General features: G+C 34.7%; 1 pseudogene; it reads left to right on the forward strand.

Moving 5' to 3' along the window:
• Positions 1-31495: 31495 nt before the first annotated feature.
• On the forward strand, positions 31496-32958 carry LOC112836024 (dnaJ homolog subfamily A member 1 pseudogene; annotated as a pseudogene).
• The last annotated feature ends 39131 nt before the right edge of the window (positions 32959-72089 follow it).

The following is a 72089-nucleotide window of genomic DNA, read 5'->3' on the forward strand; positions in this document are numbered from 1 at the left end:
CCTCAGCACAGTAGCCTTGAGATTCTCTTTCTTTCTTCCTCTCCCTCTGCACCTCCCTCCCCCTACTCCTGTTCTCTTTAAATAAAGAAATAACTAAAATCTTTTTAAAAAATTAGGAAAGCTAAGTGGTTACCCAAATAGATCAAGTCCTAAGGTCATACAAGTCTTGGTGAATTCATCATTATCATGAGTTTGGTTTTAAGTCCTGATGACTTTGGATCTTGATTTCTTCAGCATCACAGAGTAGAATGAAAACAAAGAAACTGATTCATATTCACAAAATGCGTGAAACACCAATATACCAATCTTTAATCCAGAATGTCAACCTATCAACTTAAAGTATTTCAAAAATAAATAAAAAAAAAACAAATTGCCTATGTGCCTATCAAACACATTTTCATGAGTAAGTGACGTGCTAAATGTAATTACCAAAATGCTTTGAATTATGCATGGTATTAGCAAAAGGAAATACACATATTATTGTTAAAAGTACTGGCTCTGGGATACTTATAATTCATGATTTAAATAACTCAGTTTTTGACCAATGTCATATTTGAGAAGTACATTTCAACAAGAAAAAAACCTTAAAAACATTTTTAAAAATTAAAAAGTTTTCACTTGTTTTTCTGATCACTATACTGAGAAAAATATATATCATAGCAATATTTCTTAAAACCTTGTCTGCCCTCCCTCCCATCTTCCCAGGTGGATTCCTACTAAATAAAAAACTCTGCTCAGACTTTTCAGACTCTAAAGTAATTGGAAGATCAAGAGATTATATATTCCCTGGGAACAGAATTCTTTCAGAAATAGTTTTTTTTCTGCTTTCACCGATTTTTATCATTAATTTGATGATACTGATGTTGCTTCTGCTGCAGTTGATGCTCATGATAATAAAAACCCACCACCTTGGCTTTTGTTATTTCTGCCTATTTCCCTTCCATTTTTCTCATATATCAGTGAACAAAGGCATACACATCCTACACACATATGACTAAAGTGACTTAAATTTGTTCTCCAGTTTCACATCAAAAAACTTAGGGCCAGGAGGCTTTAAAAATTGCCAAATTTCCATCATTAATGAGTAGTTTCTGGTTTCAAATCCTACTTTTCTCTAAATCTAGAGTTCTTAGCTACCATAAGAGCATGCCTCCACAACATCCACAAAAATTTATTTTATTCCATTGATTTTTATTCTATTTTTTTATACTCAGCTTCCTAATCCTGCAGTTAATGAACCTATATAAAGTTGCATAAACCTTAACCCCTAACTATGGTATCATTTGATGAACTCTGAGTAGTTCTAAGAACTCTGAATATAAGTGGGCATGTATCCCATTAGCTTAGAATCAAGACTGCATTATTGATACTCCTGTTCTGAATTTCTATCTGATATGTATTTTGTTCTCTTCTCTGTGTACCAGTCTTTTCAGAGCCAGGAGAACTTTATATTTAGAGTAGCTATGTCCTTGCTACTTATGTCTAAATCTTCCTCATAACTCTTATTTATGTGAATTTTCATCAGTCAGGGTCCAATGAGGAGACAGAAATCACAGAGTAATTTGAACAGGGAAAGTTAATATATTATATATTAAATATATAAAATAAATATACTTAATGATAACGGTGAATCAGTATAAGGGAATGGGAGTAAGTAGGAAGTTACAGAATGAAAGAACAGAAGATATAAAAACTTCTTAAAACCCAACCCTCCATCTCAACCTTCAGGGGACAAGTTTCAGATCCTTTTGCAGATGGAACCAGGGTCCCTCACTGGTCGAAAATTTGATACGGCACCATGTCAGAGGAACTTGTTGACTTGTTAAAAATTTGCTACTGAGAAACTTCTGCAAATCTACCACTTAAGAGAGTTGGGGAATCAAATGATAGGCATTTTATTTATTATTATTACTTGTCTACTTCTTTATCACCATACATAAAACTTGGTAAAAATTAATCTTGAGTTCCATCCCTAGCTATGATGAACAACCCCATCATAATCACTCACTGAAAACAACTGCAAAACATTTATGTTATGAGACTAACAAGTGAATAAAAAATACTGACTGAAAGCATCAGAAAGAAACTAAAGTACCAGAACGCAAGAGTAAAGATCCTATAAAGTGCATCAAAGTTGTATTCAAAACCCTAAGGCTATTTGCTGGCTTTATCATCAGGTTTTCTTCCCCCTAAGGCTATTTGCTGGCTTTATCATCAGGCTGCTTAGCCTGATTTGAGTAAGATCTGAAGTTTGTGTCATTTCCACTGAGCTGGTATAATAGATATTGAAATTCATGGATACCAGAGCAACCCAGAGTTAAAAGTCCAGAATGGCAGAGAAAAGGAACCATGGAAGTTGATCCAGGCCTTCTGCATACAATTCCTACAAAGACATTTACCAGTTCCTAAATTGAATATGCCTGGAGTAAAAGATCAGAAGAACAAAGGAAACAGTGCGGTGGGACAAAAGCTATGCCAATATTTTGGCAGTCTCAGAGTTCTGGGGCAAAAATTGATACATCTGAAGTCCTAAAAAGGAAGTCAGGCCCTGCAATCACCCCAGGATTATGGTTCATCCTCCTATAGGGTTATGCTCTAGGGGAAAGGGCACATAAATAGAATAACCTTCAAAAACTTAAAGCTGCAAGCATTCATAGTAATTGGTGGAGCAAGGTAATTTAGGTGTGTGCTATCTACTTATAGAGAAAAAATAAAATTTTCTCTGGAGGAAGATAATATTATCCAGAGATGTCATAACCATTCACATAGAGAAACCAAAATTTTTTACCAAGCATGCTAGCAAAGAAGATGGGCGGGAGGGGGTTTGTGGGGAAAGGCACAGAAAGACCAAATATAAATGAGATACAACTAAAATACCTATAATTTTTAAATTATGAGAAAATAGAAAGAAAGAAGAGTGTGGCTCCACCACACTCTGCTCAGGCTCTGTAATATGAAATACATGGGATTAAAAAAAATCTACAACTTTAAAATGCCAAATCACTTGAACTACATTAACAAATAGCTTCAATGCAAGAGAAAGTGATGGTTTTCTTAATAAATCTTACTGTAATAATTTTACGATATGAAAGAAAAGAGAATTTCTAATTCATGCCATGTACAAGATCAGTGCTAGATGGATCATAAATCAAAATATGAAAGCTGAAATAATACATTTTCTGCAATATTACAAAGGGTGACATTTGAATAGGTTACTATTTCCTCAATAGAATAGAATAATTATTTACTATGAAGGAAAAGACTGATAAATTCAACTTTAGTGAAATTAAATTCCGTTCATCAAAAGACAATTTTGAAAGAGTAAATGGCAATCCACAGATTTGGAAGAGCTATTTGCAATTCAAGTAATCAACTAAGATTCAAAAATACATGAAAATAAGTACAAATCAATAATGAAAAGGTAGGCCACTAAATTTAAAATAAAAATAAGCAAATGAATTGAACAGGCACTTAAGATGTTATCCAAAAACAAACTTATAAAAATATGCTCAACATACTAATTAGCAAAACATAAAACTATAATAAAATATTATAAAAGTATTAGAATGGCTACAATCAAATAAAAAAATGTCAATACCAAGCTTTAGTAGGAATATAGAGTAACAGGAACTCACACACTTGTCAAAGTGTACATTGTTATAAACTCTTTGAAACTGTTTAGCAGTCTTTACCAAAGGTGAAAATATGTAAATATGAATTATCAATTAAATTCTTAGATATCCTAGGAATTTATATATAATCAGCAGAAACCTGCATATATGTCACCAAAAATAAGTATAAGAATATTGAAGGAAGTATTTTTCATTGAATCCCCAAACTAGAAATGACCAAAATTATCACAACAGTAAAACAGATGTAGTAAAATGGAAAAATAAATTTAGAACTTTTACTACAATGGACTATTATACAGTAATAAAAACAAACTACAACTATATACAACAACTTAGATGTTTAGTAAAGAAAAATCCATATATAGAATAGTTGCACTGATAACGTTAGAAAATAATCAGGGCCTTTTTTGCTAACAGATGTCAGAAGTGTGATTACATTTCTCAAAGGGCTAATAATTGAGTAGAGGCATAAAGGAATATTCTAAATGTTGGTAATATGCTATATCTTGATATATTTGATAGTTCCACAGGAATGTTCACTTTTAAAAATCCAGTGATCTATATGCTTATAATTTATTCATTTTAATTCATGAGGAGTTTATCTTAACTTAAAAAGCTAAGAATAAAAACTGATTATATTTAGATCTTACCTCATTTATTAAGAAGTGGTTGAATTTAAATATCAGAATTAGTGCAAAAATTTCTATGATTTTCAAATAAATGAGATAAACTCTTTATTGTTTTTGACTACATTTATAATAGATTGCAAATCACTCTATTCCCAGATGACTTCTTTTTTTCCCCCCAAAGCATTTACCATGTTGTCTTATTTCACCTATTTGATGTTTTGTGTCTGAAAGAAAATCCTGTCTATGGACAAAGTTTTAAAAATATCACTATAAGTGTTTTTATTCCCCTATGAAAATCTATTTGCTTAAGGTTTAATTGAAAGAAACAGAGAAAGGGATTATGTAGGAGAAATGCTGTTTAGTGCTTTCACAATCAGTATTTTATGTTGCTAGGAAAAATATCTGTGTTTGTATTTTAATAATTGGGTTCTCCTTTAATCTCTGATTAAAGATTGATGCGTTATTGGAAAGTTATAATGAAATTTTAAAATCACTGATTAGACAATTTATAGCTAAAGTGAGAAATTAGAAGACAAAACATCACAATAGAAGCAACCCTATTTAGCCCTTTCTTGAAATGTAAATGAATATTGATAGTTATGTACAGATCCACATGCTTTATCACCTGGGTTGGGGCCTTATTTATTATTCATTCCTTTTATTCTTATTTACCAAATATTTCTCACTGTATTACATGTGCCTCTTAGGATGATAGAAAAGTTTAACATACCCCCTTCCTAATTATAAAGCCACACACTACTTACTACTTTCAGGAGCTTGACAGGTACAACAGTCGGAGACAGGCTTTCCCCAAAATACTGTTTGGAGTTTAACACAACTAATAGCACACTTAAGTCTTCAAATTTTTGTGCTACAATATGTGAACACAATTTTAGCTGGTGTTATTTTCTATCAATCAAATTTTAAAATGTTAATTTTTCATCAAAATGTATTGCTTTATATCATTTGGAGGAGCTTTTTAAAAAAAGCAGGTGTAAGAATTAAGCATTAGAAAATAAATTAAAGGAAACTATTGTTCTGGTGACATTGGTGGTTGACTATTTTATAAATAAAACTTCAAAAATTGTTTTTTTCTTATTCAGAATAAAGTCACATTTACCTTCCAGTTGTCTCCAAATCAGGCTCATGTTAGCATTATTCAAATGATACTAGTTAATTCCATTGAGTGGTCTTTACTATGTGCTGGATACTTTGCATATATTAAGTCCTATATGGAATTATCTATGAAACAGCTATTCCCTTTATTATAAAAAGTCAAGGTATCAGATGTCCCATTATGTCATCAATTGACTGAAATTGTTAGCAAGAAGCCTACCAGCTTGTCAAAGTCCATGGCACCACTCCTTAGCACTCATATCAGACAGGTGTCTGTGTCACATTTTACTTTTTCATTGTGAAACTATAAAAATGCTAATAGTATTTTTTTTGCAGGTAACTTTTCTCACTGCCTTGTTGTGATAATACCAACATGGTGAGAGAAAAGATACATGTCAAAGGAGTTATTTCCTTATATACGAGATGATATATTACTCAAATACTGGAAAATTTTCCTAACCAGAGAATGCTAAATTTAAAGGATTCTAAATTTATAATTTTGGTTCTGCTTAAGCTCTGTCCAATTAACAGGCACATTATGTAATCACGTTCATTTAACTTCAAATGAAAGCCCTTCATATTTTAGAACATTTTATAATGTATCTACTATGTTTATTGGTTGTGCTACAATTGACATATTCAAGTTTAACCATTCTAAAAATAAATTTTAAAAAATATTGGGGACTTCTGGCTTTCAACTGTAGAGAGCTCAGAAGTCAGCACTCCATCCTAACAAGTTAAAAAAAAAAAAGGAAAAGACTGAAAAATCAACATATCTTCTTGGATCCATAAAAGAGGAGAGAACACAGGGTAAAACTCTGCCCCTAATATTGGAGAGACAGACAGGTAGACATAAGAACTCATGACTTACCAGAGCAGAGACTCAAGAGCTGAAACTGCCACAGGAATCAGGGCTGGGTAGGAAAACTGGAACTGTAATTGATGATTTTTCTGAAGGCTTAGTGTGGACAACACTAAGAGAAATTTCAGGAAAAAAGTTTGGCCTAATTCTCACAGTAAATATCGCAGAAAAATCGCCTCCTGTTTCCTGCAAGGAGAGGGGAAAAGGAACCATTTTGATTAGCAATAATCATGCCTTGGATAAACCTCATTGGCTACAACACTGCCACTGAAAACCACCAGAGCACTCATTGACCTTAATAAGGTCTGCCCTCAGGTGAAACTGAACTGCTGGGGTATCTTCAGAGCCTAACTGACACAGGTCAGGGAAATACCCAATACTCCAACCTGCTTGAGCCATCGTCTTCCACCTAAACATTGTAGGAAAAACAAACAAACAAACAAACAAAAAACAAGAACTATAAGGATTACATAGAAAAGAGAATGGAGTGAAGTAGTATTGAGAGAAAAAAAAATACCAATCCAGAATTCTGTACTCTGAGAAATTATCCTTCAAAAATGAAGGACAAATAAAGACCTTCTCAGACAAAAATTGAGGGAATTTGTTGGCAATAGTCCCATCTTGCAAGAAATGTGACAATTGTTTAGAGGAAAGGAAAATGATATTGGTCAGAAACTCTTAATTGATCTAACAGATAAGATATTGTTCAAAATAATAACAGCAACAATGTATCCAATTATATATGCAAAAGCATATATTCTATATGTGCTTATATAAGTGAAGTGAGTTACAGCAACAAGATAAGGGATGGGAGAAAGGAATTGGGATTATTTTGTTATTATAAGGTATTCCCACTACCTGTGAAATGTTGGAGTGTTATTTGAAAGTGAACTTGGGTTAGTTGTAAATGTATATTGCAAACTCTAAGAAAATAACTAAAAAAGTAATAAGGTATAACTTGATTTGCCAAGAAAGGAGATTTACCAAGAAAGGAGATAAAATGGAATCATATAAAATGTTAGATTAAAATAAAAAGGGCAGAAAGAGTGGAAGGAAAAATAGGAACAAAGACTAAGGACAGTAAACAGAACACAGTATCAATATGGTAGATATTAATCAAACTACATCGATAATCATTTTGAACATTGAAGGTCTAAATGTACCAATTAAAAGAGAGTTTGTCAGAGCATATCAAAAAACAAGACCTAACTATATGTGTCTACAAGAAGCCAACTTTAAACATAAACACACATAACAATTAAGGACTCTGAGAAACAAACTGAAGGTTCCGGAGGGGAGAGGGTTGGGAGGATGGGTTAGCCTGGTGATAGGTATTAAAGAGGGTACGTACTGCATGGAGCACTGGGTGTTATATGCAAACGATGAATCATGGAACACTGCATCAAAAACTAATGATGTAATGTATGGTGATTAACATAACATAATAAAAAAAAAGAGTAGATGGAGAAAATATACCGTGCTAATCCTAATCAAACTCACAGAATTGCAAGGAGAAATAGATGAATCCGGAATCATTGTTGGAGACTGACACCCCTATAACACAATTGGATGATCTTGTAGGTAGAAAATCTATAAAGACATAGAGGAATACAGCAACAATATAAATCAACTGGATTTAATTGACTTCTATGGACTACTTAATCCAACATCAGTAAAATACATGTTCTACTCAAGCTCACAAGGAATATTAACTAAAACAGAATACATCTTGGGCCAAAAATCACACTTAACACATTTAAAAGAATAGATATAATTCAATGTCTGCTCTCAGATCATTATGGAATTAAACAAGATATTAATAACAAAGATAACTGGAAAATCCCAAAATACATAAATATTAAACAACCAACACATGTTTAAATAACATATTGATCAAAGAAGAAATCAAGAGTCATTTTAAAGTATTTTGAACAAAACCAATGTAAAAACACAAATAATCAAAATTCGCAGGATGCAGGAAAGCAACACTTAGAGGGAAACATACTGCATTGAATGCTTATATTCGAGCAGAAAGATCTAAAATCAATAATCTAAGTTTCCACTTTAGGAAAGTAAAAAAAGGAGAGCAAATTAAGTCCAAAGTAAGCTGAAGAAAAGAAATCATAACATTTAGAGAAGATATAAGTCAAATTGAAAACAGAAATCAATAGGGAAAATTAACAAAACCTAAGTAGGTTCTTTAAAAGAGCAGTAAAATTGAATCACCTCTAGCCAGGGTAACTAAGAAAAAAAGAGAGAAGATACAAATTACTAGTATCAGAAATGAAAGAAGGGATATCACTACAGATCCTATGAACATTAAATTGATAAAGAAGGAATACTATGAACAACTCTAGGTCCACAGATTTGATAACTTGGATGAAATGGACCATTCCTTGAAAGAGACAATCTGCCAAGCCTTACATAAGAAGAAACAGATCATCTGAATATACCTATATTTATTAAAGAAATTGAATCAATAATCAATATCCTTCCTAAATAGTAAGTACCAGGTCCAGAACAGTTTTCTGGTGAATGCAACCAAATATTTAAGAAAGAAATTGTATCAATTATCAAAGATCTCTTTCAAAAGGATAAAAACAGAGGAAATACTTCCTAACTCAGTCAAGAAACCTGGATTATCTCTATACTAAAGCCAGACAAAGACATTACAAGAAAACTACACATCAGTATTTCTCAAGAACATAGATATAAAAATCCTCAGTGAAATATTAGGAAATCAAATCCGGCATTGTATAAAAATATATATATATCATAACCAAGTGAAATTTATCTCAGATATGCAAGGCTGGTTCAACATTTGAAAATCAATTAATGTAATTTAGCATATCAACTGGCCAAAGAAGGAAAATCACATGATCATATTAATAGATGCAAAAAAAGCATTTGACAAAATTCAATATCCATTTCACTACAAAAATTCAGTAAACAAGGAATAGCAGGTATGTTCCTCAACTCAGCAAAGATAATCTACAAAAAACCCTCCAGCTAATATCATACTTAATGATGAAGAAATCAAAGCTTTCCCATTAAGATCAAGAGCAAGGCAAGCATATTCCTTCTCACCACTCTTTTTTTTCAATATCATTAAAATTTCTGATTCAGTAAAAAAAAAAAAAGAATAAAAGACATACTGTGAAGGAAGAAATAAAACTAGTTTTGTTTTCAGATGACATGGTTGTCTGTATAAAAACCTGTGAGAAAGAAAAACTCTTGGAACTAATAAACAATTATAGCAAGGTTGTTGGATACAAGGTTATTACAGAAAAGTTAATCACTCTCTTATATACTAGCAATGAAAAGTGGAATTTGATGGGTGACATAGGTGAAGGAGATTAGGGGGTACACTCTTCCAGTTATAAAATAAGTAAGTCAAGGGATAAAAGTATAGTATATGGAATATAGTCAATAATTTTGCAATAATATTGTGGTGACAGACGGTGGTACCTACACTTATGGTGTTGAGTCTTGGGGTATGTATAGAATTGTTGATTCAGTATGTTGTACACCTGAAACTAATATAACATTGTATGTCAATTATACTTCAATAAAAAAGTACCATTTATTTTAGTACCCCTAAAACTGAAATATTTAGGTATAAATCTAACAAAATATCTGTAAGACCTATATGAGGAAAATATAAAACTCTGAACAAAATCATGAACTAAATAAATAGATATTCCATGTTCATGATGAGAAGATTAAATATTATCAAGAGGTCAGTTATTTCCAACTTGATATATAGATTCAATGTAATCCCAATAAAAATCCAAGCAAGTTATTTGTTGGACTTTTGACAAGCTGATTCTAAAGTTTATATCGAGAGGCAAAGACCAAGAATAGCCAACACATTAAAAGAAAAAGTTAGAAGACTGACACTACTTGACTTCAAGACTTACTATAAAGCTACAGAAATCAAAACAGTACAGTATTAAAATAAATAGATCAATGGGACAGAAAGAGACCACATAAATATAGTCAACTGATCTCTCATAAAGGAGCAGGGCAATATAGTGGAGAAAAGTTAGTTTCTTCAAAAAATAGTACTGAAACAACTGGGCATTCAACATGCAAGAAAATTATTCTAGACACAGAACTTATGGGGCACAGTCTGAAAACTGTGGATACTGTATGATCCAACATATGGCATTCTAGAGAAGGCAAAAGTATGGAGACAAGAAAAAGATCACAGAGGTTGCCAGGGTTTGGAGCAGCAGGAGGTTAAATAGCCAAACACAGAGGATATTTAGGGTAGTAAAAATATTCTGTATGATATTAAAATAATGGATGCATTTCGCTGTACATTTGTCAAAAGCCACAGAATGAAGTACAATCTCAAAGGTGAACCCTAATGTATACTGTAAACTCTGGGTGATAATGATGTGTCAATATAAGTTCCTTCATTCTAACAAACATACCACTGTAGTGGGGTGATATTGATAAAAAAGGAAGCTATGCATGTGTGGGGGCAGAAGGTATATAAAATGTCCTGTAATTTTGCTGCAAACCTAGAATTGCTCCAAAATTTAAAGTCTTAAAAAACAAAACAAAATAAAAACAATTGTTTACAATCTTTTTTCTTTTTCTAATTAGAAATAAATTGTGCAGTAATCTACATGCACAGTTAGTTTTCTAACACTTAATTTCCCAATGCTTTACAGGTATAATTCAAGGTGTTGATTGTTGATTTTAACACCTATATATCACATAGATTTCTTAGTAACTACAAAAGATCAGCACAAATATCATTATGAATTATTTCCCAAATCTAGTTTTTTGGGGGGGGCATTTGAAAATGTCAACTCTTAGCTCATTATTAATTTATTTATTCTATTTGCTTTCCCTTGAGGTTCTGCTCAATACAATAAAATATAGAAATTAAAATTGTTGGAAAACTATCACTATGTTTAAATGACTTTTCTGTCCAAATTAATCTAATAAATCAATGGAATTAAAAATAAGCTTTCAATGGGATATTTAATGGAATTAGAAAGCTAACCACATATTGAAGCGTATCAACTAATATCTTTATACTTGAAAATATAGTAGAATATCAACGAAATACGAAGGAGGACTTATGTGAAGTAACAGCCAACTTTAAAGCTCTAAAAATTCAGAGAAGATGCTACTGATGCAGGTAAGAACATGATTGTGCATAGTGAAGAGAATATTTTCATTCTTTATCCTTATATATGTCAATATTCCTTTTTAGGACAGGAGAATGTATTTGTATATTATTTGTACAATTTTAAAAAATTAAAAAGAATAGCACTATTTGCTAACATTTCTGAGAGGTTGCTATTTTCTAGGAATCATTCTGGGTATTTTCATAGGTCTTGTCTCACAGACCTATGAAAACCTACACACAACAACCTTATTGTCCTTCTGTTTCAAAAGAAAAAAAATGCTGCTAGAAAAATTAACTTGCCTAAAGTTTCACAGCATGAAAGTGCTCAGAGCTGGGATTTGAATCTGACTGGCTTCCACATGCCATTCTGGTAACCACTTTACAGTGCATAGAATTCTGTGACTTAGGAAGGCATTATATCTGTATTAGGAAGATAACTAAGTCAAATTACAGAAAAATACATGAGTATATTCAGTTATCAAAAAAACCCCAAAAAACAAAACAGGGAGATACATATAACATACATTACATATGTATTACATAATATACAATATATTGTATCACGTTTACATATATATTTCATTACAGAGACAATTCCCAGAGAATCTAGGGGAATTCAAAATAATCTAAATATAATAAACTATCAATAGCATGTGTTAGTTTGCTATTGCTGCCTAACAAATTATCACAGCCTCTGTAGCTTAAAACAACACCTATTTATTAGCTTACAGTTCTGAGGGTCAGAGTCTTGGATGGTAGTACTTAGTTTTCTGCTCAAGTTATCACAAGTCAGTGTCTATTTTGCCACACTGAGGTGTCAGCCAGGCTGAATTCTTGTCTTGAGGCTTTGAGGAAGATTCTCCTTAAAGGCTCATTGAAATTGTTGGCAGAATTTATTTCCTCATGGTTGTAGGACTTAGTTCTATATTTTCCGGCTGTCAGCTAGAACACTCTGTTCCTAGAGGCCATTTGCATTCTTGCCATGTGCACAATTTTATCTTCAAAGCCAGCAATGGAAAATTTCTCATGGCTCAACTCCCACTTATGGTTCAAATAGATCTTATTTCCTCTTTTCTGAACTGCTAAACCCGGATTTAATGGGCTCCTATAATCACATCAGGCTCATCCCAATATTGCCTCTATCTTAGGATCAGATGATTTGGAGTGTTAATTACACCTTCAAAATCCGTACATGGCAGTGCCGAGGTTAGGGTGATGATGAATTTTATGTGTCTACTTGATTCAGTTTTGACGCCCAGCTGTTCAAGTACTTGTCTAGATGTGGCTGTGAAGGTGTTATTTAGATGTAATTAACTTTGATAATCATAACTTCAAGTAAAGCAGATTACCCCCATTGATGTGAATGAACCTCATTCAGCCGTTTCAAGGCCTTATAAACAAAGACTGAAGTTAACTCTCAAAAGAAATTCTGCCTCAAGACTGCAACATAGAAATCCTGCCTGAGCTTTTAGCCTATTGGCCTGTCTTACAAGATTGCAACATTTTCTACCTGAATTTCCAACCCGTTGGCTTTCCCTGTAGATTTTTGAATGCCAACCTCTTTACTTGTGGAAGTCAATTCCTTAAAGTTTCTCTCACTCTCCTGTTCTTACCTACCAAAACTTACCTAGTTTCAACACATTCTATTTTAATTTTTAGTCACAGATTTTTAATAGTAGGACTTTGTATAAAATTGATGGATATAAAGAGGATTTTTCTCTGAGACAGGGCTGCTATATTTAGAAAATAAAATACAGGACACCAAGTTAAATTTGAAATTCAGATACATAAGGCATAATGTTTTAGTATAAGTATCTCCATAATACATACTTACACTAAAAATAATCCATTATTTATCTTAAATTCAAATTTAGCTGGTGTCCTTTATTTTATCTGGCAACTCTACACTTCTTTTCTTGAGATTTTAAGGAATGCATCCCCTTTTTTAAAATTTTTGTTTGCTTATTTAAGATTTGGAAAGAAATTGTTTAAATATTTAGAATGATACTTATGTATTTAATGGTCATGGTATTCAGTGTATAATTAAACCACTCGTGTTTTAAAACATAAATACTTCTGGAAGCAATAATACAGAAGCTCATGTTGTATTGAAGTCATTTTTAATTTTTTTAAAGATTTTATTTATTTATTTGAGAGAGAGAGAATGAGAGATAGAGAGCACGAGAGAGAGGAGGGTCAGAGGGAGAAGCAGACTCCCTGCTGAGCAGGGAGCCCGATGTGGGACTCGATCCTAGGACTCCAGGATCATGACCTGAGCCGAAGGCAGTCGCTTAACCAACTGAGCCACCCAGGTACCCTTGAAGTCATTTTTAAATACTGATACATATTTATGTGTATGGAGCTGTACAGAAAGTTAAAGGATTCTATGAGATATTCTGAGACTTTAGAAACAAATGGCACATATTGCTAAGCACACATTATCTAGAAAGCACTACAATTCACTTGTGTAATAAGATGTTCAAACAATAGCATTATATACTCCTTGTCTTTCCCAAACAGCCTGAAGACACTGGAGCTCCAGTCTTCCCATTAATGAAGATAGAGGGAATATGAGGAGGGCAAGTTCCCATCACCAGAACTCCTGAAATGCAGATCACAATCATGGTTGTGGTGGTTTTAAAAACTTTCAGATTGAAAGTTGGCCCGTTTTTCAAATACATAAGATAGCACCAACTTCATATAAAACAGAAACAACTTCTCATCACTCAGATTTCCAATTACTTTCTGTTAAGCTGGATTGTTTCCCACACTGAAAAAAAACAAAGGTAACAGATGACCCTTACACAACAAAGGTTTGAACAGCACAAGTCCACTAATATGTGGATTTTTTCTTCTTTTTTTAATAAATTCTGTACAGTACTGTAAATGTATTATCACTATGATTTCCTTAAAAACAGTCTTTTCTCAAGCTTATTTTATTGTAAGAATACTATATATACATAGTATATACAAAATACATATACAAAATATGTGTAAATCCACTATGTTACCCATAAGGCTTCTGGTCAACAGTGGCTTTAGTGGTTACATTTTGGGGGAGTCCAAAGTTATACATGGATTTTCCACTGTGCAGAGGGTTGGTGTTACTAACCCCTCTGTTGTTCAAGGGTTGACCATACTTCCAAAGAAATTTTAAAAAGGAAGAAAAACAAAATGACTCTCAATAGTGAGGTAGAAAGGATTCTGTTGCCTCACTTTATGCTCAGATTAGCTTTATTGATCTGGGCAATTACAGTTGGTCCATAAGGTAAATGTAAACATGAGAGGCAGAAGGTGGGTCTGCAAATAAGGATGAGCCTGACTGGGGGAAATTTCAAGTATTACTTGCTCGCCTACCATGCTAACAGCAGGAAAAATTGCACAAATAAGGAATATTCTTGTATTAAAAGAGATTTTTGGGGGGGTTGATAATGCCTCAAATAATTCAAAATAAATCTTAGGAATAATTAACATACATGACCATAAAAACTCTCCATATTTGTTTTCACAGTCACTTCACTTTATTTTTTTATACAATTCTCTTATATTTGCATAAAACCTAAATGTGTTACCATCATTTCAGTTTGTTATCCTTGATATAGGATTTCACAAAAATAGACTTCAAAGCCATTTTCTTCTCTTTGATATATCGAGGAAATCTCTATTTTAGTTTACTGTATCAAAACTGTTATTTTAACAGAGAAATAACACTATTTATTAGTGGACTTACACATCAATACAACTTCATTAATTCTTTTTTGTAAGTTTTGAGGTTTTATTCAATGTTTGAAAGGTATTTTTTTGTCTAATGGGTAATTTAATTATATCATAATAAACGCATCTAATTGTGATTGCCATTTTATAAGAATGTAATAAGTGATAATGCTATTAATTTAAATAACTTAATCACCTATGAAAATAATGGCTTTGCTTTAGATTTGTTTCTGAATTTATTTATGGAAATCTTAAATTGCTGAGAAAAGTTCCAATATAGAAATATTTAATAGGGATGCCTGGGTGGCTCAGTCGGTTCAGTGTCTGCCTTCAGCTCAGGTCATGATCTCAGGGTGCTGGGATCAAGCCCTGCATCGGGCTCCTTGCTTGGCGGGAAGCCTGCTTCTCCCTCTGCCGCTCCCCCTGCTTGTGCTCTCTCTTTCGCTGACAAATAAATAAATAAAATCTTAAAAAAAAAAAGAAATATTTAATAGCTCTGGTTAAGGTTAATTAAAGTCACTTTAAAAGCTATTGGGAAGAACAGCTAAAACTTTCTCCCTCTCTATAGAAGTCACAAAATGCATTTGTGAATAATGGCATGATATTTTATTATGAAGTGATATTTGACCCTAAACCTCATTAGGATAAAATTTATACTTCTGAAGTTACCTGTGGTGTTTAGGGCAAAACTGTTAAACTTCAATAATGTTAAATTTTCTGCATGACTAGTCCTTAATTACTATGAAAAGTTTCAAAAACTGTAATTTAATTAAACTACATTGTCCAAGAAGTTATATAACAGGATATTTGTATTTCTACAGCTTCACTAATTGTAGTCTTTATACCCAAGTTTTTTATTTCATTGTTTTGTGATCAACTAAACTACTTTGCTATTTTCTAAGGATTTAAATTTTGCTATTTGACTCTTTGGAGTATACTCTTGTTTTTATTCATATGAAAAATTTCTATTAGTCTTAATAAGAATTGCAGGGATTTCTATCAAGGGAGTTATATCCCCATGTCTCTACCAAAGGAATTATTCATCCCTTTGATTGTAATAATTATCCACTTCAGCTACTGCCTTATATACACATAGACAACAATGTTCATCTCATGAATTGTTATTACATAGTTATGGTAATATCTTTATATAGAGAAGAACATGTTTTAAATACAAAGTAATGTCTCACTTTCAGCTATAGCTGAATGAAATTCAATTTCTGAATATAACCTATAGTCCATCTCGGTGTAGACAGCAACCCATAATTACAATTGTGTAAATAATTTAAAGTAATACATGAATGGTGAGAGATAATGTTTTCTATCATAAGATTTTACAGTTATCTATTGTCATCTGTCAAAAATATGGAGTGTTCCATACCAAGAACCATGATCCAGGTTCACATATTGACACTACTGCTAAGAATACTGAGACCAAGCTATTGCCATGTAGCTACTGAAAGTTAGGGGCTACTTTTCTCTTTCTCAATATGAAAAGGAAATAAATTAATATTTCTAAAGCACTTATAATAGTGCCTGCCATAGAGGAGGTGTCACATACATTTAGTTTTTTAGTTAAAAAAATTAGTTCATATATTAATTTTTCACTTGTTTGTTTTGAGAAAGTAAGTTTAAAAACAAAAATGCATCAAAAAATGTATACAGAACTAAGACATGGAATTTAGAAATACATTTATTTAACTTACATCAATAAAAATGCTTTTATATCTCTGAATCTGATGCACATCAAATTAGCCCATTTCTTATTGAAAGGGGTCCTTGAAGCAAAGAGAGAGCCTAAAAGCAACATAGACCAGAAAGGAACACAGACGATATACAGTAACAGTCAACTTACAGGATATAGAATAGCACTAAATTCATATCTTTCAACAGTTACCCTGAATGTAAATGGGTTAAATGCCCCAATCAAAAGACACAGGCTATCAGATTGGATTCAAAAACAAGACCCATTGATATGCTGTCTGCAAGAGACTCATTTCAGACCCAAAGACACCCCCACATTGAAAGTGAGGGGGTGGAAAACAATTTACCATGCTAATGGACACCAAAAGAAAGCTGGGGTGGCAATCCTTATATCAGACAAATTAGATTTTAAACCAAAGACTGGAATAAGAGATGAGGAAGGACACTACATCCTACTTAAAGGGTCTGTCCAACAAGAAGATCTAACAATTGTAAATTGTTAGATCTAGCAATTGTAAATTGCTCCTTAACATGGAAGCAGCCAATTATATAAGGCAGTTAATAAAAAAGCAAAGAAACACATTGACAACAATACAGTAATAGTGGGGGACTTTAACACGCCCCTGACTGAAATGGACAGATCATCTAAGAAAAGATCAACAAGGAAATAAAGACTTTAATTGACACACTGGACCAAATGGACTTCACAGACATATTCAGAATATTCCATCCCAAAGCACCGGAATACACATTCTTCTCTAGTGCCCATGGAACATTCTCCAGAATAGATCACATCCTAGTTCACAAATCAGGTCTCAACCAGTACCAAAAGATTGGGATTGTTCCCTGCATATTTTCAGACCTCAATGCGTTGAAACTAGAACTCAATCACAAGAGGAAAGTTGGAAAGAACTCAACTACATGGAGGCTAAAGAGCATCCAACTAAAGAATGAATGGGTCAACCAGGAAATTAAAGAAGAATTAAAAAAATCATGGAAACCAATGAAAATGAAAACATAACTGTTCAAAATCTTTGGGATGCAGCAAAGGCAGTCCTAAGAGGAAAGTATATAGCAATACAAGCCTTTCTCAAGAAACAAGAAAGGTCTCAAATACACAACTTAACCCTACACCTAAAGGAGCTAGAGAAAAAAAAGCAAATAAAGTCTAAACCCAGCAGGAGAAGAGAAATAATAAAGGTCAGAGCAGAAATCAATGAAATAGAAACTAAAAGAACAGTAGAACAGATCAACGAAACTAGGAGCTGGGTCTTTGAAAGAATTAACAAGATTGATAAACCCCTGGCCAGACGGATCAAAAAGAAAAGAGAAATGACCCAAATCAACAAAATCCTGAATGAAAGAGGAGAGATCACAACCAACACCAAAGAAATACAAACAATTATGAGAACATATTATGAGCCAGCTATGCCAGCAAACTAGATACCCTGGAAGAAATGGATGCATTCTTAGAGATGTATCAACTACCAAAACTGAACCAGGAAGAAATAGAAAACCTGAACAGACCTATAACCACTAAGGAAATTGAAGCAGTCATCAAAAATCTCCCAACAAACAAAAGCCCAGGGCCAGATGGCTTCCCAGGGGAATTCTACCAAATATTTAAAGAAGAATTAATACCTATTCTTCGGAAACTGTTCCAAAAAATAGAAATGGAAGGAAAACTTCCAAACTCGTTTCATGAGGCCACCATTACCTTGATCCCCAAACCAGACAAAGACCCCATCAAAAAGGAGAATTACAGACCAATATCCTTGATGAACATGGATGCAAAAATTCTCACCAAAATACTAGCCAATAGGATCCAACAGTCCATTAAAAGGATTATTCACCACGACCGAGTGGGACTTATCCCTGGGCTGCAATGTTGGTTCAACATCTGCAAATCAATCAACATGATACAATACATTAACAAAAGAAAGAACAAGAATCATATGATCCTCTCAATAGATGCAGAAAAAGCATTTGACGAAGTACAGCATCCTTTCTTGATCAAAACTCTTCATGTATAGGGATAGAGGGCACATACCTCAATATCATAAAAGCCATCTATGAAAAACCCACAGCAAATATCATTCTCAATGGGGGAAAACTGAGAGTTTTCCCTCTAAGGTCAGGAACGTGGCAGGGATGTCCACTATCACCACTGCTATTCAACATAGTGTTAGAAGTCCTAGCACAGCAATCAGACAACAAAAAGAAATCAAAGGCATCCAAATCAGCAGAGAAAAGTGAAACTCTCACTGTTTGCAGATGATATGATACTTTATGTGGAAAACCCAAAAGACTCCACCCCAAAACTGCTAGAACTCATACAGGAATTCAGTCAAGTAGCAGGATATAAAAATCAATGCACAGAAATCTGTGGCATTCCTATACACCAACAACAAGACAGAAGAGAGAGAAATTAAGGAGTCAATTCCATTCACAATTGCACCCAAAACCATAAGATACCTAGGAATAAATTTAACCAAAGAGGTAAAGGATCTGTACTCAGAAAACTATAAAATACTCATGAAAGAAATTGAGGAAGACACAAAGAAATGGAAAATGTTCCATGCTCATGGATTGGAAGAAAAATATTTTGAAGATGTCAATGCTACCTAGAGCAATCTACACATTCAGTACAATCCCCATCAAAATACCATCCACTTTTTTCAAAGAAATGGAACAAATAATCCTAAAATTTGTATGGTACCAGAAAAGACCCCGAATAGCCAGAAGAAGGTTGAAAAGAAAAGCAAAGCTGGTGGCATCACAATTCTGGACTTCCAGTACTATTACAAAGCTGTCATCATCAAGACAGTATGGTACTGGCACAAAAACAGACACATAGATCAATGGAACAGAATAGAGAGCCCAGAAATGGACCCTCAACTCTATGGTCAACTAATCTTTGACAAAACAGGAAAGAATGTCCAATGGCAAAAAGACAGTCTCTTCAACAAATGGTGTTGGGAAAATTGGACAGCCACATGCAGAAGAATGAAACTGGACCATTGCCTTACACCACACACAATAATAGACTCAAAATGGTTGAAAGACCTAAACGTGAGACAGGAGTCCATCAAAATCCTAAAGGAGAACATAGGCAGCAACCTCTTCGACCTCAGCCGCAGCAACTTCTTCCTAGAAACATCGCCAAGGGCAAGGGAAGCAAGGGCAAAAATGAACTATTGGGATTTCATCAAGATAAAAAACTTTTGCACAGCAAAACAAACAGTCCAAAAAACTAAAAGACAACTGACAGAATGGGCGAAGATATTTGCAAATGACATGTCAGATAAAGGGCTAGTATCCAAAATCTATAAAGAACTTCTCAAACTCAACACCCAAAGAACAAATAATCCAATCAAGATATGGGCAGAAGACATGAACAGACATTTCTGCAAAAAAGACATCCAAATGGCCAACAGACTCATGAAAAAGTGCTCAACATCGCTTAGCATCAGAGAAATCCAAATCAAAAACCTCAAATAGATAAACCCTCACACCAGTCAGAATGGCTAAAACTAACAAGTCAGGAGATGACAGATGTGAGCGGGGATGTGGAGAAAGGGGAACCCTCCTACACTTTTGGTGGGAATGCAAGCTGGTGCAGCCACTCTGGAAAACAGTATGGATGTTCCTCAAAAAGTTGAAAATAGAGCTACCATATGACTCAGCAATTGCACTACTAGGTATTTACCCCAAAGATACAAATGTAGGGACCCAAAGGGGTACGTGCATCCCAATGTTTATAGTAGCAATGTCCACAATAGCCGAACTGTGGAAAGAGCCAAGATGTCCATCGACAGATGAATGGATAAAGAAGATGTGGTAAAAAAAAAAAAAAAAAGATGTGGCATATATATACACGATGTAATATTATACAGCCATCAAAAGGAATGAGATCTTGCCATTTGCAAGGATGTGGATGGAACTGGAGGGTGTTATGCTGAGTGGAATAAATCAATCAGAGAAAGACATGTATCATATGACCTCACTAATATGAGGAATTCTTAATCTTAGAAAACAAACTGAGGGTTGATGGAGTGGTGGGGGGTGGGAGGGATGGGGTGGTTGGGTGATAGACATTGGGGAGGGTATGTGCTATGGTGAGCACTGTGAATTGTGTAGGAGTGTTGAATCACAGATCTGTACCTCTGAAACAAATGCAATATATGTTAAGAAAAAAAAAAAGAAGATAGCAGGAGGGGAAGAATGAAGGGGGGAAACTGGAGGGGGAGACGAACCATGAGAGATGATGGACTCTGAAAAAACAAACTGAGGCTTCTAGAGGGGAGAGGGGTGGGGGGATGGGTTAACCTGGTGATGGGTATTAAAGAGGGCACATTCTGCCTGGAGCACTGGGTGTTATGCACAAACAATGAATCATGGAACACTACATCAAAAACTAATGATGTAATGTATGGTGATTAACATAATAATAAAAAATTTAAGGAAAAAAATTAGCCCATTTCACTTACTTAATACAGATCTGTAGTGTTACAGGTACATTTCCTACATAAAAAAACAGGTGATAGACATTGGGGAGGGTATGTGCTACGGTGAACGCTCTGAATTGTGTAAGACTGTTGAATCACAGACCTGTACCTCTGAAACAAATAATATATTATATGTTAAAAAAAAGAAGAGGAAGAAGAAGATAGCAGGAGGGGAAGAATGAAGCAGGGGAAATCGTAGGGGGAGACGAAACATGAGAGACTATGGACTCTGAGAAACAAACTGAGGGTTCTAGAGGGGAGTGGGGTGGGGGGATGGGTTAGCCTAGTGATGGGTATTAAAGAGGGCATGTATTGAATGGAGCACTGGTTGTTATACGCAAACAGAGAATCATGGATCACTACATCAAAAACTAATGATGTAATGTATTATAACATAATAAAAAAAATCATTGAAACCACTTGAGATTTCTGTCCACATTTATTTGGAAACTTCACTTGACTTGAACCCATGTCAGTGTGTCTCATTACTCCCACCAGTAAGTCATATATCACACTGTAGTTTGGATACCACACTGTGTGTGTGTGTGTGTGTGTGTGTGTGTGTAGGCGAATGTCCAAGATTCTGAGTTTCAATACTGTGTGAAAATGTCAAAATGAGCTAAAGATCACAACAAAAAGAAAAGGAAGCCTCTCTTTTTATAGGACAGAAAAATAATTACAGAAGCTTGAATGTGTTATTGAAGTGGTCAGAAACTAGTACTGTATTTAATAAAAAAAAAAATGCAAGTTGTTGAAGTTTTATAGAGACAGTGAAATTAGTGAAAACATGGTGTAAAAAATCTTCTCACCATGAGGTAGCCAGAAATTACACTGAAAATTTGCTTCAGTAATATCTGATGAAAGCTATAACTCTAAATAATTTTCAGTGCTAATGACACAGCCTTCTACTGGTGCCATATTCTGGTAAAATGAATGAATGAAACTTTTTAGCTACAAGGTTTCACATAGATATAAATTTAAAAATAAAATCTGGGGGATGGGCAAAATGGGTGAAGGGGAATAGGAGATATTGGCTTCTAGTTATGGAATAATTAAGTCATGTGAATAAAAGGTACAGCACAGGGGATATATTCCATGCTGTCTTAATAGCATTGTATGGTGAAGGCTTATGGCTATGCTGTCGTGAGCATAATGTATAGAGATATTGAATCACTATGTTGTACACCGGATACTAATGTGACCATAGGTCAACTGTACTCAAATAAAAAATTAAAATTAAAACTTCTTAATAAAAAAGTAAAACCTAACCCTTCAGTTTGATGAATTATGTTATTGTATTAGTTTCCTAGGGCTCCCTTAACAAAGTGCTAACATGGCTGAGCAGAGAACATCATCAGATTGTAAGGGTGCTAAGACCATATTGACTGTTCCTGTCCCCAGGCCCACACAAGGAAAAGATGTCCGTAACTGAAAAAAAGCCAATGCTTGAAACATTGCAACAACTTTCTGTATATTATTACATGTGGCTGAAAGCATGAAAAACACTGGAAAAAATTTTAGCTGGGTCAGTAGCCCCTTTGTACAAATAGTGCAAGCTCACCATAGGCTGGTGAGACTGAACTTCAAGTAAAACATGTTTTCAAAATTTTCTTTTCCCCACACTTGGCATCTATAAAACAGTTATGTGACCAAGGACATTTATGTCCCCAGGGGAGTCACTATAAACGTGTCCTTAGAGGGACGTCTGGGTGGCTCAGTTAAGTGTCTGACTTCAGCTCGGGTCATGATCTAGGGAATCTGGGATGGAGCCCCACAACAGTCTCAGCACTGGTTTCCGCGCTCTGCAAGGAGCCTGCTTCTCTCTCTTCCTCTTCCCTTCCCCCATGCTCCTGCCCCCCACTCAAATAAATAAAATCTTTAAAAACGAAACAAAACAACAACAACAAAAACATGTCCATGGAACTGCTCCTTTCTGTGTTTAGCAGAGGGCTGGAATTTGATCTTGAGGATGTCACTCAGCCCACTCCAAGCTGGGAAAGAGCTTTTGGTTTATAATGATGTTTAAGGAAGAATCTGAATTCAAAGGCCTTAGAGGATCTTGCCATACTGAGATGATATCAAGTTGTATTATTTCCAACAGAACTTTTTAGCCAAATACATACTTGAATTTGAAGAAGCTGCAAAAAATTAATCTTGGAGATTGACTATTTTATAATAAATTGGAGTTAAATATGTAAAATACCCAAGAAGTAGATGAGCGTCAGTGACAAAGATGATGATTATAATCATAGTATTGAGAACGAGGCTAAAAATATTACCGTAGAATATTGAACAAAGTACATGTGTTAGTGCTCATTTAAAAAGCTACTTAGACAAAAGTGATGTTAAAAGAGTCAAAAGATACTGGAAGAAGTCTATTAAAAATAGTCTGTCACTTGAGAAACCTGCTTAAGGCCTACTATTTGGTGTTCTCTTCAATTTATTGAGTAAATTGATGTACTCTCTTCAAAATCTTTGCTCAAACTGACAGAATAAGCACTTCATGTTACTGCATGATATATGCACAGCATTTAGTTTCATTTGACTTTTTCACATTTATTGTTTTACATCTTAAGAATATTTGCCACCTTTATCTCATTTTCTTTAGGAATTACAATATAAAAAAGCAGTAAATAAAAGCTACCATTATGTATAGTCTTCCCGTATCATATTCATGTCTTTACCTGCAAAAGTTTATATGATTGTGAAGTACTACCAGAGAACCATCTAGGGATATACTGTAAATGCCACTTGAAGCCAAGGATTTTAGATAAAAGAACATGGACCTCTTTTAGCTGTCTGTACCCCTAAAGGAAATAGCATTATAAGATTAAATATGTCTTGGATGCATAGCTTTGACAAATTTGCTGGGTGAATCTGCAGTGATAAGATAGGCTAGCAATCAGTATTTATTGCAGAACAATAAATCTCTAGGTCCTAAAATTCATCCCATGGATTTATCAGATTGGTAGATTACTCTTGATATATATGGATTACTCTAAATAGGTTACCTTTTTAATCCTGTAGTTATCTCTACTCATAGATGTAAATTCTCAAATATTAATAAATCTACAAAGGTCTAAGTTACCATTCAGTTCAAATTAACTTCCAAACACTTCTCCCCCAAAAGTATTGTCTTCGGTGACCAAAGATTAAAATACTAGCCCAGTGAAAATTAGATGGCATTAAGCATCATTTAGAGTAGATGAGGAGAGAGATCTGTATCACTGCAAAATTATTTCAGATTGTATCTTCTAATTCTCTTCAGACTTTATAAATTAAAGTATAATTTAGTTCTATTACTGTTTATAGAAAACTGTGGAAAGTTTTCCTAAATTCTGATCTTGTGATATCTTTATTATTTAATATGTTTTAGAAATTCTTCTCTAAGAGATTTAGCCTTTTGAAATTATGGGGTTTCCCTTACAGTTTCCAAATAAAAAAGAGCATTGCATGCTCTCTGATATCCAAATACAATGAAGTCTGCAGGGGGAAAAGTTGTTGTGACCGGGTACCATGCATAATATTAATCGACTTGTGCATTTTCAATAGACACTCTAAATCTAAAATCGTATTTCTCAAACTTGTTTGAAACCAGGATTCTAGATTTATGGAAGAAGGCACACACAGAAGACTGGAAAGTAAACAATAGAAATGCTTACAATAAATTGATTTATCTTGCTAGCATGTTTGCAGAGGTGTAGTTTTATCTGGGACAATCAGGCAGACATTTTATTGCCTGGTTCCTATTTATTTATCACCTATTCCAAATTTATCTTGTGCTAAGAAGCTCCAGATATTTTTACTATCACTCATTTAATCCTTATAACTTTAAAGGATAGTCTGTTACCATTCTCATTTTAGAGATGGAGAGAACTGAAGCACACCTCATTCCTTAATGAGGCTAAGGTCTCAGGGTTAATGAAGATGTGAATTTAGCTAGGCTTGCTCCAGAGTCCATGCCCTCACTCACGATGCTATGTTACTTTTTCATTTATCTTTCCTAGTATCCCTAGAATTTCAGACACTGAGTAAAGTGTCAGTACATTAGTGAGATTTCTGGAAGAATTTTTAGGATTATCATAGTGTGGTTGTTTACCTTGGCTGCTATTGTTCCTAGCTATGCATTATCAAAACTGTGGCTATTCGGGAGATTCTAAGATATATTTAAGATGGCCCTTTCATCATTAATTAGCTTGTATATTATTGACTGAAACTGGGAAATGTAAGCAATATATTAATTGGTTCAAAGGTGCTTTCAGAAAAGACACTGTCAATGAAATCTAGGATTAGTGATTTCACAAGGTTGAGATTAAGTCTGTGAGGACCCAATCAACACAAAAGGATAAGACACTCGTAATCCATGGCATGCAGTGGCAAAATATTTACTTAAAATATTACTTATGGTCTCCCAGAATTAATTGCCTATTGAGAGCTAGGCTTTAACAGATTTGGTGGTATTATGATTGGTGATCATGACGGGTTTACACAGGGCAGTAGGATTGAGGATGGAGGGTTGGGCAGTTTCTGACTATCCTCCAAAGATAATGACCAACTCATGATTTAAATTTTCATCTCAAAGCCCGCTGAGAACACAGGGATCTTTTCTTCCCCGACAAAGTAATCATTTATCTTTTTAGCTGCATGGTTTACATATATATAAGTTTAAAAATAAAATCTGACCCTTGGGTTTGGCAAATTAAGGCATTCTATTGGTTTTCTAAAGCTATCTTAAGAAAGTCCTAAAAAGTAGATAGCTTAAAAACAACTGACATTTATTGTCTCCCTGTTTTGGATATTTGAAGTTCAAAATTAAGGTGTCACAGAGTCTTGCTCTGACAGCTATAGCACAGAATCCTTCCCTGCCTCCTCTAGTTTCTGTTATTTGACAGTAATCCTTGGCATTTGTTGGCTTGTACACATCCTCCAGTCACATGACCACCTTCTCCCTGTGTGCCTTCATAATGCCTTCCCTCTGCACATCTGGCCATGTCCACATTTCCCCTTTTTATAAGGACACCAGTCACACTGGTTTATGGCCCATCCTAATAACCTCACTTTATTACTTCTGCAAAGAACTTATTTCCAAAAAAATTCCCATTCTGAGGTGGGAGTTAGGGCTTCAACATATATTTTTTGAAGGATACAAATCAACTCATAATGAGTATAAACTAAATATATAACCTTTTCAGATATTTTGTTAAATTAGGACATTTACTAAGAGAAAGTGGGATGGTGAAATTTAGAAAGATATAATTTGATAGGATTCCAGTGACATGGATAGGATTCCCAAACCCCTCCTAAACCCTCCACCAAAATATAAGACTGTTCCTGTCTTTTTGAAATAAATATAACGGATCTATATGAGGGAATAATCTTGAAAAGAATGCAAATCCTCCCCTTACTCCTCTCTTGTTTTCCTTAATTGTCACCAGACCTATAATAAACACATCCAAGATGTTCCAAGGGAGAAATTACAAAGCCAAAATTTTGTATAAAATGGTTTATACACCAACATAATTGTAAGAGTTGGCTCGTGTATTAGGGCCTATAATCCAGGAGTTATGTGTGGAGATTTGGAGGTTTCTAGATGAAGAAAGGAATAATATAATTGCACATTAGTCCAAATTTATTAATGTGGAACATCTGCCAAAAATTCTTGAATCAATGTGCCAGCTTGAGAAATTAGAAGTGGTTTTAATGGCTGGTTCATTCTGTTGATGTTATTTGGAAATCAATGGCTCATTCCATATGAAGTTGAAATTCCAGAAACTCCAAGATAAAACATAAAGGAAGATATTCAAACACTGAGTAAATTGAAATGTTGGAACTGTTGGATCATGCAACATTCATTCCCTAACTATGTCCCTGAGAGAATCTAGAGAAAACTGTTTTTTAAAGCACCAATAAATCTATTGATGAGTAGACTATCAACTGTGGGATTCTGTGAAACTATTCTATTTGTCACATAGGAAATGCTACCACTGAAGTAGATTCTCTATTTAGATTTGCTTGATGGATTCCTGGAGTGGCAGAAAGAAAATGGTAACACAAAATTGCCAAGGCAATGCTGTCTTAGTCACTCTTGATTAATTTAACAGTCAATACAGGTGTATTAGTAATCAGAATGTAAACTTCAGGAATTATGGTGCTGGCCAACTGATGATATAATGCCTATGGATGTTGGGGTTAATGTAGAGCATGAAATCATCCATAATGCCTGGCTTGCTAAAATGTAACACGGAGGCCGCCGGGGTGATGGAAGTTTTCAGAGAATGGCATAGGCCTTTGGAATGCCAACGCCCGTGTGACCACTCTGCCATAGGAATGCTGTGGAGAGTTACCTTCCCCGAAGCTCTCTTAGCCCAAACAGCTTCCCTGTGATCTAAAAGATGTGTGCATTGTCCCCTAAAGCTATGTTTAGCAGAACTTGTAGAACAAGCTGATCAGCACGTTGTATCTTTCCCGTAACCAGACTCTTCTATTTTCTGTAAGACCCCTTGCCACACATCACTTGCTTGAGAAACAGAGTAGTAAAGATTTATGATTATCCTGAAGCACAAATAAAGGTGAGAGCAAAGAAGAGCAAAGGGTCTTCTTCTCTGAGATTTGACCCCCTTGCCTTCTCCTCTCTTTCACAGCAAAGTCTGGAGTAATCTCTCATCTGTCAGTACGGGGATTGCTGGCCATTCCCGGCATAGGATTACTAAATCTCACTAAGATCACCTTTGATTTATTTAACTGGAATGGGGCATGGGGTGGGGGGGGTCCTCTAATTCTGGACACTATTTGAATCTCCTTAAATGGCTCTGGTTGTAATTCCCAGTCCTGAGTTAGTTCATGAAAATTTCAATAGGCCTGAGAAACTATTCTATGGTAATTTCCTTAGTTCCAAGTTTTATAATGTTTTAGTCTTTATTATGAAATAATTATAGATTCACAGGAAGTTGCAAAGGTGTTACTAGGAAGGCCCAGTGTACTCTTTACCCGGTTTCTCCCTGTGGTTACATCTCTCATAATTATAGTATAATACCCAAACCAGAAACATTGGTACAACATGTGTGTATAGTTCTATGGCATTCAGTTACATATGATCATATGCAGTCAAGATACACACCTATTCTATAAAAAAAAAAATTAAAAACATTCCCACGTGTTACCTCCTTATCCCCTCCCACCATTACTAACCCTTGGCAACCGCTGATCTGTTTTCCATCTCTATCATCTGTAACTTTGTCATTTTGAGAATGTTACACACTTTGAACTGAAGCTATTGGCCCAGAAAGAGGCCCAGAATATTTTTGTTGAGGGAAATAGCCAGTTACAAAACAACCTATAAGGAGAGGATTCTAATGAAATTTCTCAAAGGGGAGTCTCCTCCCCTTCATGCCCATCATGAAGCCCTAAACAGGGCTCAAGCTTATCCCCCTGAGATCATGACCTGACCCTGAGATCCAGAGTTCCGGGTTTAAGTTTAACCAACTGAGCCACCCAGGCATCCCACCCTCCCCAACCCTTGAAGGGAATGAAATTGAAAGAAGAAATAGAGAGGAGCCTGCTCCACCCTTCCCTTCCTTCTTTTTAAAAATTTGCTTTTGTTGAAACAAGTCTATACTATTTTGTAACTTCTTAAACAATTTAGATGTATCCAGGTTAGGGTTTGATCATTCAGATCATACAACATCCCCCACTAATCTGCCCCCTCACTGTCTCCTGAGTGTGAACTATTCCTTCTTGTTTCTTCAGTTCTCCAGTCAGAAATGCCACCTACATCCTCCACCTACCTCAACCCTCCCATTCTTCAGATCTCAGTGCACACACGCACACACACACACACACACACATTTCATTTCTTCTTAGGGTTCTCTTTGCTTTCTCAGCTTACTCAGGCTCATTACTGTGCAGGGCACTGACAGTCCCCTGAGGTATCACACTGAGCTGCCCCATGTGAGGTGCGCCTGTGCATGCATGTGCAGGGTGCACTGCGTGTGCCTGCAAACGGTGTGGCTGTCCTTAACTCCTCTGGGAAGTTAAGATCATGAAGAACAAAAGACTCCGTGTTTTGTTTTTTGAGTTTTGTTTTGTTTGCTTTTTTTGTTGTTATTGTTGGCTTTGTTTTTTTTCTCTTCTTCCTTCACTTCCTGGAGCTCAAGGCCTGACATGATTTTGCTTAAGGGAGAACATGACCTCAGGAGTCAGACAGGTGCCCTGGGATCCTGACTCTTGTCATTTTCGGGCTTTGTGATTTGAGCAAGTTATTGTCTCTGCATTTCCATTTCCTCGTCTTTAGAGGGCAGTGATAGTTGTCCCATGGCATAAGTGTGAGGATTAAACCAAACTGAATGTGAAATGTCTAGAATAGTGCTAAGCAGATAAAAGAGTCTCAACTAAGGGTAGATACTGTCATCATTAAAACTACTGGTGATAATAAAGGTTTATTAGACTGAGAATGATACAGAAAACAAACTGTATCCTACATGATTGCCTGTTCAGGGAGAGTGTATCTTTGAAGAGATTTAAAGAGATTGCTGTTGTACCTAAATATCTTTGGGGGATAGAGAGTTTAAGAGAAGGTTGGAAAAGACAGTGGTGCTTGTCCGAAAGAGTCATGTCTTTTGAGCAATCATCTCAGTCCAGCCACTGATTCACCCAAAGGACAGTACTCCCAGGTACCTCAGCTTTTATGCCATTAGATCTCTGGGGCCAGAGAAGGGAACCACTCTCTGGTTGGTAGAATAATTGCCCACAGGTAGGGAAATGAGAGGTGAGGGTCCAGCCTCTAGCCTGCATGTCTGGGACAAGGTAGACCGTATCTTCAACCTCAGTCAAGATATTGCTGCTGAAAGTGGGCTGGGAGACAATAGCACCTGGACACATGTTAGAGGTGCAGGATCTCAGGCCTTGTCTTACACCTGCTAAATCAGAATCTGGAAGTGGATTTGCACATTTCAGTGTCAGAAGCACTTACTAGTATTCTTTCTGGTTCGTGTGCACATTAAAGTTTGAGAAGTGCTGGCTTGGGAGTCTTTCTGGATTCATAATGCCCAGTCAGAGGCAACTGCAGGAATCCCAGACAGAATAGGTGGTTTGGACCAGGTAGTAAGATGAGAAGATATACTTAGTGTCTGTCATATTATGAAAGAGAGATGGCAGGATTTGCTGATTGGCTGTGAGAGGCAAGAGAAGAATCTCCTGGGTCTGTTTTGTACACCTCCATAGATGAGCCTTCTCAAAAGATTTTACATCTCTCCCTCAGGGAATACTGGCACAGAAAAATGTCCTTTTAAACAAGGTGGATGAAGCATACAAGTTCAGCTCTGTTCCTCCTGAAACCCCCTAAAAATGTCCCTCAAAGTACAAAGGCCAAACTCCACCTCCAGGCTCACATCTCCTTTTTCTGATTCTACCCACCTCTCTCCTTTTTTCTTTCTTTACTTTGTTGTTTTTTTTTTCAGATTTTCTTTATTTATTTGACAGAGAGACAGAGAGTGAGAAGGAGCAAGTGAGCACAAGCAGGGGGAGCACCAGAGGGAGAGGGAGAAACAGGCTCCCCACTGAGCAGGGAGCCCAATGCGGGGCTCGATCCCAGGACCCCGGGATCATGACCTGAGCTGAAGGCAGACGCTTAACCGACTGAGCCACCCAGGTGCCCCCTCTCTCCCTCTTATAAGACCCTGTGATTATATTGGACCAACCTGAATAATCCAGGATAATCTTCCCTATTTCAAGAGCCTTTACTTCAACACACCTGCAAAGTTCCTTTTATTATGTAAAGTGGCATTTTTATAGGTTCCGAGAAATAGACTGTAGACATATTTGAGGGAACATTATTCTGCCACCATGAGAGAGAAGGTACTCAGTGTGCTCAATGGATAAATTAAGATCTAGCTTTTCAAGCATATTATCAAGAATTATAGAGGTAAATACCAGAAAAATTCACTTTAAAGGAAGGTGGAGCCAGAGATGGGGGGGCAGGGCCAGGTGACAGTTATTTTTATTCTAAGCCTCTTATAACTAGTTGGGTTTTTAAACCATGTGTATCTTATGACTGTCATAAAGAATAAAATGATATTATCAAGGCAACCCTGCACCCAACAAATCAAAATTCTGAGAGGGAGCCTTAGATTCAGTATTTTTAGCCTTCTCCCCAGGTTGTTAAAGGTAGAGCCAGGTCGGGAACTTTCCAGAACGCTCGGTGAGACGCGGAGCAGCGGCGGCTGCCCGAGCTGCGCCCAGCAACGCGCCCCTTCCCGCTCCCCCACACCGGCCTCGGCCCTCTCACCGGCTGTAGAAAATGGTGAAAGAAACCACTTACTATGATGTTTTGGGGGTCAAACCCAATGCCACCCAAGAGGAATTGAAAAAGGCCTACAGGAAACTGGCCTTGAAGTACCACCCTGATAAGAATCCAAATGAAGGAGAGAAGTTTAAACAGATTTCTCAAGCTTAGGAAGTACTCTCTGATGCAAAGAAAAGGGAATTATATGACAAAGGAGGAGAACAGGCAATTAAAGAAGGTGGAGCTGGTGGTGGTTTTGGCTCCCCCATGGACATCTTTGATATGTTTTTTGGAGGAGGAGGAAGGATGCAGAGAGAAAGGAGAGGTAAAAATGTTGTGCATCAGCTCTCAGTAACCTTAGAAGATTTATATAATGGTGCAACACGAAAACTAGCTCTGCAAAAGAATGTGATTTGCGATAAATGTGAAGGCCGAGGTGGTAAGAAAGGAGCAGTCGAATGTTGTCCCAATTGCCGAGGTACTGGAATGCAAATAAGAATTCATCAGATAGGACCTGGAATGGTTCAGCAAATTCAGTCTGTGTGCATGGAGTGCCAGGGCCATGGGGAACGGATCAGTCCCAAAGACAGATGTAAAAGCTGCAATGGGAGGAAGATAGTACGAGAGAAGAAGATTCTAGAAGTTCATATTGACAAAGGCATGAAGGACGGCCAGAAGATAACATTCCATGGTGAAGGAGACCAAGAACCAGGACTGGAACCAGGAGATATTATCATTGTTTTAGATCAGAAGGACCACGCTGTTTTTACTCGGCGAGGAGAAGACCTCTTCATGTGTATGGACATACAGCTGGTTGAAGCACTGTGTGGCTTTCAAAAGCCAATATCTACTCTTGACAACCGAACCATCGTCATCACCTCTCACCCAGGTCAAATTGTCAAGCATGGAGATATCAAGTGTGTGCTAAATGAAGGCATGCCAATTTATCGTAGACCATATGAGAAGGGTCGCCTAATCATTGAATTTAAGGTAAACTTTCTTGAGAATGGCTTTCTCTCTCCTGATAAACTTTCTTTGCTGGAAAAACTCCTACCTGAGAGGAAGGAAGTAGAAGAGACTGATGAAATGGACCAGGTAGAACTGGTGGACTTTGATCCAAATCAGGAAAGACGGCGCCATTACAATGGGGAAGCCTATGAGGATGATGAACATCATCCCAGGGGTGGTGTTCAGTGTCAGACCTCTTAATGGGGCCAGTGAAAAACACTGCTGGCATTTTATATGCAGTAGTGAATGAGTGAAGGACTATAATCATAGCTCACTACTTGCTATTGTTTTTGTTTTAATATTCAACTATAGTAGTGTTTTAAATGAAGAATAAACTCAAATATAAAAGCTCAAAAAAAAAAAAAAAGGTAGAGCCAGGTCACGTACCTCTGGAGTTAGGGTGGGTGACTCTGCTGTTGCCCAGCTCACATCAGCTCCGGTAGTTTATCTCTAACTTGTCTCTCAGCCAGCCGGTAGGAGGGATAGGAAGCTAGGGCTATGCACAGGACTTGTTTTGGACTGTCTTTTGCCCAAGTCTATTGCATTACATGTGGAGGCCGCCTGAATTAGCATTCACTAAATGCCCATGGAATGATGCATGGACCCACAACAAGTCTCAAAGACAGGTTTCTAAGCTACCAGAACACAGTTTCTCAGTACCCGTCTTCTGACTAGTTTTAATCCATTTTAAAATCTTTTTACTGGTCTTCAAAGAAAGAAGAAAAGTAAGTAATGTGTACAGGAAGTTTTCATATACATAAGTAATTTAGTTGAAAAATTGTCCTTTGTTTTGAAATAACTTTCCTGACCTTTTTTTTCTTTTTCTGTTAAAAATATCCTTTCATAAAATTATAGCAATTATGATTTTTTTAAATTTCTTATTTGCACAAAAGGAAAGTTTTTGTTCCTATTTAAATTGTAACTGTCTATGAAATTCAGACTCTGGTAACCTCTGAAATGGAGGCTGGTTTGTGAAGTCCATAGCATTTTCGTTGCCATGGCTCCTGTCTCTCATTGTGTGTTGTCTTGGACCAAGGTTACACTTCCACTGGTCAATTTCCTTGTGCCGTTTTGGACAATGACTTATTTTGGTACCCTGATTGATCACTATTTGGTGAATAAATTAATGAGTGAGTGGATAACTCTTAGGAGCTAAGAATGTGATCCAGATGAGGCATCATTTTTGTATGATGTTTAAGAATTATATATTCATTGATTGTAGCATATAATTAAGTCTGGGCAGGTACTTCATCCAAATCTACATTTCAAAAAGGGCTCATGCATTGTGGGTGGTTAATAGCGGTTAACGATGATGATCATTCTATGCGTATCATGATTTTTTCCCATTATCTCAGCATTATCAGACTTGTCCTGTGAGAGGGAAAGAGAAGGACGGCATTCCACAGTGATTGATATTCTGGGAGATGGTCTTGCACAGTTCTGCAGAGATGTGGCAGAAATTTCCTCATCCTAGAGAGGTTTGGATGTCAGAGGGCTACTCTACTCTAGACAAATTTGGAAGAGTAAGTAATGCTTTTGTTGTAATTGCTTAGAAAGGCCATTATTCTTTACCATGGTAGAAAGCAGGGAGAAGGCCCAAATGCTGAGGGGGTTGATGGCACAGCCAGCTAGTTTTGATTCCATAGTGAGGAGGTGTTAACTGGGGCTAGTAGTGCTTTAGAGAAATGTCAGTTCCTAAAATTTATCATTTTAATGCCCAAACCTTCCATCTTGTATTTTATTACGTTAGTACCCAAACCTTGCATCTCCAACTTGGACATCTGTGAAAGTTCAGACCCATCCATCCATAATCCACACAACATTGTTTCTAAGCAAGGAACTCACTTCACAACAAATAAAATGTCACAATGGACCCAAACTCATGGAATTCACTGGTTTTACCATGTTCCCTACCATTCTGAAGTAACTGGATTAATAGAATGGTGAAACAACCTTTGAATACTTAGTTTTACCACCAAGTATATGGCAGCACCTTTTAGGACCAGGGCCGTATCCTCCTGGAGGTTGTATACTTTAAGTCAGTGCTGCCAGTATTCAAAGGTTTAGAAATCAGGGGCTGGCAATGGGAGGGGCAATATTCATTCTTACCCCTACTGATCCCCTAGTAAAATTTTTGCTTCTTATTCCTATGATTTTATGCTGTACTGGACTAGGGGTCTTAGTTTCACAGAGAGGGAGGCATCTTTTAGGAGATACAATAGATTCCATTGAACTGGAAGTTAAGATTGTCACATAGCAATGTGACATGCCTCATGCCTCTGAATCAACAGACAAGAAAAAAGCATTATTATACTGGCTACAGTAATTGAGCCTTACTCCCAGGAGAAAATTGAGCTGCTACTACACAATGGAGATAAGATTGTGTCTAGAATGGAGGAATTCCCCTAGATGTCTCTTACTATTACCTTGCCCTGTGATTAATTCCAATGGAAAAACTATAAAAACCCAAGGCAAGATGACTAATGACCCAGACTCTAGGAATGTAGGTTTGGGTAAAGAACCATGATCAGCTGAGGTGCTAGCTAAGAGCAAAAAGTATACAGAATTGGCAGTGGAAGAAAGTAGTTACAAATACCAGCTACAACCATGAAACAAGTTACAGAAATGAACACTGTAAGTTATATTTCTTCCTTATTGAATTATGAAAATGTTTGTTTTTTTATCTTTGTTTTTTCCCTCTCTGATCCTCTATTACATAAAATAAAATGTATTGATTTTATATCATAGTATTTAAGTACTGTTAAGTTTATAAAATAGTATTTATTACAGGATATTAAGAAGAAAAGTGGCCATTACCCAGGGTTTTTGTATCCTCTTCTGGGGAAAAGGTAGTGTATTTTCACAGTTTGCAGGATAGTATACAACATGATAGTATACAACAAAAGCACATTTATGCTTTTGTCTTTATTTGGAGATTAAATATTGTTTAATGTAAATGTGTATAGTTGCCAAGTAGACAAGGAGTGGACTTGTGATGGTTAATTTTATGTGTCAACCTGGCCGGGCCATTGTACTCAGATAATTGACCAAACATGTCTGGCTGTTTCTGGGAAGGTGTTTTTTTGAATGAGAATAACATTTAAATCAGTAAACTTTGAGTAAAGCAAATTAACTTCCATAACGTGGGTGAGACTCAGCCAATCATTTGAAGAGCTTAAGAAAAAGATTAACATCCCTCAAGGAGGAGGGGACTCTGTCAGCAAACTCCCTGAAGTCTCAGGCTATAATATTAACTCTTCCCTAGATTTCCAGCCTGCTGGTCTACCATGCAGATTTTGAACTTGACAGCCTTCACAATTGTGTCAGCCAATTCCTTAATGTAAATCAATCACTCTCTCTCATATATGTATATACACATAAGTGTATGTAATAGATAATATATAATTGTATATAATAGATAATTTTATACACATATAAGTAACATGATTTCATATGAGTATGTGCATTCTATTAGCTCTGTTTCTTTGGAGAACCCTGACAGCTATAGGGTCAATCTAATCATATGAACCCTTAAAATGTAGATCCTTCTCTGGCTGGTGACAAGGGAGATGAACAGAAGTGATGGCCAGAGAAATTTAAAATTTAAAATGTGAGAAGGACTCAACCTACCACTGATGACTTTGAGGCAATATGGGGGACTATGAGCCATAAAATGTAGGAATCCTCTAGAAGTTGAGAACAATGACTGCTGAGAACCAGGACTCAGCTGTGTTCACATGGAAGCAACTATGTTCACATGGAAGTACTATGTTCACATGGAAGTAAATTTTACCAAGAATGAATGAGTGTGGAAATAAACATTCCTGCAGGGTTTCAGATAAGTGTCCAGGCCTATACATCCCTTATTTTCACATTGTGAGACCCTAAAAGGAAGTATTCACTCAAGACTGCCAAACTTCTGACCTATAGAACTGTGAGGTGATAAGTCTGTGTTGTGCCAAGTAGCTATATTTTTGGCAATTTGTTTCTCAGAAATAAAAGAATAATACAGAAGGTAACCCATGGATCATAGTAAAATGTCTAAAGGTCCAGTTGTCTGGGTTTTATTTGAAGTATTATCTCCATTAATGAGTGCTAAGTAACTTCTCTGACAGCCTTACTTATAAATTCTTGAACTGGCATTGAGGATAAAGCTCTAATTCTGTAAGATCTCCATCTCTCAAGCTTAGGGTGCTGGCTTACAGAATAAGATATATTTTTTGAAGAAGTCACCATTATATAATCTCAAATCTCAAAAGCACATTATTAAGGTACTAATATGAAGAACATAAATAGGAGTGGAACAATTCATTAATATACCCAAAAGGTCTGCTTGAAAATATTTGATTCTCATCCCTACAGATATTCGTTCTGCTGATTCAGAGGGCTTAATATCCAACAGTGTTGCTTCCACTGAAAAAGTCTACAGTGGTTCTGTTTAGAAGAATATAGAACAGCTCAATATAGCAATTTTAACTTCTTATTCAAAAATTAAAAAAAGCAGAAAAATAAAGTGATTAATGTTTTGGCTGGGGTCCTTGATCCTAATTATCAAGAGAAAATAGCATTGTAACCACAGTAGATTCACTGAAGCTGATGCCAGTTGGCATAGAAAGGACTTGACTCCTGGTTGACCTGTGAACTGGATGCAGACAATCAGAGGCTCCTCACTCTTTGCCCTGTCCTTGGAATGTGCATTTTACTTACCTTCCCTCAGCTACAAGCTGCCTTGTCCAAGAGTACAGCCTTAAGATAATAGTGTGGTGTTGAGATCATCTGGATGGTATACGTCACTGAGCCTGGTTAAAGCCTCTGTATAAATTTTTAAGATTCTGGCAGGCAGGTGGTGGAGATCGGCTGATCTTGTGGCTGCCCATGACAAGCTTTCTATGTGATTTCCTTTGCTTTTTAAAACTGCTACCTATCAGTCTGGAGTAGTCTGCCTCATTCTTCAGTCTCTTCTTGGCCTCTGTGTACAGGGGCCTATGTGCAAACCAACAGAAACCTAGAGTTCAAAGTATCCTCTGGGAAATCACATCAAACTGCATATCTATTAATAAAATACAGTCGAAATTATACCTAATCCATATAGGTTAGACTACTGAGACGTCATAAGAATATCTGTTTGAACCGGTCCTACGAGTACAGCATCCTGACCATTAGAGTTACTGGATGAAGACAAATGGAGGGGTAAGTAAGGAGAAAATTATAAATATTATTTTTTTGCCTTGGGATTTATTTCGGAAAGGAGAAATGTAGGTGCTAGCCAAGTGTGTTCTGTCATTTGTTATGTCATATTTATATTCATTAATCAATTGTCCTTCCCTCCTCCCTTTCCTCTATAAATTTTCAAGGTATGCAGATTGTTTCTAAATATATAATTTAGTCCTCATTTACGGTGTTACAGGATTGCAACTGAACTTGGGGAGAATTGAATATTAGTCAGAGACTGATATAGTGACCGTTGAAGAATTACCTCTATGACTTTAGGCAGAAGGGCAATTGGATTTTATTTTTATGAAGTAAAATTGTGTTTTGTTAGACAAGGACATAGTGTTGTTGCCATTATATTTTATATGGTGACTATGTACATAGATGTTGAGTGCTCAAGTGGTAAAGTGATTCTATGGATTAGCTTACTCAACATCTATTCTACTCCCCTTTGGCCTTGTATTCAGTAAAACAATGCTTCTCAGTCTTCCTTGACACAAGAGTAGGGTTCCAGATGTGGTCTAGGTTAGGTTAAGCAGTAGCTCCAATAAAAGACTTGGAAAGAAGACATGAGCAACATGGAACATTGGATGTGAGTGGGGTGACACAGATTTCTTTTACACATACTGCTACAGCTATTTGATTCTTTTGGTTCAATTCTGGTAGAAGGTCAATCTTTGGTCTATAGCATCATAAGTGGCAAATTCAAGAGCATGGAAGAGTGGTTTCCTGATGGAAGAATTTTGTGGTATGGAAAGGCATTTTCCTTGGCTGCGATTATTTTTTCCATGTAGCATTCACATCTTATTTTCCATTTCTTCTGTATTTTTTATTGGTTGGTTAAATAAATGTAATATATCTGTTTCTGCTTAAACTATCTAGAAAGGTGTGGTTATCTGTAACTCAAAACCCTAATATGAATGAATAGATTTTCCGTATTATAATAATTGAGAATAAATGAGATATCATTTCACACCTGTCAGAATAGTTATTATCAAAGAGTTAAAAAATAGCAAGTGAGGATGTGGAGAAAAGAAAGCACTTGTTCACTTTTGGTTGGAAATATAAATTGGAAAACACTATAGAAAATGGTATGGAGGTTCCTCAAAACTTAAAAATAGAATTGCTGTATGATCCAGCAATCCCACAGTGGATATTTATCCAAACGAAATTAAATCAGTATTCAGTATATCAGTATATATATCAGAAATATATAATATATATATTATATATATTATATACTGATATATATTTATATCAGTATATAAATCAGAAATTAAATCAGTATAATTAATCAGTATTAAATCTATTCATGTTCATTACAGCATTATTCACAATAGCCAAGATATGGAAACAACCAAAGTGTCTATTGATGGATGAGTGGATAAAGAAAATGTTGCGCACACACACACACTAGATATTATTCAGCCATAAAAAAAAAGAAATTCTGCTATTATTTGGGACAACATGATAAGCCTAGAGGTCCATTATATTAGGTGAAATATACCAGATATAGAAAGACAAATACTATATGGTATCACTTACATGTTGAATCTGAAAAAAAAAAAGCTGGTTTTATAGATACAGAGAATGGAATAGTCGTTGTCAGGGGCTTGGAAGAAGCGGAAATGGGGAGATGTAAGTCAAAGGGTACAAACTGTCAGTTATAGGATGAACACGTTCTAAGGTTCTAATGTGCAGCATGGTAACTATAGTTAATAATAAGGTATTATATACTGGAAATTTGCTGAGCATAGATAAACATTCTCACTACACACAGACACACAGACACACACACACACACAGTTAACTATGTGAATTGATAAATATGTTCATTATCTTGATCTTGGTAACCATTTTACAATGTATATGTATATCAAATCATCACGTTCTACACTCAAAATATGTAAAATTATATCTGTCAATTATCCTTCAGTAAAGCTGGGGGAAGAAAGAAATACAAGGAAGTTTTAAGATTGTTGTAATCCATGTACAACTTCCTTTTATTTTTTGAATTTAAGTTTAGTTATTGCCATAAACATTTTAAGCTAACTTTCTCTTGACTTGTATTCACCTGGTAGCCAATTTCCAAAAATGAATCACATAGTATCATTTCATTTTTAACCAATGGGTGAATGTCACAGAGAAATCACAAGAGCAATTTTTTTTTCATTTTTCCAAACAATTAGAGCTGTTCTTACTAGAACCATTCCAGTTAAAGTTCACTTGCTACTTCTGTTCAAAAACCTCTCTTTCAAAGGTATATTTCTAACTCATTTGAATTTACTTTAAATGTACAATTGATGGCTGTCTAGGTATGATTATTTTATTGAAAAATTGTATAAATGCATTAATTTTCATGACGTAAAGAAAACTAGCATCTATTTATAAAGGCTAACATTCTGTATCTATCTGTTGATGAGAATTTGTACTTTTTATTTTCAAATTATGTTTTTTAATGAAAATGAATCAAAATGACAAATCTATTGGTTGTAATAAAATTCTTAGAATACAATCTATTCATCATTTCAGATCTAACTCTTCTAATGAAAAAGGGTTTAGATGGGTATAAATGTTGGTTAGGAGTAGAAAAGAGACTCTCCCTTCTTAATAGATGAGTGTGCTGATTCTTCACAATTCAGAACATGTATTAATCTTACCTCACTGACTCAGGAAATCTGGCGTTGCATTATGTGGCTAAATTTTCTTACTTGTTTGGGCATTTGAGTCTAATTTTATTTCTCTGTGCAGTACATGTCCATAAGAGTATTCTTCCAGTGTGGCCAGATAAAAATCTAGGTATTTTCAGCAGAATATGAGTTACCTTTAGGTATCAGAGAAAACGTGTGGTGGCTTTAAAACATGACAACTTTGGATGCTATAGTGAATATCATTTTAATTTTATTTCCAAATTCTTTGTTGCTCACATACAGAAATACATGCATACAAACATACACACAACATAGGTATGTGGGAAGATCAATTGATTGATTGACCGATCAATAGATGCATTCATTATTAATGATATTTTCCCACATATCCAGGGACTTTACTGGGTAGAATTATTAATTCTAACAGTTTTTCTGTAGATTTTTCTGTATTTACTATGCTAATTGTCATGAAGTCTGCAAATACTGATTTTTTTTTTAGTGTGCTTTTCCAGGACCTCGAATGAATGTTGAATAAATATGGGGATTCCAGACTTCAGTGGAATGCTTTAAATATTTTATTCTTCTTGCTATTTGTTTAATGTTAACATTTCTATCTGATTGAGAAGGCTCTCGTCTTTCTAATTCAAAAAGAATTTTAATTATGATGGTGTGTTTAAATCTGTCAAATACTTTTTTGAATGTTTAGAGAGGATCATGTGATTCTCTTTTTTACTCTGATGCTGACATCTTGTAGTGATTAATTATAGATTGTCACATGTTAGCACTTGCATTCCTGGAATAAACTCCACTTTTTCATATTGATGACTTTAATTTCCTAACATATCATTGTGTGTGTAACACAGTGTTGTGTCTGTAGTTTTCTCTCCTGTAATATTCTTACCATTTTTAGGTTACATGGTTTTAAGACTTAATAACATGCGTTTGGAAACTTTCCCTTGTTTTTCTCTGAAAGAGCATGTAGTAGATTAGTGTTATTATTTCCATATATTGGAGATATTGGAGATTATTTTGGAGAATTAACCAGTCCATATGGGCCAAGGATTTTGTTTTTGAAACAAGTTTTAGTAGCAGATTAAGTTATTTAAATAGATATTAGATATTTCAGATTATTTCTCTCAATTTAAAGTCGATTTTTTGAAAAACCATTTAATCAAAATTGTCAAGTTCATTGCTGTAAAATTGTTTCTATTATCTTTTTGTTTTATTTAATGTCTTCTTGATCTATAGTATGCCCCTGACTTAATCATCAATATTAGTATTTTTTTCTCTTTCTCTGTCCATCAGTCCAGTAGTTAGGATTTTGCAAATTAGTTTAATAGTTTCAAAAAAATCAACTTTTTGTCTTTGTTGATTATGTCAATTCTATATTTGCTTTCTATTTTGTTTGTGTTTGTTTTTACCTCTGTTAGTTTCTTCCATCTATTATTTTGCTATTCATTTTCTTTCTTTTTTTTAGATTTATTTACTTATTTGGGGGAGATTGAGAAAGAGCACAAGTGGGAAGGGGCAGAGGGAGAAGCAGAGAGAATCCTCAGCAGACTCCACACAGAGCATGGAGCCTGATGTGGGGTTGAGGAGGGGGGTAGAGGTGGTGCTCTCACAACCCTGAAATCATGACCCTGAGATCACAACCCCAGCCAGAAACAAGAGTTAGATGTTTAACTGAATGTGCTACCAGATGTCCCCATTTTCTTGCTTTTTAAGGTAGCTTAGGTCACTGAATTTCAGCCTGTAGGCTCTTCTAATATATGCATTTAAGGCTATCAATTTATTTTAAGCACTATTTCAACTGTAATGCACATTTTTTGGTCACATCATCATTATTCAGCTCAAAATATTTTATTATTCAAGTTTTTTTTGGACCAATAGATTGTTAAGAAGCATATTCATTCATTTTCAGCCATTTTTTAAAATTTTCCTATTTTATTTTGGTTACTATTTTACAGTTTAATTCTGCTGTGACCAGAAATACTTTAAATTGTTTTAATCCTCTGAAATTGATATAAGCTGTTTCCATGGCTGAGAATAAGATAAAGTTTTGATATTATCTTAAAAATATTTAAGTTTTGTTATTGTCAGGTGCCATGTTTTGTATTAGTTGTATTCAACTAAGCCATTTTTAAATTTCCAGATCTTCTGTAACAATATTGAGTTTTTTTCTTCTTTTAAGGTTTTTTTTTCTTCTTTTTAAAAATTATCCATTGAGAGAATTGTTTTTAAATCTACTATTTCTTCCTTTAATGATGTCAATTTTATGGAGTAACATTATTAGTTATATTCAAATTTATGGAAGGTGTTTTATTCCTAGAAGATTGGTTATGTTGTCATAAAGAGACATCCCTCTTTATTCTTGGCAATGTTCTCTTCTTTAAAGTTATTCTGAACAATCTTACGATAATTCTTCTAGATTTATATTGGTTATTGTTTGCATGATGAAATCTTTTGATTTCAAACTTTCTATGTCCTTATATTTTGCTTGCATTTCCTGTAAGCTCATATACATGGCTTTAACTTTTAAATTTCATCTTATATCTGTGTTTTCATCAGAGTATCTATTCCTGTTTATATTTAATATAAATTCATGGTATATTTGTATATAAATTTACTGTTTTACTCTGTTTTCTACTTGGCCCACTCATTGAAGTTTTATGTTCTATTCTCTCCACTTGACATATTTTGGAATATATATGTATGATTTTATATCTTCTCAAAGTTATTGTCAAAGGATGTCACTGTTTTATCTCTTTATACAACCATGTTCAAAGCTTTTCTTTCAGTTTGTCTATTTCTGAAAGAAGTAACATTTCAAGTCTTAACTGATTTCCCTCTTAAGAACACTTTTCCCTGTAGTTCTGTTTTTTTAAGAAATGAAATGTCCCCTTTTATTGAGGGCCTTTAAACTCTTTTTTTCTTCTAGAAATAATTTCTGGAATCAAATATAATAATTTTTATAAAATGGAATTTAGGTTTTCAGTATTCAATTTCTTTTGTCCTTATACACATTTTAAACTGCTTTAAATAAAAACATTTTAAAATATGTACAAAGTGTATCTAACAAAATATTGGATTAGAACATTTCTTGATTTAACAATACTATAACTTCCACAGAGGAACAATAGAGTACAGAAGAGATTGTATTTTGGAATAAGATTGATGGTATGCATAGGATTTCTTAAATAAACTCCACTTAACTGACAGGTAGCCAGCAACCTTTCCCTTTGCCTCAGAAAAAAATGGACTTTTCACTGTGCTCTGAGCTACTCCCACCAATTGAGTTGAAGGCTTACTGAACATCATTTATGTTTGCTGCCAACTATGGTTGCATAAGTTGGATTTTAAATTTTAATTGCATATTTTAATAAAATATTTGATGAATAGTTAGAATGAGAGCCTGAAAAGACAGAGAATCATTGCAATTAAAACTAAACTAAATGTTGAGGGAAATTCAAGACAGTTAAGTTGCTAATAAACATGCTGTGAAATTACATGTGGGAGAATAATTGTGAAATAAAATCCAGAAATAAAGTAATAAAACTGAAATTAGTTCTTCTGTCAGTGTGTTTTTAAATGTCTTTAAGATCTAACTCTTGAAAGGAAACGTAAACTGGAAATGATAAATGAGTCATGGTTATGTTAATATAAAAATCTAAGGGCTCCTGGATGGCTCAGTTGCTTGGGCACCCAGCTTTTGATTTCGGCTCAGATCATTATCTCAGGGTCATGGGATCAGGCCCTGCGTGGGGCTCGAGCTCAGCAGGGAGACCTCATAGTATTCTCTCTCTCCTTCTGCCTTTCCCCCACCTGCTCTCACGCTCTCTCAAAAAACAAAACAAAACAAAAAAACAAATAAAACAAAATTAGATTAAAATTAAAATCTATCAAAGGACAATCAGTAAAACAGATTCAATGGAAAAACAACACATAAAATATTCTTTGACTTATGTGAAGTGTTGGCAAGTGTGAATGCACTCTTAAAATCGAAATGTAAGAAAAAAATGTATACATATTTCTTCATGATTTCTTATGCTATATGCACCTTTTTTTTGATTAATCTACCACCTATGGTTTCTGATCCTATTGGATATAAAGACTTGTATTATAGTAAGGATGGATAATTTAATAAAACATAAAAATAATTTCTTCTTGCTACAGTAGCTTGCAGGTTCTGAATTAGCTAGATGGAGGAAGTTTCAAAACAGAACAGGTTTAAAGCAAAATAGAGAAGGTTTAAAAGCTTTTTTCCTGTCGCTTGCATGGCTCTCCAGTGGAAACCTTCAAATCCATGGTTAATTAATATAGGCTTTGTCAGAGCTATCTCTCTAAAGTTTTTCTTAAACTCTGGAAACACACTCATGTATTTGTTGTTCTTGTACTTACTGGATTTTATAAAATATATGAACATCAGTCTAGGAATCACTTCTAAATATCTGTTAAAATATGTTCAGAGGATGCTGTTCCTAATATAAGCGAAGGTGTGGAAAAGGGGAAGTGACAGCAATTTCTTCAAAAGTGTCACTTAAGATTTTCTTTCTTCCATTAAAAATCTTTTTCTAGTTGCAAATATTATTTGGCCAGTTTTGCCTTCACTTGTATTGATAAAGATTAGATATCCTGGCATCAAGAATTTCACTTAAAACATGGAATCTAATTTCCAGACTGGGATGTAAAGTTGCAAAACTACAATTCCATTTCTCCTATTGCATAAAAGCAAATAGTTGTAAAAGTATAATTCTACAGGGAGATTTGACTCATTTTGTTGTAAGTTAACTGGAATTTTGGAGCAGCATAAAAATACACAAACTTTACCTTCTATGTTGATGCATTCATAAGTAGATAATTTCTCACAGAAGTATATATATCTAAACAGGCTAACTAAACCCTAACCATTCAAGAATTTAATTTCCAAGAAAAATAGAATCTGGGTTTCTGGAAGATAGAAAATACATTAACACAGGCTATATGTAGCTTTACAAATATAAACAACAACTCAAAAAGAAAGCCAAGAATAGTAGCCCCAAAGTCTTTCTCTAACTCTATCACTAACCGGCATTCCTAGTATTTGATGTTAATATACTCTAAATTAATTTGAAACTAGTGAAGTTTCTAGTATCCTTAGGTTCTAATACCTTCAATATCTCTCTTGAACCTGGCAGCTTCAATTCAATTGAAATTACTTGACATCATTTATGAAAAGTCTTTGAAGTGCCTTAATTCAGGCTGAATCTACTCTGAAGTTATATATTAAAAAAAAAAAAAAGGTGGGGGAAACAAAACATGATTTTCAAAACCTCTTTTTTATTCTGACTTTTTTTAAAAGATTTTATTTATTTATTAGCGAGAGAGAATGAGAGATAGCACGAGAGGGAAGAGGGTCAGAGGGAGAAGCAGACTCCTTGCTGAGCAAGGAGCCTGATGTGGGACTCGTTCCTGGGACTCCAGGATCATGACCTGAGCTGAAGGCAGTCGCTTAACCAACTGTGCCACCCAGGCGCCCTTATTCTGACTTTGTAAGTTTTCTTTTTGTTTATGACTTCTGAAGCATAATTCATTTTGAGAGATAAAATAATTTGTGTTCCATTTTTTTAATGGTGTGACACATTTACTTGCTGGAAAGTGATGCATTGTGAGAATCATAGTATAATTTTTGTCTACTTCTAATACATATACATCAACAGTATATTCTTGGTTAGGATCAAATAAAAAAAATTATCAAAGCATAGAGTTTATTTCCTGGGCTATAATAAAGGCTAAACATTACTAAATAAATAGAATGCAATGATCCTTTTGCTAACTAATTATGTAAATCATTATAACATTTGTTTTTCTTTTTCTTTCCAGAAAAAATATTTCAAGGAATTTTCAAGGAAGTTATGTCATACTCTACTGCTCATTAAAAAATCAGTAAAATAAAAATAAGTAAAAATACCCATCCTCAAAATTTATGCAACATAGTTTCTATGGGAAGTCTGTTGCCTCTAGATATGTATTGGTATTACAATAGCAGATTTAGATTACTTACTTATACTAATTTCATAACTATAGCCCCATGCCATTGGACCAAGAATTTATTTTGCTCATCATCCAATGAATCAAACCTGTAATAGCCTCAAAATAGAAGTTTAACACTTTATGAGATATTCCACCTAAATTTAATTTTGGATTTTTTCCTTTATAGAATACAATTCTAGTTTGCTTAAGCATGTTTTCTGTTATTATTACACCAGAGGAAAAAATTGCAAATCTACTAGAAATAATATTAGTTTATTCGTGGTTCTAATCAATATGTCATAAACAAATGTATCTGTTGAGTAGATTACTTTCCTAATTATAGATATTTATATGGAAAGTATACCAATAGGACTTCCAGTGTCAGACCAATGGAAGTAGTAACATGTTTTCACAAGTAGGAGTTATGTGGCAGATGTGGCAACACCTCTCTTTAAAAATTTCCTAGTCATCTTGGGGCACCTGGGTGGCAAAGTCAGTTAAGCCTCAGACTCTTGATTTCAGCTCAGGTCATCATCTCAGGGTTGTGAGATGGAGCCCTGCATCAGGTTCTGTGCTTAGCATGGAGTCTGCTTAAATTTCTCTCTCCTTCTCCTTCCACCCCTCACCCCCAGCTCTCTCTCTCCAAAATGAATAAATAAATCTTAAAAATATTTCCTAATCATCTTAACATAAGTAGGATGTCATGAACACATGGTACATGGTACCAACTAATTTTTGTTATGTATATTCTTGGTAGATGTATCAGTTTTTTTCAAGGTACAGAGATTTCCCATATGCTCCCTGCACCCACCTACATGCACAGCTTCTGTCACTGTCAACATCCTGTACTAGAGTGATACATTTGTTACAAGCAATGAACCCACACTGATACATCATCACCCAAAGTCTATAGTTTACCTTAGGGTTCCTTTTTGGTGTTGTACAGTCTAAGGGTTTTGACAAATGTATAAAGAAATGAGTCCACCATTGTAGCAACATACATATTAGTTTCACTATTCTAAAAATTTGTGCTTTGTTTAATCATTTCTTCCACCCCCAATCCTGGCAACTACTAATCTTCTATTTCCATAGTTTTGCTTTTCCCCCCGAATGTCATATCGTTGGCATCACATAGTATGTATCCTTTTCAGATTGACTTCTTTCACTTATTAATATATATTTATAGTTCCTCCATATGTATTCATAACTTGCTAGCTCATTTCTTTCTAGCATTGAGTAATAATACTCCCTTTTCTGGAAGGACCATAGTTTATCTATTCACCTACTGGAGGACATCTTGGTTGCTTCCAAGTTTTTGATTATGTATAAAACAGTTAGAAACATTGTATACATGTTTTTGTATAGACATAAGTTTTCAAATCATTTGGGTAAATACCAAGGAGCACAATTGCTGAATCATTTGGTAAAATTATGCTTAGTTTTGTAAGGAACTGCCAAATTCTTTTCCAAAGTGACTATAAAATTGTACATTCCCACCAGCAATAAATAAATGTTTTTTTGTTGAACAATTTCTGCACCAGCATTTGGTGTTGTCAGTGTTCTGGGTTTTGGCCATCATAATAGGTGTGCTATCTTGTTATTTTAATTTTTAATTCTATAATAGCATATGGTGTGAAGGTCTTTTCGTATGCTTATTTTCCATCTCTAAATCTGTGGAAAATAGAAAAGGCAAGGAAACAGATTCTCCCCTACAATCTCTAGAAGAAATGCAGAAATGTTTACTATTTTGGCCTTCTGACCTCCAGATATGTAACAAAATAAATTTGTGTTGTTTTAGGTCACTAGGTTTGTAATAATTTGTCATGGCAGGAATAGGAAATTAAAACAACCACTTTCTATTATAACATTGGGAGATGACACTGGGAATACTAATTGGTCATTTGTTTGTCCTAGAGAAAATTTATAATATTGAAGGCAAATCCACACTATTCTATCAGTTCATCACAGAGAATTGCTTCCTACTTAAAGGTGTGTTTTTTTTTTTTTTTTTAGGCACTTGTATTTATTAGGCTCATCTGTTTATACAAAACTAACTCTTGCAGTTACATAGCTGCATTCAACAAATAGAATAGACCTACTGCTCCACCAGATTTGACAGGGAGTACAATTTTAATTACATCCATTTCAATTCTTTATCAAGAGTTCAGCTGAGAAAATAAGTTGAATTGTTGGGAAAAAAACCATAATATTGTCTTACCTGTGTTAAAAGATAGCAAGATTTAATCATATCAACTGATATTTGGGTTCCTATAAATTACTGCTGCTTTCTACCTGTATTCCAGGCTTCCTTTCCATTAAGTCCCATGAATAGTCATCTTTGCTTAATAAAGGCTCTGTTGGATCATTCCTGAATGATGTTAAATCCTGGTGGATCAATTTTTTTTAAAATATATTTTTGTGGATATTTTAAACATAAGATTTCCTTTATGAGTAATTTTTTTTAAAAAAATATTTATTTTAGGGAGAGAGGGGGAGAGGGAGAGCGGTAGGGAAGGACAGAGGGAGAGGGTGAGAGAGTCCTAAGCAAACTTCATACTAAACCTGGAGCTCTGGGTGGGGCTCTGGGTGGGACTCAAGATGGGACTCTGGGTGGGGCTCAAGATGGGACTCAATCTTATGACCCCATGACCCTGAGATCATAACCTGAGCCAAAACCAAAGGTTGGATGCCTAAACAACTACATCACCCAGGTACCACTCTGAATAATCTTTTAAAATCTATAGAGGCAAGGTTGTATTTGATACATGGAAATTAGAAAACTGTGTCTAACTTTGAAATCATTGTTTCATTCTCATTTTTGCTTCTAATTATTCTCAATCCTGTTTTTTATATCTTCTAAATTATGTTTAATTTGTTAATTTTCATCACATTTTATGAACTCTTTTATAGGCTAGTCTGAAAGATTTAGAGGCATAAATAATAATTATTTAACAATAAATCTAGTGAAAATATATAATATTGAACCCATGTTTTTAAAATGTTGGGTATAGTGATGATAAAATAACAGAATTTGTTTGTATTAGTAAAAGCTCCCAGAAAGACAAATCGAATTAGCATCATACTGTCATTTTCTTAATGCAAGCATTATTTACTATAATTACCCTTGAGTTTTTGGTCCAATTTCAGAATTTACCTTGGTTTTTTGATATATTCATAAATATTTCAAAGATCAACTTCATCTGAAAACTTACTGACTCTATTAATAATTATTTTATATTTTGATGTCACCTGTGATATTTTACTGAAACTTTTTTCTTTCAATGTAAAATTTGAGTTTATGAAGGCAAAAGTTATTTCTATTTATATCTCTTTTTCTTACTCTCTCATCACCAAAGCAAGCAACTTGTCGGCCTGACAAACACCACCATGGGGGCAGCAAAGAATGCACATCAGAATCTACATCTGCTGAGTCCTAGGTCTCCTTCAAATGACTTTCAAAATAAAATCTTATTTTGGCAAAAAAAAAAAAAATGGGGCGCCTGGGTCACTCGATAGTATGCGTCTGCCTTCGGCTCAGGTCAGGATCCTGGAATTGAGCCCCGCATCGGACTCCCAGCTCAGCAGGAAGCCTGTTTCTCCCTCTCCCACCCCACCCTGCTTGTGTTCCCTCTCTCGCTGTGTCTCTCTCTGTCAAATAAATAAATAAAATCTTTAAAAAAAAACAACAACAAAGAAAAACTTTTTTTTTTTTTGCTCACATTTTTGTTATTTTCTCTGGTTGTTAGCATAGTTTATAAGCCAGGCCAGGAGAACAGAATCTACTCTAAGCATTCTCATTATAAAAGGTTTAATATAGGAACTACAGCTTAAGTGGCTTTTAGGAAAGCTGGAGATTGGGGTAAAAGTCATAAGAACTTGTGGAAAGTTCAGAAAATTGCCAACCAAGACAAAGGAAGCTCATTTGAACATCTCCCTTGAAACGACAAAGAATCTAAAAATCACACTGAATATTGCTCTGAGTCTCACTTTTACTTAATCAATGCCGTAATTTGATTATAACAAATAGGTGTGGCTGTGAATTCTGTTTACATTATAATTCATCCACCTAGAGGATCAGTCTTTGGGTTTTTGCTCAGCAATATCAACCAACAGGACTTGTGTGGAGAGAGAGAGAGAGACACACACAGAGAAATTTCTTTTAAGGAATTGGCTCATGCAGTTGTTGAAAATCTGCAGGATAGGTCAGTAGGCCGGAGACTCAGGAAAAGCTGCAGTTGGAGTAGCTTCTGGCTAGCAGAATTTCTTCTTGCTCAGGAGAAGTCAGTCTTTGTTCTGTTAAGACCTTCAACTCGGTGCCTGGGTGGCTCAGTTGATTGGGCAACTGCCCTTGGCTCAGGTCATGATCCTGGAATCCTGGGATCGAGTCCCGCGTCGGGCTCCCTGCTCAGCGGGGAGTCTGCTTCTCCCTCTGACCCTCTTTCCTCTCGTGCTCTCTATCTCTCATTCTCTCTCTCTCAAATAAATAAATAAAACCTTAAAAAAAAAAAGACCTTCAACTCATGGATGAAGCCCATCCATATTATGGTCACTGATATACTTGAAGTTCACAAATATAAATATTAATCTCATTCAAAAAATCACCTCCATAGCAACATCCAGAACATTTGATCAACTATCTGGGCATGGTGACCCAGCTGAGTTGACACATAAAACTAACCATCACAACCATACTATAAGATTTGTTTCTCTGTTTATTTCTTTTTCTCAGCATTTAAAGCCATGAGCTTAATGCTGTATTTCTCTGAGTTTTCCAGTATAGTCAGGGGTCATTTCATATTATAATCTTCTACTTTTATTTTCATCCATAATATTCTATTATTATTACAATATGACACTTCAAATCTCACCCTTTTTTAGGTCCTTCAAAACATGCAAATAAAATTTATGTAACTATTTTGGGCGTTATCTACCAGGATCTCATTTAACATTATTAATGAGATCATCACTATCTTTGATTCTAATCAAATCCAATACATTATTCCAGACCCCCAGGTTTAAGGTTCTGTTCCCTTGAGACCACTTTCAGTGTCCCAGACTATCTGGGTTTAGACAAAGAGAGGTCAGTTAATATGTTTTGAGTATAGAGGATCTAGTATAGGAATTATAGAATTACATAAATTTGGAAGAGCTGAATAGTGAAGGACAGGGATGCAGGTGCTGGAGGTCGACGAAGCCAAATCTGAAGATCTGACCCTATGACACTACAGAGAGTATTTTTACATCCTCTCAAAAGATGTGTAGTTCTTGGGAATTAATGTACAGCTATACAGAAAATGGGTTTTGGAGAAATATAAATCCAAGACTCTCTTATTTTTTAAAGATTTTATTTATTTATTTGAGAGAGAGAATGAGAGATAAGAGAGCACGAGAGGGAAGAGGGTCAGAGGGAGAAGCAGACTCCCCACTGAGCAGGGAGCCCGATGTGGGACTTGATCCCGGGACTCCAGGATCATGACCTGAGCCAAAGGCAGCTGCCTAACCAACTGAGCCACCCAGGCACCCACCAAGGCTCTCTACTGCAATGCAGAAGCAACCTTTGAAAGGAATGATGGTGATGTCAAGTTTGTAACAACCACACACACAAATGTCGAACATGTGAGGGGAAATCAGTAAATATGTATTAAGTTAAATTCATTTGGCCCATTACTATAGGTGCTATGATGCAACATTTAAAAATGTCTGGGTCACTTAATAAAATGGAGTGGTCTGCTAATTATTTCTGCCAAAATATGCATAATCAAAATATCACCATGTCATTCTCTGATCATGATATATGGTATTGTCTACAAAAATTATTTTGTTATTAGTACTGTTCTTGGAATAAAAGTCTACCTCCTGTATTTGATTCTTGGCAGAATGTATTTCTCAGAGAGTACAAACCTCTCCCAAGGGGAAACTTCCTAATAAAATGTCTGGTACCAAAGACAAAAAGTCTCACTGTATGTATCATTAAAAGCTAGACAGCCAAACAGAAATATCTATCTAGCAAATGTCTCATTTCTTTTGAAAAATTTGATAAATTCAAGAGAAATTCAGCAAAATTCTCCAGGGCAAAAAGTTATGTACAATCTATGTACAACCTATGAAAGTTTACTCTAACTTCCTACTTAATATTATTGTTCCCTGCCACAAACTGATGCACTAAAATTGCAAACTCTAAACTAGCAGTAGTCTCTTTACACATTTTGGTATCGTGCGTAGTCCCTATCTTATCATTTCTGATGCCAGTATCAAGTAATAGGGACAATGTCAGTGAGTTTGGATTGAGACTGTTGGCTTGAGGGGCTAAACTTGCAAAGAAATCCTGAAGTAGGAAGAAGACATAATGTTCAAGAGGGACACACTGAGAGAGAATGGACACTCTCTGAAGCAGAAGTCACAGATTAGAAGCCAGAGGTCCAGGGTTAGAGAAGTGCATATGTAGCAATAGAACAGAAAGAAACAGAATGGTTGAGAATACAGAAGTTGGCTGTAAATAGGCAGAAATGGGGGAAAAAATTATCTAAGGGCAAAACTTGCTGATGTCCCCATTCAGGCAGTAGAATTCAATTGATTAAGCCTATTTAATATTATAATCTCTCAATACCCCTTTCAGAACCTCTACACATGGAGAAAAGTAAGGCCCATGAGCTGTACTTTCCAGAAGGATACAGTATGTTTTTTCTAAGCACAGTTATCTCCTTAAGCCATGAATTCACCAATTCAATTCCAAGTAAGAAGACAATTTTTATTCTTTTTTTTTTTTTTAAACTTGATTTCAACACCTCTCCTTCAGCCCATTAGTCCAGCATGTGAATATAATGAATAGATTCTGGGCTTATTAGCTAGTGTCTAAGACAAAGCACATTAGTTTTTGAAGTTCAAATTATTCCTCTGCTTGCAATCTTTCAATGTTTCCCCATGTTATTCGAATGCTTTCCAAATTCCTAGAGACTCTTAGCACATCCTCATGGTCCTACATACATTTGCCATTGCCTGTGTCTAGAACCTCATTTTCTACCACTGGCTCCATTACTATACTCACCAGTTTGCTTCTTATTCCTCAAATATGCCAAACTCATTATTGGCTCAGGGCTTGGCATACGTTGCTCGCTTTGTGTAGAATTAATGCTCTTGGAACTGACTGTGTCTGACTTTATAGAGTCATTCAGATCTTAGCTCAAGCAGACAATTTTTAGAGAGGCTTTTCCTGATCCTTGTATTTTTGCCTCTTCCCCGTGATTTCCTCTAGACCAATCCCTGGTTTTATATCTCTGCTAACACTTACATCTGAAATTGTCTCAGTTAGTTGTTTATCAATGATTGTCACTCCTGTGTTAAATGTCAGAGATGAAGTTGGTTTACTTTTGTTCTGTTTTCCTGGTGCCTAGATCAGTTCCTAGCGCAATCTGTGTATCTTGGCGTGTGTGTGGTTATCCACATACATGCAAAATAAATGTAGATTTAACTAATTAATCAAATACCTGTGTCTTAGCTTTATGCATAAAACTGCAAACCCCCTGGAGACTTTACCATTTGCCAAGATCTCCGTGGGATTCTGGAAGCCACCCAAAGAAAACATACCATTTAACCAAAAACACTGTGCTTGCATTTTAAATGCAACAAGGAAAAACCCAGTACTGAGATACTTCTTCCAACTGTATAATAGATGTTGGCCTTTTTGATATAGAACTCTTGGAGCTGCTATAGGCTGCAGATGCTCAAATTGCTTCACAAATTTTCATTCTGTGTATTTATCCTAGTAAATGCTTCCTGTTTCCCAAATCTGGCCCATAGGTTTGTTGGCTCATCCAGCTGCCTGACTCATGACCACTGCTATTTCTCTCCCAGAGGCTACTTCTCACTTTTCTGAAACATACTCTCTGATTTCCATAGGATAGTTTCTCTTCAGTTGCTTTTTTCCCTAATTTCTTAGACCCAATTGTAGACATAGAACTGCCTATTAATTCCCTATAATGATAGTGGCTTCACACTTAGCAGTATTTTAATCAAAGCCAGGAATGACCCAAGGGAAACATGAACACACACAAAAACAAATTTACAGATGCTATTAGATGGAGCTTTTCTAACATCTATGAGCCCACAGACCCAGGTTATCTTGTCCTGAGACAAATATCTTTGAATACGTCTAGGAAACTTTGCAGATCAAACCCTTTTTTTTTTTTTTACAGTTTTGCTGAGGCATAATTGACGTGCAGTAAATAATGCATTTAAAGTGTATAATTTGATAAGTTTTGACATATTTAGACTCCCATAAAATCATCAGTTTAATCAAGATTTCTAGTACTTTCTTATCATAAGTTTTAGCTTAAATGTCCCTACTCAGATATATATATTCTCTGACCACCCTATTAGAGTAAAAAGTACCTGCCAGTTTTGTTTTGGCTTTTTTTCCTCTTTCTTTTAGGATTCTACTACAATTTCCAAATTGCATGGTTTAGCATCTTTTCTGCCCACCACCTTCAGAGTGGCTATTTCATATAATTGTAATTCAGTTAGGTTCTTTTGTCATGTGTATTTTACATTGGAATCTACCAAACTCCTGAGGGATATTCTTTAATTTGCATACATTAAGGTTTACTATTTATTCTGTAAATTTTGGTGGGTTTTGACAAATGCATTATGCCACATATCCACCATTACAGTGTCATACAGAATAGTTTCACTACCCTAAAAATTTCTCCATGTTCCACCAATCCAGCCCTTCCCCCTCCTTCTGACCTCTTGGCACTCACTGATCTTTTTATAGTTGTGCTTTCCCCAGAATATCCTATTAATGGGAAAATATAGCATGTAGACTTTTCCTCTCTGTATTTCATGGCTTGACATCTTATTTCTTTATCTTTTATCAAGTTTGTATTTAAATTCCAGTTAGTTAACAAACAGTGCAATATTAGTTTCAGGTATACAATACAGTGATTCAACACTTCTATACAATGCTGTGTGATCATCACAATAGGTGCCCTCCTTAATCCCCAGCACCTATTTCTTTATATCACAAAATGATATTCCTTTATATGGAAGTACAGAATTTATCTATTTACAGATTGAAGGTTATCTTGTTTGCTAGAAGTTTTTTGCAATTATGTGTTAAGCTGATATAAATCTTGGCATAAAGTTTTTGTGTGGACATAAATTTTTAAATCAGTTAGATAAATATTTAAGAGCCCAATTGCTTGATTAAATGGAAAGATTATGTTTAGTTTTATAAGAAACTGCCAAAACTTCAAAGATGCTGTACCATTTTGCATTTATACCAGCAAAGAGTTTCAGTAGTTCGTATCTTCATCTGCATTTGGTATTGTCAGCTTTTTGGACTTTAGCCATTCCAATGCCCGCATAGTGATATCTCATTTCTGTTTTACTTCACAATTCTCTATGACAAATAATGCTGAGCATCTTTTCATATGTTTATTTGCCATCTGTTTATCTTTTTTGGTGAAATGTCTACTCAGATCTGTTGCTTGTTTTTTAATTGAGTTTTAAATGGGTTATGAGTTTTCTTATGGGCAAGAATTAAGTACTCTTGGATATTTGGGGTGCACTCCTTTATCAGATATGTGTTTTGCAAATATTTCATCCCTGTCTGTGACTTGTGTTTTGTTCTTTTAACCTTTGCTTTTGCAGAGCAAAAGTTTTTAATTTTAATAAAGTCCAGCTTGCCAGTATTTTATTTCATGGATCAAGTTTTTGATGTTTTATTTCAAAACACATCACAAAACCAAGGTTACATAGATCTCTAGTGTTTCCTCTAGAAGGTTTTTTTTTTTTTGTAACATTTAAGTTAATTTGAGTTAATTTTTTATGAAGGATGTAAGGTCTGTTAGTCTGTGTCTAGATTCTTTTATTTAAAGATGTGGACATCTTGGGGCAGCTAGGTGGCTTATTTGGTTAAGTGTCTGCCTTCAGCTCAAGTCATGATCCCAGGGTCCTGGGATCGAGTTCCACATCTGCCTCCCTGCTCAGCGGGAAGCCTGCTTCTCCCTCTCCCTGTGCTCCTCCTCCTGCTTGTGTTCTCTCCTTCTCTCTCTCCCTCAAGTAAATATATAAAATCTTTAAAAAAAAATGAAGATGTGAACATCTAATTTTTCCAGCACCATGTGTTGAAAAGACTATTATTTCTACATTGAATTTGTCTTTAGCTCCTGTCAAAGGTCAATTTGTGTGGTTATCTTTCCACCCTCTATATTATGTTTGATTTATATGTGGCATCTATTTTTTTGTCAATACTATGATGTCCTATAGCTTTATAGTAATCTTGAACTTGAGTAGTATGAGTCTGCCAACTTTGTTCTCCTTCTTTCATATTGTTTTGACTACTTTTGGTTGTCTTTCCATCGGCTTGATGATTGATGCAAATTATATTGCTGGGATTTGATTGGGTAGGTTAAGTCTGTAGATAAATTGGGAAGGAAGTACATTTTAACAATATTGACTCTTTTTTTAATGTTTAAAAATCGTATCTATTTATTTCAACAGTTTTATTGAGGTATGATTTACATACCATAAAATTCACTCTTTTAAGTGGGTTTTCATTGATTTTGCATTTATTCTTTTTTAAAAAAAATGGTATAATTAACATATAGTATTATATTAGTTTCAGGGGTACTATATAATGATTCAGCAATTCTATACATTACTCCGTGCTCCTCATGGTCAGTGTGCTCTTTAATCCCCATCACCTGTTTCACCCCCCACCTATCTCCCCTCTGGTAACCATTGTTTCGGTTCCTTCTCTATAGTTAAGAGTCTGTTTCTTGGTTTATCTCTTTTTTCGTTGTTCGTTTGTTTTGTTTCTTAAATTCCACATATGAGTGAAATCCTATGGTATTTTCCTTTCTCTGACTTACTTCACTTAGCATTATACTCTCTAACTCCATCTGTGTTGTTGCAAATTGCAAGATTTCATTCTTCTTTACAATATTGACTCTTCTAATCCATGTATATGTAATCTTTGATTCATTGCCTCAGAGTTTCATAGTTTTCACACATAGGTCTTGTACATGTTTTATAAAATATGCCCTTCTGTATTTCATGTTTTGGTGTTATTATAAATGGCATATAGCATAGGTCATATAACATATGGCTATTATAAATGGCTTTTAATCTCAAATTCCAATTTTTCATTGCTGGTATATATGAAAATCACTGACTTTTGCATTTGACCATTCTATGATCATTTATTAGAACAGGGAATTTTTTGTAGATTTTGGGGGATTTTCAAATAGCTTGTTGAGAATGTTATCATAATAGTTATGGATTTTGTCAGATTCTTTTTCTTCATCTGTTTGGGAAATCTTGTTATCAAAATAATTATAGTGAGTAAAAGAGACAGCTTCTTCACCTCCAAAAAGAAAAAAGAGTGCATATTGAAGGTATCCATTTAAAGAAAATTCTGAAAAATTCAAAGTAATCTCTGGTGACATGAATCAAATCAGAGGTTGCTGAGATGAGATATGTCTGAAGGAATTACCAGGGCAGAAACAAACTTTTGGAGTTGGTGGGTATGTTAATTATCTAGATTGTGTTAGTCCCGGGTATATACATCTGTCAAAACTTATAGAACTGTGTACTTTACATCCAGTTTATTGCATGTGAATTTTGCCTCAATAATTAGTTACTGTATTGTGGGTGGCCTATACTCTTAGAGTTTATTGGGACTCTTTTTCTTCTGTGTTTTCTGTGGGAAAGTTGTGGACCACATGAATGAGAGTATTCTTCTGGGGTAACTTAAATCCTGTTCGAAGAGGATGTTCAAGAATACGGCCTGGTGGATCCAAGGAATCCTGATCAGATGTATATGTGGGACAATATAAGATAAATAGATCCTTGTAACAGACTGAAAGTTTAGATTTGGATCCGTACATATATAAACGATTGAATTATGATACCAAGGCACCTAGTCAGTCCACTGGGACACAAAAGTCTTTTTAACAAATGGAACTGGAACATCTGAATATCTATCTGTATTAAAAAAATGAATTTTTACCTATACCACTCTCTGTATGTAAATTGATGAAAAAAATTATATGCCTAAATGTAAAAGCATAAGTATAAAATTTTTGGAAGAAAACACAGGATAATATTTTTGTGGTTATCAGATAGGCCAAGATAATTAGAGAAAATCTATTATGCACACATATAAAAAGAAAAAATAAATTAGGCATAACATTTTAAACAACTTCTAGTCAAAAGAAATCATTAAGAAAAATTATTAGGCAAGAAACATAATTGGAGAAAACAATTCCAAAATTATATTTTTTTCTGACAAAAAAACTCATGTCAAGAATATATATAAAGATTTCCTATGTATTAAAAATAAATTTGGGTAAAATACTTAATCAAGTACTTCATAAAAGAAGATATACAAATAGCCAATAAACATAGGAAAATATCTTCAATATCAATATTTATTAGGGAATGTAAATCAGGACCATAATTTAGTACCACCTCTCTCTCTTCTCCCCCACCCTGCCCTGCACCCTGTCTGTGTCTCACAGAGGCACACACACATACACACACACTGGCAAAGTTCCAGTTATTTTGGACAACTGATAGTTTATTTAAAAATGAAACATATACTTAGCACTCCTGGGTAATAATACAAGAGAAATGAAAATATACGCCTGCAAAAATATTTGTACAATGATGTTTAGAGTAGCCTTGTTCATAATACATAGGAAATTGGAAAACCTCAAATTTCATCAAGAACTGGAAAACATATTGTTATATATTCATACAATGGAGTACTGTTAAATAATGAAAAGGAATAAACTACTAATGTATAAAAGAAAATAGATGAATCTCAAGTGTTAAGTTGCTTGAAAGTTGATGCACATAAATGAGTTCTAGGAATAGGCAAAACTAACAAAATTAGTGGTGATGGGAACCAGAAAGTAGTAGCCTGGGCTTCATAGTTTGATTATGACATCATCTCCCTTCAAATGAATTGTCTCAGCTCTTAACTGTATTTGAATATTCTTATTTATCTTTTATTTTTGAAGAATGTTTTCAGTAGATGTAGAACTGTAGGATGGCTTTTCTCAACATTTAAAAAAAGCATTCCATTGTCTCTGATCTCCCTTGATTCTTATAAGTCATCCATATTTCTTATTCATATTCTCCTTTGTATTTTATTTATTTTCTCCAGCTGCCTAAGTTTTAAATATCTCTTTACTTTGGTTTTCATAACTCGACTGTGAATTGCCTAGGTGTACGTATACACACACACACACACACACACACACACACATATTTGAGTTTCACAGAGCTTCTTAGAACTGTCTTTTCTTAATTTTGGAAAAATATGGGTCATTATTCCTTTATCCCTTCAAATATTTTCTATGCCCCATTCTCTCTTCTTCGGATATAAGGACCTCTGATTCCCTATATATCAGACCATTTGATTTATTCCATTTCTCATATCCTGTGTATTATTTACCTGTCAATTCTCAGTGCCATCTTTCCTATAGGATGGATACTATAAGACACTATAGGACATAGTATCCTATAGGATACTATAGGACATTTATGTATTGGTGGGTATTTACACCATTTAATCACAATATGGTATATGTATGTGTAATATACATACAAGCCCATGTCCACACACATATATACATTCTTATATGCACAGACACACTTTCAATAATATATTACTGTCTTAGAGAAAATATAGACTTAAATGTATGATATCCCTAAAAATATAATGGAATGCATTTAAAACAATCTTTAGTCCTTCCTTTTTCCTTCTTTTATATTCTATTTATATTCTTCCTTTACCTTTTCTTATCTCCATAAAGTTAATAAAATATCTAAATAATATAGTAATTAGGTGAAACACAAATATATTAAAGGTATAGAATGAAAGAATATCATCTGAGTGGTATACTAGTTTAAGTATAAGCTGTTTTATAGGCGTTTGATTATCTGTTTCTACTCTGACAGCATCAGAGAAAACCCATTATCATTTACAAGTTAAGGTAACACAACAGAAAAGCCCAATTTGAAGAGTGACATTGCTGTTTATAATGTTGTATCTAGAAAATTTCATGTTTGTGGTATTTATTTAAATGACACTATATTTAAATAATTTATACTTTAAATTACTATCTTTGGGTGGATTTATACACTGTTACAACTTGTTGAAATGTGTTACTTTGCTCATTCTTGTTTTGCTTATTCAATCAAACACTTACTTTGTTAATATGTTCACTGATTTGTTTTAATTTAATTGATAAGTCCTTTGGTATAATAGAAATATTATGCAAAATGTAAATATAAATTTTTATAACAGGGTGATATTAAGGGCAGAGGAATTATATATGATGATCCATTTTTTTCTTTAAAAAAGACATCAGCTATAAAGCTAGTTGATATCCAACTGAATCTACTGTCTCTCAGTGACCAAGTATGTGATGTTTTATATATCTCTAATGTTTTTGGCCTCAGTTTCTCCAACATAAAATGAAGATAATAATGCTTCTTTCAGAAAGTTTTAAGGATTAAACTAAAGATTATTTATATCTTTCTTGTCACACTAAGAATATCAACATATGGAAACTACTGGGTAGTTCAAGTACTTGCTCAGATCCTGTTTTCTTTCTGTTGTTTTTTTTTTATACATCAAGAAGTCACAAAGTAGTTCATCTCCCAGTAAAAAGAGATGAAGTAGTTCTTTCTATTATTTCAATTTTTTTTCATTCTGTGATTATAACATTTCAGATGAGATATGCATTGGTGAACCTGAACACAAACATACACGAAGACACACACACACACACACACAAGAATGTACAATAGGTTTACATAAAATTTCTAACTTAATAAGCCAAGTTTATAAGATCTTATTGAAAGGACGTGATCTTAAGAGCAGAAGAGACTGAAATGATAGAATAAAGTAGCTTAGAAGCCAGATGATAGTGGCATTATCTGACAAATGTAAATTCAGAGTGCCTGGGTGGCTTACTCAGTTAAGCGTCTGCCTTCGGCTCAGGTCATGATCCCAGGGTCCTGAGAGGGAGCCCTGCATCATTGGTCTCCCTGCTTAGCGGGGAGCCTGCTTCTCCCTTTCTCTCTGCTGCTCCTCCTGTTTGTGCTCTCTCACTCTCTCTATCAAATAAATAAATAAAATCTTAAAAAAAAAGACTCATTTAAAAAAATGAAAAAGGTTAATTCAATAAATTGGCAAGCTTTAATTATTGGCTTAATACTGCACTTTGATACTCAAAAATCATATTATCTTTTTAGAAGAATTTCCAATGACAATCTATGGGCTTCCTTTTAAAAGAATGTTGGAAAATACGTACTGAGTTTTAAGAAATGTCTAGTCAGGGGTGCCTGGTGGCAGTCTTTAAGCATCTGCCTTCAGCTCAGGTCCTGATGCCAGGGTCCTGGGATCAAGCCCCGCATCGGGCTCCCTGCTCCGCGGGAAGCCTGCTTCTCCCTCTCCCTTTCCCTCTCCCACTCCCCCTGCTTGTATTCCCGCTCTCACTGTGTTTCTCTCTGTCAAATAAATAAATGAAATCTTTAAAAAATAAAAATAAATAAATAAAAGTTTTTAAAAAAAAGAAACGTCTAGTCATATTATCTGCTGAAGGAAAGAAGGACAATTAGTGGTGTCATGTCTCTGACAATATTTCAGTTTCTATATTCCTATCTTTCTGGAAGACTTACACTCATGAAAAAGGATACATTATGTCCTGTATGTAACGCCTTTAATTATTCCTTTCTGTCACCCTATCACTTAGATTTTAAGTACCTGCATGGAAGAAGTCTTCTTTTCCATTGTATGGATTTAATAAATACTTGCATGATTTTTGATGGATTTACTTTCAAGTGAATTTCAATGCAATTTATATCTGTCAAAAGAGACTCCCTAGTGTAAATATATTTTAACATCACTAAGTATATTCCACTTAGCTTAAATGTTTAGAAATCGTTTCCCATATTATTTAAAGTATAATATGCATCTGTTTACAACTTTCCATTTTTCATTCTATATACTTCTGTTAATATGCAAATTATTTAAATGTTTAAACATCAAATATGTTTTTATTTCTACAAGAGCACTTTATTGCTCCTAACGGATATCTTTTTGATTTTATTAATATTTTTGATACTTCATCTGTTCATCTATGGAGTATATAATTTTAATGGGATCCTACTTAGAAAAAATCAAAATTAGAGAGTTTTTGAAACACATAACCTATACATTTCAGAGGGTAATTATAGTGAGTAGTCAAATTATCTACCACAACCCAAAACCTTCAGTGCTGAGAGAAAGTCTGGCCAGATTGTTAAGTACCCAAAAAGTTTACTCAAAAAGCAGCTGAGCTCCTATATAATAACAATATTTTATTATGCAATCTATTCTGCTTATATAAATCCCGGGATTATGTTTGTTCTTGAGTTGTATTGCTATCACAAATGAATATTTAGTATTCCTAGTTAGTACAGAAAAACATATGAAGAATGGTTGGAAGTTAAATTTATTTTCACATTCTCAAAAGCACATGGAAACAGGAAAAATAACTGTTTCAGAAGTATTATGCAGATTATAATTTCACAGTTGTTTCTCACATCACTTACATCATGCCTGCTAATAAAAAAGTAATTCTAACATAACTCTACAGTGACTGAGCTGCCAAAAATATCACTGCCAATGAATTAAATCATGTTGTTTACAATAATTTGCTGACTTTTAATCTGAAGAAAATACTTTGTGGAACTAATGCTGATGCTAATTCTACATTTTTATGCTCTGAAATGACAATGATATAATGAAAAATGAATCTCATTTTAGTGTGCATTTTGGATGCAAAGCACAAAAGACATTACAAAAGAGATCTTGATTGAAGTCTGTTAAAAAGTAAAGTTTTTAGAAAAACTAAATATTACTTCTTATCTGCTTATGCCTGTGAACCTTCTATACAGTCAATATTTTTCTGGGTTGTGGAGCTTATGATAAGTGTTTGGCACAAAAAGAAACAAATATTTATTTTTTATGGCTATAGGCAAATTTATACTGAAATGAATGTGCAAAATTTAATAAGAACACTAAAAATATAATGTGAAGCTTAATTTGCAAAGCAAATATCATACTGCGATTGTAGCATTTTAACCATACTAGCATCTGCCCTTGATTATTTAGTAGCTGATTTTTAATTTAGTTGATGTTATGGTTCTTTGACCATCGTTACTCTTTAGCATTGGTATTACATGAAAAGCATAGAAAGAATTAAACACCAAACTTAAATTACCTAAGATTTTTATTATCATCTTTATTATTATTTCAATTTGTTAACAATTCTATCATTATGCTTAGTGACAAAGCTGAGTAAAATGAAATTTGGAGAAAACCTGTCAACCAAAATTAGCATGTTCACAAATGCCAAAGGAAATCAGGACTAGAATGAAGAAATAATTTTCCAAAAGAAGTGGTGAAAATCAGATTGTTAAAAAAGAACTCAAAATAGTAAGATGTTCCAAGTGAAGTTTTTTCTTATATATTTAGTCAACCCTCCAGCAGAAAAGTTAGATATTTCCTAGTAGACTTCCATGGGTTTCTCAGTTGGAGATTTAGAATTACTTTTTAGAATGGATAAGTCATTTGGTTAAAATTTAAACTGTGTCCAAAACTTGAAAGTTTCTTAAGAATAAAGTTAAATTCAAATTCTGTAACTTGTAAGGATTCTTAAAATGTATGTACTTTATTAAAATCTGTATTAATTTATTTTATTTGTTTGACAATCTTAAATAAAAAATAAACTTGATTTCTCAAGTATATGTTCTTCAGGTATTTCTTTGTTTTTAAAATTATCTAAGCTCAACACATAATAATTATGATAATAAAGTTATAAATATTTTAAAATTGAGAACATCTATGGTATCCAATAAGGAGTTAATTTTTGTTACATATATACTCTCCATTTAAAGCTATAATTGCTCAATGAGCATGTTTAATTCATTTAAAACGAAACTAAGAAATTTCTGTTGACCACAATATAATGATAAAAGCTGGTTGCCTAGGATTCTATACACATATAAACATGTTGTATATAAATAGACACTGTTTTATTTTGTTCTTTCTTGCATGTATAATTTCTACTTCTTTTTCTGGCCGTTTGTAATGTTTAGGATCTACACATTCTTGCTGTATCCTTAGTCTTAGAGGGGACATGGTTGTTCTTTCACCATTAGATATGATTTTGTTAGTTTTCTACTGTGTAACAAGTTATTGAGAATTTACTGGGTTAAATCAATACACTTTTTATTATCTTACACTTTGGTCGTGAATCTGGACGTGGGTGAGTGGTTCTTCTGGTCAGGGTCAGTCTGATCAACTTGTCAGCCTTGCTATATTCTCATCTGGAAGAACCAAAGGGGAAGAATCTACTTCTAATTTCATTCAAGTTGTTGGCAGTATTAATTTCCTTGTGAATACAAGACTGAGGCCCCAGATGCTTTTGGCTGTTGGCTGGAGACTATCTTTAGCCTTGAGGCTAGATGTAGTTCTGAGTCAGGTGAGCTTCTCTATCATGTCTGTTTATTACATTAAGCATGCAAGGATAGTCTCTGTCTTCAGAGTGATAATATGGTATATTATATATAGTACACTCTAATGGAAATAACATTACGTCACCTTTACCATATTCTGATGATTATAATAAAGTCTCATGTTCTTCCCATACTCAGTGGATGGGGACTACGCAAAAGCATACACACCCATAGGTGGGGAGCAGTGAGACTCACCATATGGCTTGTCTCTTACAATCCTGCTAGCTGTAGGTTTTATCACCTTGTCTGTTTGAGAAAATCCTACCTACCCCTAGTTATAGAGAGTTTTTAATAATGAATGAATGCTGAATTTTATTGTGCTTTTCCACATCTATTAATGAGTAACTTTTAACTTTTAATAAACTACTGGAGTGGATGACATTGATTTATTTTTGGATGTGAAACCCATCTTATATTTTGGGAATAAACTCCATATAATTATATATGTATTGCTGAATTTCATTTGCTAATATTTTATTAAGGATGTTGAATTAATATTTATGATTTGTTAGTCTTTCATTCTATTTCTTGTAATATCATAGCAATCTTTTATATAATTATAGTTTTGATTTCATAAACAATTTAAAAAATATTCCCTCTTAATTCTTTTTTTAATTAAACTTTATTTATTTTAGAGAGAAAGAGAGAGAGACAGAGAGAGATACAGAGAGAGGGCATAAGTGGGAGGGGCAGAGGGAGAAGGAGAGAGACTCCCAAGTAGACTCCACGCTGAGTGGGGAGACTGACTCTGTGCTCAACCTCACGACCCCAAGATCATGAACTGAGCTACAGCCAAGAGTCTGTCACTTAACCAACTGTACCACCCCGGCGCCCCTCACGACTTATTTCTTAATATTAATATTGTTTATATCTTAAATTACTAATATAATTTATTAGTAAAGGTCCATCCTTATTCCTGGCAATGTTCCCTTTTTCTAAATCTATTTGTCTAATATAAATATAGTCATTCAAGCTTTCTTTTGATGAAAATTTAATGATATATAATCTACCTGTTCACCTTTTTTAAAAAGATTTTATTTATTTACTTGAGAGAGAGAGAGAATGAGCAGGGAGAGCAGCAGAGGGAGAGGGAGAAGCAGATTCCTCACTGAGCAGGGAGCCCGATGTAGGACTCGGTCCCAGTACCCTGAGATCATGACCTCAGATGCTTAACCAACTGAGCCATCCAGGAGCCCCTATCTGTTCATTTTTAATTTTAATTTTTATTATATTTTTTCTTTTTCGTTCTTTTCTTTTTATTTCATGAGGTTTCTGTAGATATATAGTGCAGTCTTGTGTTGTTTTTTCTATTTTGACAATCTGTTTTCAATGGGAATCATTAGATTACTTTTAATATAATTTGTTGCTATGTTTAGATTTAAATTTTCTATCTTGCTCTTATTTTTCTGCTGTTTCTATATCTTGATTCTTTTTCCTCAGTCCTTTTCCTATCTTTGTTTGGATTATTTTTTATAATTCCATTTTATCTTTACTCTTATCTTAATAGTTTTTCCCATTTTTTAGTCATTATGCCATGACAGAATTTACATATACATTCTAACTAATCACAATTCACCTTGTAATAATTATATCACTACATGTAATAACCTTCCAACAGCATACTTCCATTTTATATCTCTAACTTTTTGTACTGGCATAGTCATACAATTTTTATTTTATGCATGTTATACTCCTTACTATATATGTATATATATATTTTCTTTACATATACTGTTATCTTTTAAAGTAAAACAAACAACCAGAAAACTAGGGAAAAAATTTATTTTTGCCTCCATTGTTCTTTATTTCTTTTTTATACCTAAATATTCAGACAGTAATATACTCCTTAACCCTGAAAAAACTTTTTAAAAATATTTCTTGTAAGGAAGTTGTAGTGATAATTAATTCTTTTAGCTTTAGTTTATTTGATATTTTATCTAAAATTTTTGAAAATTGTTTCCTGGGCTACAGAATTCTTGTTTGACAGGGTTTTGTTTTCTGAGTTTTGTTTTTGTTTTTATTTTAATACTCTATAGATGTTACTTCATAGTCTTCTGACTATTATTGTTTACAACAAAAATTCTGCTGAAATTCTCATCATTTTTCCTTTGGGTTAATTTCAAGATACTTTCTTTTTCTTAGTTTTCATTGGGTTGACTATGATGGTCCCAGATGTGTTTTAAATTTATGTTTGTTGTTTTTTCAGGTCTTCTGAATTTCTCAAATTTGTGGTCTGCCATCATTTATTAATTTGAGAAAATAATGAGTCATTATTTTATATTTTTTGAGGGAAGCGAGAGGCAGAGGGAGGGGGAGAGAGAGAAAATCTTGAGCAGATTCCACACCCAACAGATAGCCTGACTTGGGGCTTGATCTCATGACTCTGAGATCATGACCTGAGTCAAAATCAAAAGTCAGACACTTAACCAACTGAGCCACCCAGGCACCCCAATGAGTCATTATTTTTTCAAATATTTCTTCTACTTTATTTTTCTCTCTTCTCCTTCTGAGTTTCCAATTACATTTATATTAGTATCTATGGCATCTCAAAGGTAATGGGTCTTTCATTAAATATTTTTACTTATTTTCTTTTTTATTTTAGTTTTGATCACTTCTCTCAACTTAGAATCATCTTCCCTCACTTTTCCTCTTCTGTTTGATCTGCTTGTAAAGTCATTAAAGAAATTCTTCATCTCTTATGTAATGTTTTAATTTTAGCATTTATATTTGACTATGTCTTCCAGTTTCCATTCCTCTGCTTAAATGCTTTGTTAATGCATTTTGTTCTCCTTTCCATACATCTTTTAGCATAGTAATCCTAGTTATTTTTAAGTCTCAGAAAGTTAACATCTGGCCCACTATCAGGTTTGTTTCTATGGACTACTTTATCTCTTAGCAGTTTTTTTTTGGGGGGGGTGGGGTTCTTTTTTGTTTAGTGTGCATTATAATTTATGAATGAAATCATATATAGGATAACAGAAGAGCCTGGAATAAATAATATTTATACACAGCAATAGGCATGCTTTATTTTGGATCAAGCCATTAATGAGAGAAATTAGGTCATTCTAGTAAGTAGTCAAGTTGGTTTGGGTTGATTTGTTTGGTATAACTACATTCCCCGTTTTACAGACTTCACATTCCTTCAGTGGTAGACGTGGCACTTAGTTTCAGATTGGGACTTCCAGAGAATTTTTCTCAGTGTTCCTGTTCTACTCTTAGCTTTCAGCAGGTCATTCATTTCTATGCCAGCAAGGTCTCTCTCCATGCTTTTGCTGCCCCCTAGCAATAGAATGCAAGGGTCATGATAGATGCAGGAAGGCTGTCTTGGCTCTTGCTCTAGTTTAGGTTTTAGTTAGCCCCTGAATACCTGGGCTGGGTTGGGGTTTTCTCAGCATTTCTTCCCACTACTCCTTATATTAGCCAAACTCTACCTTTTATAAATTTGGGATCTTCTTCCCTCTTCCATAAGTAGTAGATGTTCTCTTTGTATCAGTAAATGATTTTAACCCCGAGCAATATTATTGCTTCTCTCCCAGTGACAGTTTTGCTTATTATCCTATGTTACACAGAGTAATTATGTTACTTAAAAATTGATTTTTTTGGGGGGGGGTCATGATCAGTCAGGTCCAGGGAAAGAATAATATCATGGAGAGGTGTTTGAAAGTGAAATAGACTTATTATACTTACAGGTCCTGGAAGAGGAATGGCATGCCATTCAGGGGGTCATATAGAGGAGTACCAAGGGAGTGGGCTCGACAAAGAAGGTGAGCCGCTGAGAGAGTGAGGACTCTATGGTAACTCAACATCATTAATAATACTAATTCTGACACATAACACTTGTCCCCATGATTGTGAAGATGTTAAAAAGAAGTTTGACTTGGCTGTGGAAGGCAAACTATGACAAAGGTGACAACAAAGAAGAGTCATATTGGACATATGATCCACAACCAAGGATACCACTTTGTGGGCAATAGCCAAGAGAATAGGTCAGGCATCTCTAATTTTAGGGAATCTAATGGAAGATTTTAGTTAGGTTATGAAAGAGTTTTAGCTCTTAGCCTATTTCTTGTAGTTTTGCCTGTACTTTTTCAGAGTTAAAAATGCACATGTAGCAGGATGTACCCTGAATGGCACAAACCCCTTCTTTCCTAACTAGTAAGTAGGCAAGAGCCAGCATGTCATCCTTTGCCATTTGGGCCAGAGACTCATGGGCTAGTTGAATAAAGGACAACATTTCACATACCCTTCGAATATGATCTCAAGGGCAACTGGAAGAGTTTGGTTGGCAGTTATAATTTGATTTTGTTTGACAAAGCCTGTTGTACTGGGGTCAATGCTGATGGCTCCTGTGGCAATGGAAGTCCTATTAAAATAGAAATAAATGTTCTTTTTACCTGGCATCCTTGGATTGATGGAAAGAGGGATATATCTGTTGAATAAAGAAGTTTGGGAATCCCTAGAGTAACCACTGAACACTGGAGTATGGTTTCATTAGGGTAAACACTGGTAATTAGCAAGAAAGCATATATAAGGTGATGTGCCTGTCAATTTGGACCAGAATAGAACCCAACAGTATCATTATTCATAGCATAATGTACCTGAGAGAACATGGTGTTCTGTTTAACTAAGGGGAAAGAATGGTTACAGTAGTCACGGTTGGAGATGCAGCTAGGAAATGGTGTTGGAAAACTGGGAAAGATAGTAAGAAAAGGCATTAGTAAGTGGGTGGTCTCCTCACGGAGTCAAGGAGTTCACTATATGGAAGCAGGTGCCTCCTTAGGAAAGCAATAATCTCCATTGATTTTGCTAACCTCTACCAGATTGTCTTTTTCTAGGGATGTACATTTTAACAGAGAGAAAAAAAAAAAAAAACAAAGATCACAGGCTAAGATAGTGAATTCAAAAACATAATAGGATCCCTAATATTAGAGGAAGCTTATATTAAATGTTAATATAGGGCCACTGTTCGCCTAGGCATCCAGTGCTGAGATGATTGCCTGAAGTTTGGCTAGGTAAATTGTTTCTTGGGTACCATCCTTTATCAGGGACATTCTGGTTAAGGGAATGGAAGCAGCAACATTCTGCAGAGCTCCATCACATGTGATGGTTACCAGTGCTATTTATATAGTCCACCAATGCCCATTACTATTCACTTAGATAATCCCAAGTAGTATCCGGGTAGACAAGGGATCTAGGGAAGGGGTGCCCTAGGGAATCTGGCTAGCAATGGACTAAGGATAGGAGAAGCCACCCTCTCTGGAAAGTGGAATATATCAGAAATCCCAGGTTTGGCTCCATCCTGTCTGAAGGAAGCCTTGGTAGCTGTGCTGAGCTTGTGGTGTGCTATTTTCATAACCCAACATATATACTTGATGATCTTAATTTGTAAGTAAAATTTATAAATGAAGAGTATGTGGCCACCAGAACTCACAAAGGACTAAAAGATGTTACATTTAAAAAAAAATTTTATTTTTTAAAAAATATTTATTTATTGAGAGAGCACATGAGCAGAGGGATTGGCAGAGGGAGCGGGAGAGAAAGAATCTCACAACCCTGAGATCACGACCTGAGCCGAAATCAAGTGTTATAGGCTCAACTGATTGAGCCACCCAGGCACTCCAAGATGTTACATTTATGTGTCATTAGTAATTATGTCAAGTGGACCTCTTTAGGGGAGGATGTTTTCAATGTAATGTTATACTTATGTTTTTAAAGAAAGATGGAAGTAGTCAAAATCTTGTCTGCAAAGACTCTGATGGCAAAGCTACCGAGGTATACCGTGAGTAGTTCTGAATGGGTGTGTTGTGTCCCTCCAGAAGTAGAGGCAAACTGAAGTTGAAATCCTGTTGAAATAGGCACTGAATAGAATATATTAGCTAAATCTACAGGGGCAAAATATTTACCTGTTATTGATTGAATAGAATCAGTAATTTTAATAATATTGTTTTTTGGGGTGTGGAGGGGGAATACAATGTTAAAGTTATAGTAATCCACCATAAAGTACCCTGTATTTTTCCTGGATTTAAGAAGAGGCAAAACTGGGCTATTGAATGGGAAAGCAATGGAGATAATCACTATATTAATTAGATTTCATACACTAAGTTTTAATTGTCAAAGGCCCTATTTTAATTTACTTTGTACTGTAATAACTCGGGGGGTCCATGGGGTTCCATTTATCAAACCAGTTTGTTAGTGTCAAAAACTTACTTTAATTTTCATTTGTTATTCATTGTGTTAGAGCATCTATACTCAATATGGAATATTTTAAAGCAATGGGTATTGTGACTATGGGAAATGTTGATAAGGCTACAGTAAAGTAAGGCCTGTATATTTTCCCCTATTTTATATTTATTTATTTTTAAAGATTATAGGGGGCACTGTGTTTAAATTCAGTGGAATCCCTAAATATTAGGTTTATGCAGTTTTGTCAATTGGTACATTTTTGCTAATGTTATTGTTAATGAGAACCTATGTTGTATGGGCACAAAATCTAATGTGTGTCCTCTTTATCTTTTGCTATACAAATTCTTTAGTATATACATTTTATGTATAAATTTTGCATTTCCAGTTGAATCACATTATAGTTTATTTTAATATTGTTATATATACCTATATTTACATAAATATAAATTATTTATTACATATTTTAATTAAATATCATATATACATATTTAACTACCTTTTTTCTCCCTATAGCTATTTTTTATTGATATAAATTACATAACATTATATTAGCTTTAGATGTACAGAAAAATATCAATGTTGATATTTTTTTGTATTGCAAAATGATCACCACAGTAAATCTAGTTAGCATCCATCACCACATATAGTTACAAATAGTTACAATTTTTTGAGAACTTTTAAGATCTATTCCCTTAGCAACTTTCAAATACACAATATAGAGTATACAAATATAAAATTATATAATACATCATTATTAACTATAGTCACAATGCTATACTTACTGTCTTATTTTTTTATAACTGGAAGTGTGTACCTTTTGACCTTCTTCGCCCATTTCACTCTTTCACCTCTACC

This window comes from Callorhinus ursinus, unplaced genomic scaffold (genome assembly GCF_003265705.2).
Source record: "Callorhinus ursinus isolate GAN/ISIS: 27379988/994484 unplaced genomic scaffold, GSC_fseal_2.0 scaffold4, whole genome shotgun sequence".
Classification (NCBI taxonomy): Eukaryota; Metazoa; Chordata; class Mammalia; order Carnivora; family Otariidae; genus Callorhinus; species Callorhinus ursinus.